At 43.7% G+C, this 72089-nt stretch overlaps 1 long non-coding RNA gene across 1 annotated transcript; it reads left to right on the top strand.

Annotated features, from left to right (window-relative positions):
• The first annotated feature begins 31266 nt into the window (after positions 1-31266).
• On the top strand, positions 31267-51397 carry LOC133369705 (uncharacterized). Its single transcript, XR_009758954.1, has 6 exons — positions 31267-31605; positions 31755-31885; positions 39870-39931; positions 43431-43493; positions 48531-48605; positions 49276-51397. It is a non-coding gene; the product is annotated as an uncharacterized LOC133369705 (long non-coding RNA).
• Positions 51398-72089: the final 20692 nt, after the last annotated feature.

Genomic DNA, 72089 nt, shown 5'->3' with positions numbered 1-72089 from the left:
ATAGGTTATAGAGCAGAAACAACCCCTCCCATTCCTCTGATCTCCCAACCCACTCTCCTGCAGCAATGGAAACTGGTGGCTCCAGTGTCAGTGGGGCGGTGAATCTGCTCTGGGTTATAGTACAAACTTTCAAAGAGCTGCCCAAGGTACAGAGCCTGGTTTGGGAATAGGTTTCAGCACCTCGGACAGCTTCTTGAAAGTTTGGACTAAAACAAAGTTTGGAAACAGATTCACTGCCAACTGACATTGGAGCCACCAGTCTCCACTGTCCTGCAGTACACCCTGGTTTGATTCATAGCAGCTGGTGTAGGTGGGGAGGCCTCAGCATTTTCTTCAGGCTCCCCACAAGGCTTTGGGTCCATCTAGCTCAGTATTTTCTACAATTACTAACAATGGCTTTCCAAGGTTTCAAATAGGAGGCCTTACTTAGAGACTTACCTGGAGATGGCCGAGGTGTCTTATCAAGTTCTATAGGAACACGGGACGCAACCTTATACTGAGTCAGACCATTGGTCCATCCAGCTCAGTACTGTGTACAAGGACCCTGTGGGCGTCCAGATGTTCTTAGATGACTTCCATCATCCCTTACCATTGGCCATGCAGTCTACGGCTGATGGGAGTTGGAGACCAAAAACATCTGGAAGACCATAAGTTCCCTACCCATGGTCTACATTGATTGACAACAACTCATCAAGGTTTTAGACACAAGTCTTTCCCAGCTAGGGATGGCCGGATCTCTCAGTTTTTGTTCTCTCCTTTTCTCATTTTTCCAATCTGAAATGGAATCCACAGCTCTGCAACAATTTGTGGATTAAAATTCTTCAGCACTGTACTGCGAATTCTTCCAACAAAATACATTTTTGTATGCAGCTTTTGACTAATGTGCAAGCAATTCCTCCTAATATAATGGATTTTTGTATGCTATTTTCACTAATGTATTTATTTTCAGGCACGTTTCCTCCTAATGTATGCAGTTTTGTCAGCATTATTTGGTTGGAGAACTGTATGCAAAATTCAGATCAGTGCCAATTTTGAGGAATGGCTGTGTTTTTTTGTTCTCATATCATTTCAGAAAGCACACATTTGATCAATTTGGCTTTAAATGCAAGCAACCTGAATTGAATTTCTCTCTCAGCTGTACCTGGAGATGTTGGACAATGAACCTGAGACCTTCAATATACAAAGCAGATGCTCAATCACTGAGCTATGGCCCTTCCTGGTATCCTTTGAACACAAACTGTGTGCTCTTCCAAGGAGGAGCAGCCCTTCCCTCTGATTGTCATGCAGTAGCCTGGTGGAGTTGAGGAGTATTAATTTTCATTCAAACTTTTGATAAGTGGGGTGATTTTGTTAAAAAAAACTTTCTCTTGTAGACAAAATGATAAAAAATAAACCAAAAAATTCGTTAATTTGCCCTCCTCAGGAAGTAATGGTAAGACAGTCCAGGAAATGCATACCTCAGAATCTGGATATGATGGCAAACTGCAATTGGCAATTATAAGAAAAAAGGACTGAGGGTCTGTAGTATCGATTTGAGACAGGGGAAGTAGGAAAAAACAGTCAACATGGCACATTTTGCAAAATATATATATATATCACAGCTTCAAAGTGCCAAGTGAGACAAAATGGGGCTGAGGGATTTGTGCAGCAGAGAAAAAAGTACATCAAACACTCCCATTGACAGTTTAAATGTCTTTCCAAAAAATGTGATCTCTTGGGGCTCTCTTCGTCTTCTTCCTTTTTCCCCTTAAAATGCTGTAAACTGTAAAGATGTAAACTCTCAAAGCAACTCAAAATGTTGTTTGTTGAGTTTGAAATGCTGGGAGCCTTTGTCAGATCCATTCACTTCAAAAAAATGTTTCGACAACTAGGTAGAATCACTCCCTTGACAACTTGGAAACTTTCCAGAACATTCTGCCACACTGGTCCTAAGGATGAAACACCGGCTGAGCTTGAACATCTCTGGCTTCACTGGTGATGAAATCATCCCCCTCATCACTTTCCCAGGTTCTTAAGTGGCTTTTTTCCCTTCCCCTTTCCTCATGATTTCAGCCTGGGAGTCATGATTTGTCACATGATAACCAGACCTGATTTTAGCTAACCATTGTTTCACGATATCACATACTCAAATTATCAGTAGTGTAGTGGTGAATTCAGAAGTGCAAGGACCCTTCATGACAATCATGCTGTGCCCCCCTCACAGCCACACCCCCTCACTCACTTGCTATCTATCTATCATCACCTCCACACTCCTCAGTCCTTCCCACGTATGCCTTCTCCAACAACAACAGACATCTCTAGGAGCCAATCAGCATGAAAGGGGAGTGTGTTAGCTACAGAGAAGAGTCTTCTAAGTGGCTCACTCACTTCCTTTCACTCTGATTGGCTCCAATCAGCAAGAAAGGGCAAGGAAGTGAGTTAGAAAATTGTGCTTAGCTGCCAACACACTCCCCTCATAGGGCACTGGAGACATAGGGACCTGGCTGGGACCCTGCTCCACTAGAAATAAGGAGTCTAAAACACCCCTGAGACCCTGTACGACTATACCCCTGAATATAATGACCAAACTGTGTGCCATGAGAGAGTCTATGTGCCATGAATCAAAGGCTTCCAAAATACTTACACATACTGTATTTGCATAATTCACTAGTCTGACCATACATCCTTCCCATCAGCCTGCGATGGGGGCAGGTAATTCTCCTGTGTCCATAAGATGCTGAGGGCCTCCTGTATCTACAGACCATGGCTTCTTGCAGCCAATCTCCAGCACCTTATGCCCTGCACACAGGCTAGCCAATGTGGTGTCCTACAGATATTTGGAGTACAACTCCCATCATCCTTTACCATTGGCCATACTGGCTGGGGCTGACAGGAGTTTTCATCCAAAACATCTGGAGGGCACCACCTTGGCTACCCCTGCCCTTCAACACCAGCATGCTTGATCCTCCAGGTACAAGGCCTTAGCAAAAAGGGTGTCCTTTGGGCTGCAGTTCCAGCCTGAAAAGAGTCAGCTGACCTCTCCAATGGAGTACTGTCAGCTGACTCTCTTGGCCCTATAAAGCTCTTGCAGCCGCATCAGTTTGAGTCTGTTGTCTTGAATGTGAAGAGTCTGCCTACTCACTTGGCACTGGTAGCAGGGGCCATAGCTCAGTGGTAGATCATCTGCCTTGTATACAGAAGGTCCCAAGTTCAATTCCTGGCATCTCCGGGAATGTCTCCTGCCTGAAACGTTGGAGAGCTGCTGCCAGTCACTGTAGACAATATTTTCTAGTGAGACCAATGAACTGTCTCTGTGTATGTTCTTTATCCTGGCTGCTGCCTCAGATCATGGCCTTACCTTTGAACTTGCTTTTGCCCCGTCTGACCCCCTATTAATAAGGGCTGCAGCCAACTAACGTTCACTGAGAACAGACCCACTGAAATTCATGACCATGGCTAAAGTAGGTCGATTAATTCCAGAGGGTCTACTGACCTAAGCAAATAGGAGTATGGATCCTTCTTGGTTGTGTCCTCCCCACAGCATTGTGTCAAGTTTTATCAACCCATACTTGGATCCAGCTTTCTTCTTCATTTCCCTGACCTGTGCTCGATTCCTCTCTGTTGGATGACTTCCCACCACATTACATTTGCATACTGAATGCCACAGAAGACAGGAGAACCAATGTCATGGGATGTGACCCACGTCGTCCAGATTGAAAGGCACATATTTGGATCACTCACCCTAATCCCAGTTGAGGCTGCATGAAACCAAGCCAAATTTTTAACAGATGGCTCCCAAATCAGGTGTTTGCTACACGCATACACCCAGGGAGAGAGAGAAATGAAAATAAAAAAACCAAGGGAGGCATTTGCGTATGCTTTGTAAACTCAACGACTCCCCTGGTGGCATAAAAAAACCCCAAGATTCTTATTCTTCAGCTAAGTACCGTTTAGTTTCATGTGGATTTCCCAGAAAAGTGACACACATGCATTTCTGAGATATCAGTCCCATTCCTTGGCTCACTTCCTTCCAGACCACTGAAATCCATTCATTCCTAGCCTCTGTGTTCGAAGAAATTCATATGTACATCAACATAAGAACTTCAGAAGAGCCTGCTGGATCAGGCCAGTGGCCCATCTAGTCCATCATCCTGTTCTCACAGTGGCCACCCATTTGTGTGTGGGAAGCCCACAAGCAGGACTTGAACACAGCAAGAGCACTTTCCCCTCCTCAGTTTCAAGCAACTGGTATTCAGAACCATATTGCCTCCAACTCTGAAGGCAGAACATAGTCATCATGGCTAGTAGCCACTGATAGCCTTATCCTCCATGGATTTGTCTAATCCTCTTTTAAAGCCATCCAAGTTGGTGGCCATCACTCTCGTGGGAGCGAATTTCATAGTTTAACTATGTGCTGTATGAAGAAATACTTTCTTTTGTCTGTCCTGAATCTTACCTTCATTTGATGTTCACGAGGTCTAGTGTGATGAGGGAAAAAAACTTTTCTCTATCCACTTTCACCAAGCCATGCATAATTTTATACAGTTCTATCATGTTACCTCTTGCTTGCCTTTTCTCTGAACAAAAAAGCCCCAAATGCTGCAACCTTTCCTCATAGGGAAGTCGCTCCATCCCCTTGATCATTCTGGTTGCCCTTTTCTGAACCTTTTCCAGCTCTATAATATCCTTTTTGAGGTGAGGCGACCAGAACTGTGCACAGTGTTCCAAATGCCGCCGCACCATAGATTTGTGTAACGGCATTATGAAATCGACAGTTTTATTTGCAATACTTTTCCTAATGATCCCTAGCATGGAATTTGCCTTTTTCACAGCTGCAGCACACTGGGCCATGTTGGTTCAGGACTTCAGTGAGTGTGCTACATTAAGGCTCTGGTGTTCAAGAGGTGCCCTTTTTAAGGGGAAAGTGCTAGTCCATGCAGCCATATCTCCTGGTTTATGCCTATAGCATCAACTGTTGACTTGCGTGTTCGGATGAGACATTGGAGGTCCTACACTACTGACAGAACATCCATATCACCTCAGTGGAAGCTTGTCCATGGGGCACACACACACACACACACACACACACACACACACTAACACAGACTAGGAATACTGCAGTACACACACACAGGTGAACCCGTGAAAGGCTCTATACGCTGCACTATAAAATGAGCATTTAACTCTCTCACTGCATCTCCATGCCGGCAAGAGCCTCACATGTTGATTTCTGCCTGTTGCGTAGCCTTTAAAGCAGGGGAGGAGTCTCTTTTCTCTTGAGGGATATTGTCTTGAAGGATGCATTCCCTCGAGGTCACATCTGTTTGGGGATGCATGCTGGCAGTGGCGGCAGGTGGCTCCGTGTCAGTGGGGCAGGGGAATCTGCTCCGGGTTTTCATCTGAACTTTCAAGGAGCTGTCCAGGGTGCTGACAGCTCCTTGGAACTTCAGAGAAAAACTCGGAGAAGATTCCAGTGCCCTCTGACACAGAGCCACCAGCCGCCACTGCATGCTGGTGGTATGAGGAGCAAAAGGCAGTGTTGGGAAGGGCAAGAGAGAAAAATGAGTAAAGCCACCCTCTTTTCTCTGTTTCTGCTATCCCTGCCTCTCTTCTCTTTTTTCTCCTCTCTTTTTTTGACCTCGCCTTCTCTTTTTTCTTCCTCTTTCTCCCCACCCAGCAGTCTACCAGCAGCATATGGCTTTTCCAGAGGTCCACACGAACAGCCCGCAGCATTCTCAACCCTCTTATGTTTCCCATTACTCCACCCATCTTATCTCTCTCTCTCTCTTTCCGCCCCTCCCCCACTTTTCTATTCCTTTCTCTCCTCTATGCAATTCATCCGAGGACCACAGATGCCCCACCTCTGCTTTGAAGGTCTATGTACATAAAAAGGTTGCAAGTCTTTAGGGCTCTCCAAGTACCAGCTTGTCATTAGATTGAACCAAATTGTTATTTTTAAAAAAACGAACTACAATTATTGTAGGTATAGATTTGCTCGGGTGCTAGGAAATGGGGGTGGCAAGAGGTACAGTTTGTCATGCTAGAAAGGAAAGCTGCACTTTCTGAAATGCCTTATGCTACGCAACTGTTAAAAATCTTTTCTGGAGAAGAGCCACAGTTGAGTGGTAGAGCACATGCCTGGCATGCAAAAGATCCCAAGTTTAGTTCCTGGCATATCCAGGAAAGGCTTGAAAACTGGCGAACTAACACCACTACAGATAGGAGAGAGATTTGATTCAGGTCAAATTTCATCTATTAAATTCGCACTTTCCGAATCAATATGACAACTGAAACATAGCCAGCCTTTGAATTTTGCACTTATCTGAATTTTGCAATGCAGTTCATCAGTCAAACAAGTCCAAACTTTCAAGGAGCTGTTCAGGGTGCTTTGTACTGCCCCAATGACATCAGAGTCACCAGCCACCACTGCCTGTGATAGCATCAGAAGACTCTGGTGGAGGAAAGCCTCACACCCGGGGGCCAAATGCAGCCTCCAGCCCTCTGTACCCGGCCCTTAGGACCCTCCACTTGCCACAACCCCTCTCTCCAGGCCACAACCCTCACTGGCCCTGTTGCACCCTCCTTGAATGTTTTTGCCCGGCTGGAATGTGTCCCTTGATATTGTCTGTTGCTTGCCTGAGTGCATGATAGAGAGTGGCATGCAAGAGGCAAGGGACGGGTGAGAAATTTGATTCAGTTTGCGTTTCAAGCTAAATCTATCAAATTTGCACTTTCCAAAACAGCATGAAAACGAAAACATAGCCATTCTTCAAAATTTGCATTTATCTGAAATTTGTGGTGCAGTTCTGCAGCCAAACAATGGTTACAAAAAAAGCATATATTGGAGTAAGATGTGCATAAAAATGAGTACAAAAGTGAAAGTAACATACAAAAATGCATTATTTGCAGAAATATGTACATTAGTCAAAGCTGTCTACAAAGATGTCTTTATTAGGAGAAATTCACACTAAAATGCTGACGAATTTTCATGAGGATTTTTTTTTTAAAAAAAATGCAAATTGGTGTAGAAATGTAGAGAAGTTATCTTTTCGGCGCCAGGTAAAGACCTACCTCTTTGCCCAGGCATTTTAATCTTAATTTTAATTTTAATTGTAATCTTATTTTAATCTTTGTCTTCACCTTGTTTTTAAAATGTTTTTATAGTTGTATTGTACCCACATTCACCTGTATTTTAATGTGGTTTTATTCTGTTGTACACCGCCCTGAGAGCTTGTCGCTAAAGGGCGGTCTAAAATACAATAAATAAATAAATTAATTAAGATTGGAAAAATGAGGAACTGGGAGAACCAAAAATGACAGATCCACCACCAGTCAGTATCAACAACACTGAGCCGATTGGACTAATGGCCTGACTTCCTATAAGGCAGATTTCTATATTCTCCTTTGCATTTGTTCCCCTTAGTTGCGGCCTTCTGGCCTATATTTACACAGTTTTCCAATGGGACTGCATCATATATGCTCCTGGGTCAGGTTTCAGACCACATCAACAATGTCAACCTGAAATATCGGCATGGTAGAAATCTGTCTCCCTGTTAGGGCTCCTCCTGGAAGAAAGGGTGGGATATAAATGAAATAAATAATAAATTAGGGATGAGAGAGAAATTTGGTTTAAAATATGAACCTGCTTAATCTGAGATTCCCAGCAATTCGTGGAACAGACCTTTAGTGTGGCGGCACCTACCCTGTGGAATCCCCGCCCCTTAACTATTAGGCAGGTGCCATCTCTTTCGACGCCTTTTCAAGACTTTCCTCTTTCAACAAGCCTTTTAAGTTGAGACCTTATCCCAGTCTGCGTCTGTGTCAGAATTGTTTAGTATGTTTTTTAATAATGTTTTAAACCCTTTTTAAAAGTTGTTTTTAAAGCTTTTTTAAAAAATGTTTTTAATGTTTTGTTTTAATGTATATTAAGGTCTGTTTTTATGATGTTTTAAAGTGTTTTTAGCATTTCTGTTTGCCGCCCTGGGCTTCTGCTGGGAGGAAGGGTGGGATATAAATCAAATAATAAATAAATAAATAAATGGACTTAAACAGAGCTATCCTTCAAAATGTTCACTTTGCTGAATTTTGCAACGCAGTTCTCCAGCACCCAAAAATCTGTACAAAAAGTGTGTATATTAGTGGCAGATATGCATAAGAATGCACATACTCATAACAAAAAAGATTTTAAAATATGTTTTAGGCAATACTGCTTGCAAAAATGTGTGTGCCCGCAAGGCACAGTTGCATAAAAATGTATGTGTTAGGAAAAATATTAGGAAAAATGCACACCAAGGGAATGCTGAGGAATTTTTGTGAATTTAAAAACATGGCAAACTGACTGGAAATGTGGCAAATTGTGCTTAAGCTTGGAAAAATGAGAAACTCAGAGAAACAACAAATTTGACAGGTTTGTCCATTCCTACCCCTCACCAAACCCCAACTCTCTCCTTTTTCAATGCTTTTGGGCACTATTGTTTCCAGGACAGACACTTCTGCTTCCTTCCTGAATTAGTTAGCCATCCAATTAGGAATAACGTAACCCCCCCCCAAAAAAAGGATACCACATCTGTTGCAATGTCAGCAGATAAAACCATGAAGATTGACATAACCAATCGCTTTGGTCTTCAGAATGAAGTCATGAGGGCAAACAAAGACATTTAAGAGTGCCAGCAACTCAAAGTAATCCGTGAACATTTCCGCAAGGACCATTGCAAATGGTGAAAACTAGAAAATAAATTTTGGCACATGATGCTGAACACATTTGGTTTTTTTATATTGTTTTTATGTTTGTTTTCTGTTTTTAATAACAAATGTGGGTGGGCTTTATTGAAAGGTGGGGAAGTGAAGGCAATTTCTGTGATGGATTGGAATCTGAAGAGTAATGAATAGTTTCATTTAACCCTCCTTTAATTCATTAAATAATACCAGAATTTGATATTTGCACCTCCCTGCAAGGTTCTCTGGGCAGCTTATCTAATCATTATACAATCCTGTCTGTTCCATTGGCTCCAATGGGACTTACTCCTAGGTAAACATGTATTGGATTGCAGCCTTACTGTCAAATCTTGGTGCCTATATTGAAATGATGTGTTTTTTGCTATGGGATATGTTTAAAAACCAACCAACCAACCATGAAACACACACCACATTGGAGGTAGTGGAAGGAAAGAGCATCAATGAGCTCCTTTGATTTATCAAGACGTCTCACTTTAACACTTCCTTCTCCATCCCAGCTTCTTTCCCAGCCCATTTGAACTTTAAAAGGCCCAGGAAAGGGGGCGGGAGGGTGGTAGAGAAATAAGAGTTTAAATAATTTATTTGGAGAAACAGTCAGTGAAGAGGAACAAATAATGTTTCACTAAAAGAAGCCAGACCTCTGACCCTCCCCTTTTCGCTCTGATACCTGAAGTCTGAGCCGGGTTGCATTAGCAAAATTCTCATTTGATGGCATTTTAATATTCTGCCTTTATGACTTTTTAGCAACATTTACTTTCTAAGGTCTTGAGTGCTCCCTCGGAGGAAATGAAACATGTCAAAGCCCATTACAAAAATCAAAATTTAAATACCTCGGCCACGTCAGGGCTCGCGTACAATCCCATCAGCGCTTAGACGGCAGCTCCTAGCTACTCATTCGCTTGCTTACTCGGTAATGAGTACATTTGATGAAGCATTCTGGGGTCATGGAACATACGTTACTGATCTAACTTAACCCATTGATTGCTTATACACAGAGGACCAGGGGGTGTTTTATCAAAATGTAACGTCAGAATAATTTCTGCCAGCAGTGAAGGGAACTGATTGTCTGCTGCCGTCCCTCAAACAATTGCTGTGATGAATTGAAATTTTAATAACAAATATGGGTTGGGCTTTATTTAAAGGTAGGGAGGTGAAGGCAATTTCTGTGATGGATTGGAATCTGAAGCATGGTAGGTGGGCCCAATTTAAAGTGGGAAAGCATGGAGGGGAACCACCCTTTTGGAGGTGAAGGCAAATATAATCAGAGTCTCAAAAGAGATCTAACACTTTCCAGTCTTGGGAACAGCCTTTTTTTTAAAAAAGGCGGTCCAATGTGTTTACAATTTGATTCAGTTTCCACAGAAAGACCCAGTGATTCAGTTGAATCTGAATGCATCGCAATGCAAAGCCTACATCAGGGGTGGCCATTTTTCACCCCGGTCTATTATGTGGGTGGGGGAGCCTAGGGGCAGAGAAGGAGGCTGTGAGGAGGAAATGGGGGAAAAGCTGAAATGGATGGAGTGCTAGGAAGAGGAGGACACCCTCTGCAAAAGATGAGCTCAGACCTCTGGCAAGGGCAATTTGTTCCTCCCCGGGAAGTCTGTTGAGCAGGAAGGAAGAGGGGAAGAGAGAGAGAGAGAGAGAGAGAGAAGAGGTGTCAGAAAAGAAAGAAAAGGGGTGTCAGAAAGAGGGAAAGAAGAATGGTAGATGAAGAAAGGGGGAAAGAGTTGGCCCTGCCTCCGTTGGGCTCTGACTCTGCCTACTGCTTACTTCAGAGGCACATGCCCATCACGAGCATATGGCACACAAAATATTACTCATGAGGGAATGCAGTCCTCGAAAGATTATGTACCACTGCCCTACTGGATAGTCATATCTTTTGAGATACATCCCCACCCAGGCCCGGTAGAGATGGTGTACCACCAGTTTTGCATCATTGGAGCCTGATCAGAGCTGGAAATGTGCCCTACAAGTGATTAGTAATATCAATTTTGTTACTGTTATGATCCCAGCCATTGACGGCAATCAATTTAGGGTTGGTCATAGAAAAGTCTTCTCACTTTGGTAGCCCTTTCCATAGGCTGTGAAAATTGGGGACCTGTTTCTCCACCCCCTATCATCACTACCCAATAGCCACTCCCCTTTTGACAACCCCAGATTGTCCTGGGTGGACCCAATCCAGCCTGGGGCTATCTGGAGCTGCCTCTTCCTGGCCAAATCCTGGGTCAACCCAAATCAGCCTGATTCAGTTCAGTTCTGGAATTTGGCCAGAACCAGTGCACAGTCCTAATAAAAATGAAAATGACATACAAAAATACATTATATTTGGGAAATTTGCTTTGCAAATATGTGTATATTAGGCAGAATAGCATACAAAAATGTGTATATCATGATAAATTTACATTAAAATGCTGGTGAATCTTCATGAGGAGACTTTTTGTGGGGTTCATGCATTCCTCCTTTTTTTTTTGTAAGTGGTCACCCTCATACCACTTGTGTTACCAACATATATAGATGACCTCTTGACTCCTTTTTGAGAAAATTGCACAACACATTCTGCAGAATGAGATTACAGAATCCCATGGATTTGTTTTGGGGGGTGCTCCCCACAACACCCCTATGCTTGTAAGAAGAAAACTTATACAACATTAACAAAGATTTTAGCCTACCCTGCTAGTTTTCAACTTTCAGGGAGAAAATGCGACTTTATTTTATTTCTACAGGGGAGCATTTAAAAATGCAACTTACTACCTGCAGTCTGATGCTGCACAGTCCATATTTGACCAGCGTGGGGCTCAGCCATCTTATTCTGCTGTAGGCCAGGGAGACCTGCATTTCTCTGACCTACTTCTTCCTCATTTTGAAGCCATCCTGTGCACCAGAGATGCTATAAATCCATCGTAGGGTGTGTGTTCTGCTCTGCTCTCCTGAAACATGAATTTATGCTAATGGCTGTCTGCATATGCTTATATCAAATACCTATATTAAACTTAATAGTCTGTTACATTGCTTCTTAACCCCGCCTCCACACATGATTAACTTTTCTGATTTCTTCCGAAGGCGCTATTAACACAGTGTAGCAGTTTGTTCAACATGTCACTAACTTTGCCTCTCTGGCGAAGGGCTAATTATACACCCCTGCGCTTTTTACAAGTAAAAGGCGCACATGAGGAGTTGGTGAGTCTATTAAGAGAGGGCTTAAAAGTTTACTTATTTATGGCTTCCACTTAAAAAAAAAATAGCTCAAATACAGAGGAGTGTTAAAAGGCAATCCATCAAAGGAAGGCATTTTTAAAGACTCCTTTCTACTGAAATATGACCCCCATGGGTTCATAACTTAAATGCAGGATGGAGAGAATGGTCTAGGTATGTGCTAAATATTAAATTCACCTCCCTTTGAAATCTTGGGATGTTGTCTAACATCAGGATGGAGGAGAAATTCATTATTGTTTGCATTTCTATGAGAAATGACCTAATTTGCACTTCTCAAACAAACATGCAAAGCAGAATCCAGCTATCCTTTGAAATTCGCATGTCTCCAAATTTTGTGATGCAGTTTTCCAACCAAACAATAGATACAAAAACGCGTATATTAGGTAGAAATGTGCATAAGAACACAGATGATCAGTGAAAACAGCACAAAAAAAACCTGTGTTACATTAGGAGAAATTGCTAGCAAAAGTGTGTATATCAGTCAAAACTGTGTTTATTAGGAGACATTCACACTAAAATGCTGATGAAGTTTCTTGCCACAGACATGTGGAGAACTGAATTTAAGACTGGAAAAATGAGCAACATGGAGAACTTAGAGAACTGACAGATTTGTCCATCCCTAGTCTCCCATTTACTGATAATCATGCTGCATAAGCCAATGGGAAATGAATGGGAGGTCACCAGGCATCATAATTGGGGGGGAGGGGAAGGCTGCAACCTTTCTTGAAAGAAAATCTCCAAGGGGTTGCTGATTTTTCTGAATTCTAGAGCTGGGGGGGAAATCACCTCCCCCTCACACACCCTTACCATACAGCTCTTCTCAGATAGGTCTCTGAGATGTTCTCTTTAGGACTCTATATCCTATGGATTCAGAAGCTATGAGATCTCCTGGGTGAACAAATCTGGCTTTAGGTCATTATTAGAGGCTCATAATCAGAGAGGTCTGGGTGGATTTAAAAACAGATACCCATTTGACTAATTTATTGTTAGCTTTACATGCACTTTCTATAACAAATTGATGAAAAGTCCTCTGCACATGAAACCAAACTCTGTGTGTGTGTGTGTGTCTGTCTGTCTGTCTGTTTCTATCTATCTATCAAGATTTGCTGTGGCATATGCTCATTCCATTTGTGGGAGAGAACTAAAGACGAGGGAAAACAAAAGGAATCTTCCTATTTCAGTCTGAGGTTTGGACAGGCTTTCATTTCCAACACTGGAGAAATTTACTAGTCCCAGTGAAACATAAATCATATATTTTTATTTTTTTTTATTTCACCCCAGGATTGACCTTCAAGATGAGAACAGCCTTTGTAGCCTCAAACTGCTCTGCCACATTGGCCAGCTGTTCAAAAGCAGGATATTCAAGCATATCCCCCATCATTACATCAATATGGTTTTGACTATAACTAGGTAGTCTCAACTAATCCTATTAATTCACGGCAATCTACTTCTCCCTTGCCACCCTTCACAGAAGCAAGTGAGCAGGGTGTGGAGCAGGGATGGGAGAGAAATTAGATTCAGTTCACTTTTGAAGCTAAATCTATCAAATATGCACTTTCCGAAACAATATGAGAACAGAAATACAGCCGTCCTTTGAAATTTGCACTTATTAGAATATTTCAATGCAGTTTGCCAGCCAACCACTGTGTACAGAAATTCTTATGTTAGGGGAAAGTGTGCATAAAAATGAAAGTGTGAGGTTTTTTTAAAAAGGCATTAAATGATGAGAAATTGCTTGGAAAATGTGTACATTAGTGAAACGTGCCTTCAAAAAATCATTTATTAGGAGAAATTTGCACTAAAATGCTGGAGAATTTTCATGATTTCTTTTTTAAAAAAATGCAAATTGCTGCAAAAAGTGTGAACAGAATTTAAGATCAGAAAAATGAGAATCTGAGAGAAATGAAACTGACAGATCTTTGAATCCCTAACTGGGATGGTATGTGACTCTAGTTTTATATATATATATGCATAAATTGCCTTGCCACAGTTGTCCATGCTCTGGAAACATTTTCTTTTGGGTCAATTACTGCAATGTGTGGTATATGGGGCTGCCATTGAAGTCTGTTTGGAAACTTCAGTTGGTTCAGAATGTGGCAGGCAGGCTACAAACTGGGATTCCTCCAAATGAATACATTCCACTTGTACCAGAAGTTCCTCATGACTTTGGATTTACTTCCAGAATTCATGGGGCTGGCTTTGACTCTAGAGATCTGGATCTGTGAAGCAATTCCTGTACTTGCATGAACCTCCCAGGTCTTTGAGATCTTTTTTAAACACCTTGCTCCAGGTACCCCTGACTTCTGATATGAGTGTTTATTAGGAGAATTCACATTAAAATGCTGTAGAATTTTCATGAGGATTTAAAAAAAAAAAAAAACCCACAAATTGCTGCACAAATGTGGAGAACTGAATTTAAGATTGGAAAAATTAGAAACCAAAAAATTAGCAATAAAACTAGTAAAAACAAGTCATTAAAACATTTTAAAACAATTAAAACAGTAACTAATTAAAAAGATCAAAACACATTGACATCTATGTGCCTGGATAGGCTTGCCTAGACATTTTTTTTTTGTTTAATAAAATTTGAGTAAAAAGGTATGTGCATGATACGTTTTTCCAGTATGTAGGGAGGTGACATAGCTAAGTGGTAGAGCCCGTACTTTGCATGGAGAAAGTCCCAAGTCCAAAGGGCCTCAATCAGCAATCCTGAGCAAGACCTTGAAGAATATCCCCACTGGATCAGGCCAAAGGCCCTTCAAGGACAGTGTTCTGTTCTCCCAGTGGCCAACGACATGCCCATGGGAAATCCACAAGCAGGAACTGAGTGCAACAGAACTTGTGAAACCCAGGGACTGGGTATAATGGAGGGGTGGAAAGATCCACCAGTTTTTGTTCTCTCAGGGCCAGTTCACATGGCGATTTAATCTGAGATGGGTTCTACTTGCATGCCCATTTAATTCGCAGCAATCACATGACATAGGAGGCAAAGGGAAGGCTTCCCAGTGCTTCTAGCTTTTAATCCGCAGCAGATAGATCCAAGTGTAATCTGAAAAGGGAAGGAAAAAATGTCTGTGCTTCATATTGCTAGGGGCTTGTAGATGCTTAGCTCCGATACTTTTGTGAGTCCACGCTCACTCACTCCTCCTCCCTTTGTTATGTCATTTCCTGCTGGCTCCCATTCTGCAAGTCTGCTGCAAATTGTGCTTTTTTTTCCTTTCCCCCCTAACTTGTGCAAAAAAGCATAACACTGTTCAAACAAATATTTGCATTTCTGCAGGATTCTGAAAATACAAATAATCAAATGAGGATTTTCTCTCTTTTTTAATGAAACTTACTCTGGGATAAACAGTGATAGTTCGACCTTAAGAGGGCGTGGTCATTAGGAACCTGCATGATTGACTCTTTCCCTTCAGTATGAACAGAAAACAGCGACTGGAAGGTAGGAAGTGTGATCTTTAAACTCTCATCGTGATGAAAAAATCTTTGTCTTTAAAAGGGAGTTTAGCTCCCGTGTGAATGAGCCCTCAGTTTCTCATTGTTCTAGTCAGAAATTCAGTTCTCCACATTTCTGCAGCAATTTGCAATTGTTCAAGGAAAACAATCATGGAAATTCTCCAGACTTTTAGTACGATTTTTTCCTAATAATCACATTTTGTCAGCAGTTACTAATGCACACATTTTCCCAATCAGTTTCTCATCATATAATGCATTTCTGTATGTAATTTTCACTCATATATTCATTTTTATGCACATTTCTATACATTCTTGTAAACATTATTTGGTTGGTGAACCGCATTGCAAAATTCAAAGAAGTGCACATTTTGAAAGATGGCTATGTTTCGGTTCTCATATTGTTTTGGAAAGAGTGAATTTGATAGATGCGTCTTGAAATGAGAACTGAATTAAATTTCTCACTCATCCCTAGGGACATATTGCCTCCGACACTGGAGGCCGTACACACGTATCATAGCTAGTAGCCTTCAAGAGACATATCTTCCATGAAAAGCTGGGAGGCACACTCCCTAAAGGTCATCACCCCAAACTAATAGTCTTTGAGAAATTGGAGATCAGGTTTTGGCACAAGACAAGTATCAAGGAGGGCATGGAGATGAGATTTGCCAACGGCCATTAGGCTAGCAAGCTGGAACCTTTAGAACAATACCTCTAAATAGCAAATGCTAAGAGCTAGTGGGGTATTGTGGTTAGAGTGTTGGACTAGGACCTGGGAGACAAGGGTTCAAATCCCCACTCAGCCATGAAGCCCACTGGATGATCTTTAGTCGGTCACAATATCTCAGTCTAACCTACCTGAAAGAGTTGTTGTGGGGGATAAAGTGTTTGCACTACCCTGAGCTCCTTGGAGGAAAAGTGGGATATCAAATTAATAATACCCTCGGGAAGGCCCATAGCTAAGTGGTAGAGCACCTGCTTTGCATGCAGAAGGTCCCACATTCAATCCCCACCATCTCTAGGAAGGGTTGGAAATGTCCCCTGTCCGACACCCTGGAGAGATGCTGGCACTCAGTGGAGACAATACTAAGGTAGATGGACCACTGGTATGACTCAGTACAAGACACCTTCCTATCTTCCTCACCTTTAGCCCTCCAGGTGTTGTTGGACTAAAACCAAAATCATTCCTGACCATTGGTTATCTGGAAGGACATGTGTTCCCCAGCCTTGCGCTAGGGAGAAACAATTGAGGAGAGCTATTGTCTTATGCCCTGCTTACATGCTTCTGAAAATACCTAGTTGACCACTAGATGGCCTGGGTTGCTCAATAAGTACAGCATCTACCTTGCATGCAGAAGGTCCCGGGTTCAATCCCTGGCATCTGTAGGTAGGGCTGGGAGAGAATCCTGCCTATAACCCTAGAGAGACCCACTGCCAGTCCGTGTAGACAATACTGAGGTAGATGGCCAATGGTCTGATTCAGTATAAAGCAGCTGTCTATGTTCCACTACTGAAAACAAATGCTGGATGGAAGTTTGATCCAGCAAGGTTCTGCTTGGGTTCTTTTGGACGATGAGGAGAAGATGAAGTAGGTATGAGGTGGCAGATTTCTATGCCTTCCTTCCTACCCCACTCACCCCCATGATGATGCCATTCTTCATCCTCTCTGCCCCCTCCATTCCATTCTATGTACCTTTCACCCTCTTCAAAGTTGTGAAAAGTGAGCAGGGATGGAGGAGAAATTCAATGCAATTTGCATTTAAAGCTGAATTTATAGAATTCACACTCTCTGAAACAATATGAGAACCACAACACAGCCATCCTTCAAAATTCGCACTTATCCGAATTTCGCAATGCAGCTCTCTGACCAAGCAATGTTTGCAAAAATGCATATGTTGGGGGGAAGTGTGCAAAGAATTAATATATTGGTGAAAATAACATCTGAAATGATAGATCACATTAGGATACATTGTGTGCAAGAATATGTACATCCATCAAAACTGTATAGAAAAATTGGAGCAATTCACAGTAAAATGCTGGAGAATTTTTGTGAGGTTTTTTTTTTTAAAAAAAATGCAAATTGCTGCAGAAATCTGGAGAACCGAATTTAAACAAGAATCTGGGAGAACCAAAATTGACAGATTCTTCCATCCCTAACGGTAAGAAAATAAAACAACCGCTCACTTTATAGTTGTTGTTGTTGTTTGCATTGAGGCCAGTCTTTCCATGCTTCCCCTTTTGCGTGGGAGTTGAGAATGACGGAGATTTTGTTTGAATGAAAAAAAGAGGGGGGAAATTCTCAGAGAAAAGAGTTGTGCCCCTATAGCTTCAGATTGGGCCGTACAGTCAGCAGCTTCTGAACAGATCCCGGCGTGGTTAACGGAGCTCCCTTTGCTGACAAGCTGCATGAGTGGTTCCCCCCCGTCCTTCTTTCTTTCTTGCCCTCTCCTCAGCTGGCTGCCAATCTGGAAGCCGAAAGACTTCAGCGATAAGCCCTCTCCGTTGGGTGTAATCTGCCTGCCTTTAATTTCTCAGGCAGAATAGCGGGACCTTCCGGTGTCAAGCCGCTAAGCTTCAAAAACATGAATGCCTGGTGGGAGGGGGGAGAAGGAGCCAGAGGGGGACCCCCCCACTACAATTTGTCTCTTTGCATAATGAGATGTGGGCAAGATGAGAAGAGGAATAGAGGGAAGAGCTAACAGGGGTGCGCCTGTTGAAAAAGCCCTCGCCAAAACTCATTTGGACTAATATGCCAGCTGCTGATTCTTCCTTGATAGCAAAATGTCAGCGATTCATGGCTTAATCAGGCCTTCGTTTAACCCGTTCCTCAATGAAAGGGGAAAAAAGGGGATGTAGAAAGATGGAATTCAGGTTTAGGAAAAATAAAGAGAAGGTGAAAGTTAACAACTCAAGAGCCCCCATCGGCACTATAAATGCAAAGCAGAGCATTATTATTCCACTTTAAAGAGTCGTGGCTATCCACCACACCAAATATCCTGGGAACTGTCGTTTGCGAAGGGTGCGGAGAGTTGTTAGGCCTATTCTCCACACAGAGCTACAATCCTCAGAGTGGTTTAACATTCGATCCCTGCTTCTCAGAGAAGTATCACAAAATTTAGATAAGGGTGAAGTTTGAAGCTGGGCTGTCTTTCAGTTTGCGTGCTGTTTTGGGAAGGACAGTTAGGTAGGCCCACATTAAAATGTGACGCAAATTGCCATCCATAAAGACTGCCTACCTGAAGCACATTTCACTTCTTCTGGATTGCACCTGCGGCCTGATTTATGTCCTGTGTCTTTTTCCAGAGAAATACTTCATGCAAAATATAGTCATTCCAAACAGTTTTATTTCAGTTTGTTTATTTAAAAAAAAAAAAAACCCTACCCTTTTTGCTTAAAAGCATTCAAGGTGGCTCACCACAATATAAACAATTAAAGCCCTCCATGACCATTAAAACAATCATAAACACAGCTGGAGAAATCTGTAACTCAGTGGTAGAGCATCTGTTTTGCATGCAGGAGGCCTAAGGTTTAGTCTGCGGCATCCCAGGTAGGGCCAGGAAAGACTTTTGTCTGAAACTCTGGAGATCTGCTACTAGTCAACACAGGCTAAACTAAGCTAGAAGATATGGCTCAGTGTAAGGCAGTTTCCTAATGCTTCTAACATTAATGAGAGAGCCAGTGTAGTGTAGTGGTTAAAGTATCAGCCTAGGACGTGGGAGACCAGAGTTCAAATCCCATTAAGCTCACTCTGTGACCTTGTGCCAGTCACTGTTTCCCAGCCTAACCTACCTCACAGAGTTATTGTGAGGATAAAATGGGGGAAAGGGGAAACCATGTATGCTGCCTGGACCTCCTTGGAGCAAAGGTGACATAGACTTGTAATGAAATTTGTTTGGACTTCCAAAACCAGCTACCTATGAAAACCTCCCCTTAATCTCCTGGCTGCTTCCATGATTATCTCTTCTTCTTCCCTACCCAGCCATGCTCACTTCTGTAAGTCAAGTGGAGGAGGAAGAGGAGGAGACATCACTTAAGAAATTCTCCTGGATAGATGTTGCTAGTCGGGATGGCTCAAGATGTTCTGGTGCTTGAGAGGCAGGAAATACAAATGGCACCTTCATCCCTTGAGCTCCTTGGTGGAAAGGTAGGAAACAAATAAAATAATAAAATAAATTATTAAAATCCTTGGCGGCAAAAGTATAAAATTAAACCCCACGCAGGCATGATGCCCACTGGGTGCCCTTGAGCCAGCCACCGTGAGTTCCAGTATTGGAAGGATGGTGGAATATAAATAAATAATAATAATCACCTCTCAGCCTAACCTAACTCACAGGGTTGTTGTGAGATAAAATTGAGAGGGGAGAACCATGTATACCACCTTGAGCTCATTGGAAGAAAGGTGGGGTATAAATGTAATAATCATCATCAAAAATATAGGTTAAAAAAATCATCTATCAAAAGCCTGGGATAATGTCTCCCCTTCTCTCCTAAAAGATGGAAATCTAGAGGTGAATGGTACAGAAAAGGAGTTACCTCCACACTGACCTAATCTCAGACGTTGAGGCACCTGGAGCAAAGTCATGAGGAACTTTTGATACAGGTGGAATGTATTCAGTTGTCTGTAGTAGTCCAAGAGGTCTTCTGTATCTTTCAAAGTTGCGCAGGGGGAAGGGAGAATTCCACTTTGTGGTTTTTCCCATTACAGTATTGCAAGAACACCTGCACTTGGCAGACTTTCTCTTCTCCTGAAGATACAGGATCAGTCTCAGGCCATGAACCTGGCAACCCTAATTGAGAATCAAGTCCGTAGTCAACCGAACTGGCTGAGGAAGAAGGGCCAGGAGACCAGCCAAAGGAGGAACAGGATCAGTCTCAGGCCCTGAACCTGACAACCCTAGTCTGTAGTCTGCCTGCCATATTCTGAATTGACTGACGTTTCCAAACAGTTCCAAACTGAAGTTTCCTGAACCTCCCCCAGCACCCAGCCTGAGTTCTGCCTTGCCTCACTATGCCACAAAGCATGAGAGACAGAGAGGATCCTCCTGTTTGTTTTTCATCAGTCCAAAACATGGATTTGTCACTGATGAGCTGTCAAGCACATTTGGACCTTTTGGCTTCACTTTGAATCTTGCCAGTTGTGCCAAGTGCATTTAACTTCCTTGGCCTAGTTCAGTCTTTCCGAAGGTGGTGCCTTTCAGATGTTTTGGATCCCACAACTCCCACCAACTCAGCCAGCATGCTCCAAAACATCTGAAGGGCACCAGCTTAGGGAAGGCTGTCCTAGTTCTTCCCCCTTTCATCATTGCTTGATTCCTCCCTTCCCAACTAGGGATCATTTCCAGTGAGCAAGCTTTTATTTAAGCTGTTGCAAACGGTCTAACGTGCACAGAAGCCTTTTAGACGGTGAGAGCAACATTTCAATTATGCGAATAATCAAATTCCAAGTGTTATTTGAATCATTCGCCTTCGTAAATTAACCAGGTCCTTCCCCCCACTCTCTTTCAGAAAGGGGGCCATAAATTACATTTTCCGCTACATTGGCAGTAAATGGGTAATTAATATCTCAACTTTTAATGTTGATTTGAGAAAAAAAAATGTCACAGAAGACGCAAACGTTGCTATCTGAGCTCAAATGGCGGTGCCTTCCTCTGGAACCAAGGCTACCATTTTGGGTTCCCATGGGGGTTTTGTAACTACTCAAAAGCACCCATCTTTCTGGCCCACTTTCGTTCTACAAAGAGAGCATATTTAAGGCATTCTGTTTCTACCTTGTTATTTTCTATAATTATAGGCTTTACCATACAGTGTTATAACTCACTGTTTCTATGCCCACAGGAGCATCAGTTGTGTTTACTCCCAGAGAAGTCTTCCAGTACAACTGTTTGCATGAAGGAGCATATTCTTCTTTATTTGTACAGCTCAACTGCTATGCACACAGACTGTCCACACACTGAATGGCACATGTGGATAATTGTATGAGTGCATTGCTCAATTATTTGTCTATAAAGGCACACAGATTATACACTTCTTGAATGTAAATTTGTAATATGTGAACATTCCTTTTAAGGATACAACAGGAGCTATCTCTGATTTATTTATTTATTTATTTATTAAATTTTTATACCGCCCGACTAGCAATAGCTCTCTGGGCAGTGTACAACAGAAAATACAAAATACATCTCATAAAAAGTGCATAATAAATATTACAAAAACGTATAAAGTGCAAAAAATCAGATTACATAATATTTTAAAATTGAAATTAAAACGCCATAGAAAAGAGGCAGGTCTTAAGCTGGTGCCGAAAAGACAGCAGCGTCGGTGCCGTACGCACCTCAACGGAGAGACTATTCCAGAGTTCGGGGGCCACCACTGAGAAGGCCCTAGTTCTCGTCTCCACCCTCCGAGCCTCTCTATGAGTCGGGACTCGAAGGAGGGCCTTCAATGCAGAGCGCAGTATCCGGGCAGGTTCATATCGGGAGAGGCGTTCTGACAGGTATTGTGGTCCCGCGCCGTATAGATCTGGCCTCGGGGAGTGAAAGTATAGAGTAAGGCTGCTTCCTGTGAACATTTTCTGGGAGCAAGCCCCACTGGGCAATTTACTTCTGAGAAAATATGCACAGGATTGTGGCTATATGGCTCAATCCTCTACCCACTTACCTGGGAGTAAGCCCACCCATTGACTGCAACAGGACTTACTTCTGAGTAGACATGTATACAACTGCACTGTTAGGCTGCAATCCTATATACATGTCCCTGAGTAGACATGTATAGGAGTTAGGGATGTGCTCAAATTTCACAAAATTCAAATTTGACAACAGATTTCCTATTTATTCATGCTTTTCTATTTCCTCGTGGATTGAGTTTTTTTCCTAGCGGTTTTCCATAGTTGAAGTGGATTTTTTAAATTTGCCTCTAAAATATTGATATTGATATTGCTATTTTCCTCAAAATATTGACATTAATGTTAATATTTCATTTAAAATATTGATTTTTTAATCTATAACAATATTTTTTTTAAATATCAATGTTAATATGGATGTTTTTTGTGGGGGGGAAACAGTATTTATAGCAAATAGCGAACATTGATCCCTGATGAAGCTGTACCGGAAGGAAGTTTGACGGAGCCAAAATTGAACCAGCACTGAAATTCAGATCCCATCCCTAATAGGAGTGTCCTATTAAGAATAGTTGTAGCTATTTAAATAGTACCGCTGAATCTCCAGGCTATAGTTACCTTTGCGGTCTATACCTGATCAGCTCTGGTATTTTTAAAAACATGCACACATACCTATTGTTTTATGTTATGGACTGCCTTCAAGTCAATCCCAACTTATGGCGATCTTATGAATAGGGTTTTCACAGTAAGCGGTATTCAGAGGGGGTTTACTATTGCCTTCCTCTGAGGCTGAGAGGCAGTGACTGGCCCAAGGTCACCCAGTGAGCTTCATGGTTGTGTGGGGATTCAAACCCTGGTCTCCCAGGTCATAGTCCAACACTCTAACCACTATGCCACACTGTTGTCTACTGCTGCCCAAAGCAGCAAGAGTTAGACCACATCTGCACTATACATTTAAAGCAGGATCTTACCACTTTAAACAGTCATGTCTTCCCCCCCAAAAAAATCCTGGGAACTATCATTTCTTAAGGTCGCTGAGAGTTGTTAGGAGACCCCAATTCTGCTCACAGAGCTACAATTCCCAGAGTGGTTTTGCTGGAAGTGTTAACATGCCACTGAGTTTGCTGGTAGTTTGCATAGGAAAGGGAAGATAGAGAGGGGAACCTCCAAGCTTCCTAGACTGTCTTTCTAACCTAACCTGTGCTGACCTTCCTTCAGATGTATAAACTGATACTTTTAGGGTATACTCTTAGGATACTCTGACCAATTTCTGCTCCTGTTTCTGTTTTCACCAGAAGTCTACGACATCCCTAGTTACATGTCTCCAATATTCTTTATGCTCCCAACCATTGCTCAGTGTCCTTTCCAATTATGGGCTGCAGATGGAAGCCCCTTGAAATCAGTGTCAACGATAGCGAGCTAGGCAGACCAATAGTCTGACTCAGTATATGGCATTTTCTTATGTTCCTACAGCAACATGACCAAAGTTACTCATCCGGTAAACCTTTGTGATATTTTGGGATTGGATCGAAGGTAAATGTCTTGCAAGAGTGGCATGAGCTTGCATTATCATTTCATAAAGGAAAACAGAAGGTGATATAAGCCCACTGCCATTCCTTAGCTTTTGACGGAACATATTCATCAAAAAAAAAAACAAAAATGAAAAAGAAAAAGTCCACAAAAAATGCATGCGGGTCCCCTGAGCTCAAAGCCATATGCTGCGGGAAAATGTCACCAGTTAAAGATGTATTCATTTGCTGTTTTGAAAACTCTGTTTGATATTCATGCATTCCAAGTGTTTTGACCTAGATTTCGGTAGAGGCATTAGATCCAGAACTGAACAGGAAGCTAGACAGCTGTTGCTTGTGTAGTCAAAGGAGAATCTAAAGTGAAGAAGGTGGGGGGAGGGGAGAAAGAATTTAAAAAGAAAACATTTATTAATGCATGCCAACATTTTGCGCAGCCAATATGTTTAATACGAGATTAACTAATATAAGCATATGGGCCTGCATTTGCTGCAAAGCTTTAAAGAAAAGAACAAAGGACAAAAGTTGGAAGTAGTGAAAGTTCACTTGGAACGGAATTTGCACTTTCTCCTAAGAATGAAAGGCTGGCAAAATGGCAGCATCCTTTAATTATAAGTTCCTTGCTTAATGTCAACACATTTCGGCTGGGGCCTTTCTCTTCTTGCTATCCGGGGGGGGAGGGGGGAGGGTACATTAATGATAGATCATCTGCATAGCACAAAATTAATATGAAAGTTGACAGCAGTGCTTAATTTCCTTGAAAAGGTGGTGTCAGGACTCAAATCTGCCTGGAAACACCGCCCTCTGATTTGGCAACCCTCCCATCGAATCCTGGATGAATGGGGATGTTCTGTATCCCACAGATAGTGAAGTGTATGCTACACTTGCAACAGGAACGTATAGCTATTCTGACGGCGTAAGCTACAAGCCCTAACACTGAAAATGGGACTGATCCCTACCAAGCAGGACCTGAGTGCAACAACACGCTCCCCATTTGTGATGACCAATGACAGGTATTCAGAGGCATACCACCTCCAGCAGTGGAGAGAGAGCTTAACCGTCTTAGCTAGTAGCCACTGAACAGCTTTGACCCTCCATGACTTTGTCTCATCCTCTTTTAAAGCTGTCCAAGTTGGTGCCTGTCACTACCTCTTGTGGGAGCGAATTCCATAGTTACATCCTGCAAAGCAGTCATTTCTTTTGTCTGTCCTGAATCGTCAAACATTCCGCTTCAGAGGATGCACCTGAGTTCTGGTATTATTAGAGAGGGAGAGACACTTCTTGCTGTCCACGTGAATAGTTTTATACACCTCTATCATTTCCCCTTTCATAGAATCATAGAACAGTAGAGTTGGAAGGGGCCTATAAGGCCATCAAGTCCAACCCCCTGCTCAATGCAGGAATCCAAATCCAAGCATTCCCGACAGATGGCTGTCCTTTATTTCCCTTTTCTCTAAACTCAAAAGCCCAAAATGCTACAACCTTTCTTTAACAGGTGGATTTTGCTGGTGGGACGCGGGGTGTGTGCCGCCCTGTTACTTTTTCTGCAGGCATCCCCCTGCTGGCCTCCTCCAATCTGCCACCCCCACACATCATGGAGGAGGAGGAGACAGGAGAGGACCCCCCCCGGTTGATCGATACAGCATGGCAAGACGATGGAGAAGGACCAGATAGAGCAGGAGCCACAAGGACAAGAGACAGGCTGCAGACTGGGGCATTGTCAACATTTTCTGAATACCTGCCACAGGAGGTTGGCATTAAGCAGATATTTGCCCACCCAGCCGACAGCCTGTCTCTTGCCTCTCATGGTGTGGCGCCTCCTCTTTCTGTTCCTCTTCCTCCCCCAAGGTCCGGCTCTGCTGGGGAGGCTATTGTCTCCGCACTATTGATTGGCTGAGGGGGGGACTTCTCTCCTGCCTCCTCAATTCTCTGTGATGTGTGGTGGTGGCAGATTGGAGAGGGCTGGGAACTGGCAAAGAGGCCGAGGCCGGGCCAAGGACGGTGGTGAAGAAGACGTTGCAGAAGCACGCTGACTGACTTAGCCGCTCTCATGCCCGGCTGAGAAATGGAGCTTCTCCTGGTGCCTGGCTGGCTGTGCCTAGGCAGCAGCGGTGCCAGAGGAGCAGCAGTGGCATCCCTCCTCCGACCTGCCTTCATGGGGAGAGGCAGGGAGACTTCGGCTTAGATGGCGGTGGTGGCAGCAGCAGTAGTGCCCCTTCTCCTTTCTCCTCCCATGGCCCTGCCATGCCTTCAGGAAACAAGGGGTGTGTGTGTGTGTGTGTGTGTGTGTGTGTGTGTGTGTGTGAGAGAGAGAGAGAGAGAGAGAGAGAGAGAGAGAGAGAGAGAGTATTTCCATTGTGTGTGGGGGTGTGGGGGTGTATCAGAGAGACCCCTCGCTGGATCGTCACCTTGCAGTGGTGAGTGGGCTTGTGTGTTCCAATGAGCCCTGTGAGCGATGCCGTCGGGAGTCATGTACTCCCAGCAGGGTCACCCATGGCGGTAAGGTCAAGGGAGAGGAACCAGACAAAGAACGATCCAAGAAAGTCCTCAACGGCAGAACAGGCGGAGGATAACAATGTGTACGTTACAACGGCTGTGAAGGCGGATGAAGGCTGCAGCAAATAAAGGACTTCCAGTCATGGTGGTATCCCATGCCATTGGATCAAAGCCTTTTTCTGTCAAGATTGTGTGTTGATCGTGGTGCACTGATCTCCCCGCATAAAACAAATTCACGCACAGGCGTCTTCCATAACAAAAGTCCCATGGCTATTGGCAAATGGCGACGAGGGCCGGACTGTGAAATCCAGAAGCCCCTACTCATGGTCTGGTACATCGGCGGTGGATACAGATTCAGACGGATCCATTGTTAAGGACTATATCTTGGAAGACAATCTGACTCGGTGATGAGTGATCTCCAAGAAAAAGAAGAAGAGGATCAGAGGCAGCCCCTCTCTCTCTGTGGGGTGATGTGGCTGCCTGAGGGGGGGTGCCATGAAGGGACGCTGCACTTTTAAATGTGCAACTACACTACTGTTCCTCGTAGGAGAGTTACTCCATCCCCTTGATCGTTTTAGCTGCCCTTTTCTGACTTTTTTTACAGCTCTGTAACCTGGGCCCAACCACGGAGGGTTTTAAAGGTCATAACCGGCACTTTGAACTGGCCTCAGAATCTCAGAGACCACCACGGTAGGTGGCATAGTATAGATGCAATGTGTTCCGGGTGGGGATGGGTGTGAGATTAGATTCTATTCGCATTTATTTGTTTATTATTTATTTTATTTAGACCATTTATATGCTGCTTATATTCAAATAAAACTCAGCGGTGTACAAGAAGTCAAAACATCTGAAAACAGCCACTACAAAAAGCAATCAATAAAATGCAATTAGCTGAACAAAACATCCTCTTTAGTATCAACATAACTTAAACATTGCATATAAAATGAAGTACAAGAAATACAAGACAAAAATCGTAATATGCATCATAGATAAACAGAATATTCCCTAAGTTTCAAGGAAAAACAAAAACAAGTTAAAACAAGCTTATTTTTAAACATAACAGATTAAACAAATCAGCCAATCACATTGGCTTTGCTGTTATAAAGACAGGGGTTATCCATCAAGCCCCTCGCAGGCCATAATACCCAGCCAGTGGGCAGTTCTGGTGGGTTGCTCATTGTGGAGGCCTCCCGTCAGACCATCCTTGCGCTTCTGTGCACTGACAGTTTCTTCATCATGATCCACTTCATCATGATCCAAATAAGTCCCATATGGTAAAAGTTAAACATTAATAAGAGGACATATGTGGCAGACTCCTTGTTTGCATTATTCTAAAATGTATCATCACTGCATTGCAAAACACTAACTGGCAAGCAGATCAGCTTTATTTCAGCCTAGACCTAAATTGCTTGCATGAAATGCTGCTACACTTTAAAGGAAACCCCTGCCATGGCTACAGGGATTTATTTATTTATTTAATTAAATTTATATACCGCCCCATAGCCGAAGCTCTCTGGGCGGTTCACAACAGTCATACATCAAATACAATAAACCACATCTATAGATTTAATTCGTATTTGCAATTGAAAAATGACCAATGGCTCTTTCGATCCCTGGATCACAGTTTCCTAGCCTTCAAAGTTCCTACACTGGCAGGTAGGAATCCTCTCAACATCCTTGGTCAGCTTCTGAGGTCCCAGTGGCCTTGCAGGACCCACTCGTGATGCCTGTTGTGGATCCCCTTCCATTTTATTATTCCATATCTGTGGTTAGAGCTGCACCAGGAGGCTGGATTGGGCGCCATTTCCCTTTCCCACAACAGCCCTACAATATGGATATGCCTGTTATGTTAAACAAAATTCTTTTGGTGTTCGATGTAAACATTTGATGGCTGAAAGAGACGGTTACTGGCAACCCGGAGATCACTGGATGAAAGAATATTTTTAACTGTAACTGTTTTTAGAATGTTTTTAACTGCTTTTGGAACCCTTTTTTTTTAAAGAAGGTTTGCTATTGTGTTTGTCACCCTGAGCCGAGAGAAAGGCTGGGATGATGATGATGGTGATGATGATGGCAGCTCGAGTCTTAGGTCAGATTCAGCATTCATCCTTCTTCTGCCCATATATTGATCCTCCACTCCTCTCAACTGTCTTGTCAGCCCCTTTCCCTCGCGTGGGACTTTCCCCCATCTTGTCACCAGCTACTGCTTTATTCCTTGGAGGAAGGCAGACCCTCCTCTTCCTGTCACTTTTGGCCTGTCCCACTCATCTTCCAAGCAGACCACTGGGTTCTAAGAATGACAGAGCAGTCATTGCCTCCCCCCACACACACACATCCTTTGTGCACACAACCTGTTCTTCACACGTGTGTAGCTATGGCACTCAACAGAGCAGCTGATGAGGACCACCTGAATGAAGCTCATGGACCACTTGGGGAGCTCCTGTTAGAATCCCACAATGTAGTGCCCTGAGCCGATCCTGTATCCACCCACCAATGCCTGCTGTTTACATGAGTCCTGAGCATCTGTGAGCATCTCCCTAGAGCCTTGCGTCCTCCTTCTGTCCCTCCTCCATGGGCTGCTTGCCATTCCACAAGGAGACAAGTGGCTCTGTCCCCCACACTCCCTTCCTCACCTGATGTCGCCAGTCGTGCCGTGGCATGGTGTGATCTTCTTTGATCACCTGCTCGCATCACCTCCTCTCGTCACCCTCCTCAGTAACTGGATGTCACGAAGAGTGAATTCCTCAAGCATGCCTAGTTCCTTGCCAACACGCAGCCAAGGAATGAGGAAGCCCTGTCCTCTTTCTCTCCCAGTAGTACCTACCACTTTTAGCACTTCTGTTCACCAGTGCAACAGATTCCCCCCCCCCCCGGTTGGATACTGTAGCAACAAGACAGGGAGAATGCTTCCACAGCTCGTGCGTCGTCAGGTTGCAATCTCGTTTCTTTCCTCTTCGGCGTGTTCACCTGCTATGCCAGGTGCTCTCATTAGCCATATGTATAAATATTTGCCCAGCTTTTTAAAAATGTTTTGTCTATATAAGGCAGCACTGAGACAAGCTGTGCATGGAAACCAAGATGTGAAAGATTTCCTTTCAGCTGTCAGGGGTTGAGGTCTCTTTGAACGGTCATTGTTCTTGGAGATACTGAAAGAAAGGAGAGAGAGGTGGTGATGGCAAAAAAGACACAATCCATTTTTATCTCTCTCCCCCCCCTTTTTTATTTATTTTTTATTCCACAGGTATTTCAGATATGGAATTATCTATCCTCTGGAACACAAATTTGCAGGTTGGCTGGCAGTTGCTTTCTGTTGCAAACTTGATAAAGTCGCTCTTAGGACTCCTGTGAAGTATTTCAGCTAACAGAGGCTAGTCAGTAAGGGCATATGGGGCACTGCCCCACCAACCTGAGCGAGCTCCCACCTGCTTGCCTTCTTCCTGACAACCAGTCCATACATTTTCACAGGCAGAGACTCAACAGCCAACGCTTTTTCACCATGCTGGGAAAATCCAGCTGGCGAAGCTTTCTGTCCATCGTTTACCTTCCATGATGGGCAGGAACTGCATGTGATGAACCACTGCTTGTTACTTGAGAACCTAAGAAGAGCCTCGCTGGAGCAGGCCAATGGCCCATGGAGTCCAGCATCCTGTTCTCACAGTGGCCAACCAGATGCCTGTTATGGGAAGCTCGCAAGCTGGAAAAGACGCAGGAGCGGGCACGGGGTGGAGGGAGGGAATGTTGCAGCCCTATTTCACACAAGATATTGTAAGAAAAAGAATGGGGCATTTAGGGTGATGTTCCCTCTCTTTTATTTTTTTGCAAATTAGTTGTTGCTTCCCCCTGCAGCCTTTTGAGGAGGGAGGGAGGGACTGAGGGGGAGAGCAGTAGCTGAATAGTAAAGTAAACCTTGCTTGCAGAAGGTTCCGAGTTGTTTCCAGATAGGTGGGATTGATGCCCTGCCTGAAGCCCAAGAGAGCAACACTGAGCAAGATGGACCAATGGTCTGATCAGAGCTTGGAAAAGTTATTCTTTTGAACTACAACTCCCATCAGCCCAATCCAGTGGCCATGCTGGCTGGGGCTGATGGGAGCTGTAGTTCAAAAAAGTAACTTTTCCAAGCACTGGATCTGATTCAGTATAAGGCAGCTTTCTATGAACAGTAAATGTTTTACAATGATAGAATCATAGAATAGTAGAGTTGGAAGGGGTCCATAAGGCCATCAAGTCCAACCCCTGCCCAATGCAGGAATCCAAATCAAAGCAGGGTGAACCTCATTCTTACATCTGAACTGCAAGCTCTTTTAGAAGGTTGGGGGGGGGGAGAGTGGAACATTTCAAGTGACTAGCCAGAAAGTAAAAAAGAAAGAAAAGAAAAAGAAAAAACAAGGAAGAAAAGATCCAAATCAGTCGTCTGCCTGAGACCCAGATCCTACTGCTGGGCAGACAACAGGGCTGCCTTTGAACGGAAAACTGGGTTGGGAATAACAGAAACACCAAACCCTCCAAAAAGCTTTGCAAACAAACTGGGGGGGTGTGTCATCAAAACCATCCAAGAACTAGGAGGGGAGGGAACACACCACCTCCCCACCCCAAGGATGCAAACACGCATGTGCACTCACACACACACACACACTGGGGCCTATTCTTCAGCTCAACTCATCTAAAAGATTTCACGAGTCCAACAAGCACATCAAGAAACACCCTTGGCCCGAGGATGAATGAAGTGTGTGTGTGTGTGTGGATCTTTTTTTCACCCTTAGCTGATGGCATGATAAAGAAGTCACAGGATGTGTGTGCATGTGTGTGCATCTAATGAAACAATAGGGTAAGAAAGGAGAGTCCCTGCCCACTCCCTGTAGGTCTCCAAAGTCCCTCGTGTGGCCTCATTTCCTGCCTTATTTTTTCTCTCTTTTTTTCCCAGGCAGACATCCCCCTTTTGTTTTCTCATTGCCTGGCCAGCGCGTGTCAGTGCTGTGGCCAGCGAGCAAATATTTTCTTGTTCGCTCCACCTCTTCCCCTCTCCAGACTCCCGACCAGCCCCCTAGCAGCAACCCCCAACCGTCCCTCCTACCACCCACAACTGTAGGGCCGGCCGCCTGTTTCCTGAAGACAGGAGGTCAATGCCAATTGGCCTGCCGCCCTCTCAGGAAGAGATAGAAGGCCAACACATGTATACCAGGAAGTCCCTGCAGCTGCCAGATTGTTCCCTTCGCAGTTTTGCTGGCCAGCCTCAGAAGAGGGCCCTAATCGCGACTTCCTGTCGGAAGGGTTTGCTGCTTGGAATGAAGGGGACGCCAACTCCTCCACGTGCACCCGGCCGTCGGGGTGGAAGTCCTGGGATCAAAAGATAAGGCCCTCTGAACCTGGTCAGGCACAGGGTTTTGCCGTTTGAACTCTGGTACCGCCGGAGAGAAAGTGGGAAGTTCCACCCGGCAAAAAGAACGTCATGGTCCATCTTGGCTGATTAAAGCAGCTCCGCACCCACCTTCCCACCCAGATATATCCCCCCCTTTTACCTGGAAGAACCAAGGCTACAAGAGCCAACTGGTATAACGTGACTGCTCCCTGCCCAGAAGGACAGGAAAGGTGGGTGACTGGCCCATCCCTGGAAGTTTTGGCAACAACGGTTCTTCATAGCCCCTATCTTCAGGGTGATCTGAGGGAGGGGAGAAACCGAGGTTCCTGTATTCTTTTCTTAAAAAGAAAAAAAATGTTTCACGTTCTGCTTTTTACAGGGATGACAGACCCTAAGGATGATGTGTCCAAACACAACCAATAGGAATAATGTATGGCAATATATCATAGGATGCGTCCTCCTCAAAAGCCACTTTCCTCTGCTGCAACTAAGCCTGTGACGAAGCTTCACGTAAGTGTGATCAAAACAATCAGATGTCCCCTATAACCTCTGTTGCCCTCCCTCTGGCCCCATCTGCACTACACATTGAACACAGTGTGGTACCGCTTTAACAGTCCTGGCTTCCCACAAAGTATCCTGGGAACTTTAAAGGGTGAAGGGTACTGAGAGTTGTTAGGGGAGCCCCCTACAGAGCTACAATTCCCAGAGTGGCTTAACAGTCAATCCCTCTTCCCAGGAAACTCTGCAGACTGTAGATCTGTGAGAGGCACAGGGGCCTCTTAACCACTTTTAGTACCCATAACAAGCTACAGTTCCCAGGTTTCTTTGGCTATTTAAAGTGGTATAATACTGTCATTGGGGTTTAAGATGGGTGATTTCTATGAATCCCCTTTCCAGCCTCTGATTTGGGATCTGAAAAGGAAGAAATCTGCTGCACTGGTCAAACTAGTTTCCTTTGTTAATCTAACAGTTTAGCCAAGTCAGCCTGAGAGTTAATGGGCTTTTTCAGTGGTCAGTCTGCATACCCAAAGGCAGGGCTGGCACAAAACTATAGAAGGCCCTTGGGCATCAGATTTCAGTGGGCTCTCAGCAGCGGTAGCACAGTACACTAATGTGGCAACACAGAAAGTGGGAAGGCTGAGCCTACTTTAAGCCTATGCTGGCAGGGGGAGGGATGTTGCCTGGGAGGGTGGCTCCCACTCTGCAATCCACACTAGCACTGTGTTGCAAGGTGCATGGCCCATGACCCGATGTTGGATGCATGGATCGCAGAGCAGGAGCTACATCTACCCATCCCCTACAGCGGGGGCCCCTCTCAGCCACAGGGGCCCTTGGCCAGTGCACAACCTGGCCACCCTCTGGCGCTGGGCCTGTACAAAGGGATGTGGCCAGGCTAGATCCTGTTGCTATTGGAACACTTTTCAGAGGAGATGCCCTCCTCTCCCCATCCTGAAGCCAAGGAGAGGCTTCTGTCCTGCCCGAACTCGAGGAACTCAGTTGCCGGAAGCCTCAGGAGGGGAGAGTGTTCTTGCACTCAGGTCCTGCTTGCGGGCTTCCCCCAGGCACCTGGTTGGCCACTGTGAGAACAGGATGCTGGACTAGATGGGCCACTGGCCTGATCCAGCAGGCTCTTCTTATGTTCTTATGTTTAACTGAAGACTCAGACACAGCTGTAGATTTTTCATTTATTGAAGTAATAGAAAATGTCAGTTCAGAGCACTTCATGAATCTACCTACAGCTTACTCAGAACTCAGCATCCCTCTCTTACTAACTAGGCACAACTTGGCGGCAATAAGACGTTGACTCAGCAATTAACCCTTCCCCCTCCCCCAGCTTAAGTAGGGCTGGGTGGGGGGGCCCTCCTTGCATGTACCCAGAGTCACGGTTGGAGGCTTGTGCGTAAGCACAGACTCCACCTGAGCTGGATTTGTTGAATCTCCCACTTTATCCATCTCCTGGACCTGGGCGAAGGCTGGCCCTCGACTTCTGACCCGTTCTCTGCATGTGGGGACAGCAATCTGGCAGAGGTGCAGGTGCAGGGAGAGGTGCATCAGGTGGAGGAGTGGGCAGCCAGTCCAGGGGTCTGTCCTGGGGGCTGGATGGGATGGCTGGCGGTGACCAGTCAGCATCCAAAGAGGGGCTGCTTCAACATCTCCCCCTTCGCTGGGTCGTTCCCTGACGGGAATGTTCCAGTCCAAGTCTTCCTCGCCTCCTTCAGAGACTGGAGTGGTGCATGACAATACTGCTTTAAATGCATCATGCAGATGTGGCCTGTGCCTGTGACTACGGGTTAGGCAAGCTGCCTTATATTGAGTCAGGCTATTGGGGCCATCTAGCTCAGCAACATCTATACTGACTGGCAATGGCTTTCCATGACTGCAGACAGGCAGTCTCTCTCAGTTCCACCTGGAGATGCCAGACATTGAACTGGGACCTACACACAACGCAGATACTCTGGCACTGAGCCAAGGTCAGTCCTTCCCCCAAACAATCACAGATTCCTTCCTTTTTAACTGCTATTGCCCTTCCCCTGATTCATGGTTTCTACTGGGTTGAATTTTAGACTGGAAGCTCTCTGGGGCAGGGAGCGATCCTCTTGTACTCTGTAAAGTCCTCTGCGCATTGATTACACTACATAAATGATTAGCAATGGAGACCCGGTGTGGTTGAGTGGTTAGAGCGTCAGACAAAGACCTAGGAGACCAGGGTTGAAATCCCCACTTGCCCACGGAGGTCACTGGGTCATCTTGGGCCAGTCACAATCTCTTAACCTAAGTAACCTCACCGCGTTGTTGCAAGGATAATATGGGAAGGGGGAAGACCCACATACACCACCTTGAGCTTCTTAGAGGAAAGATGGGCTATAAATGTATTAAATCGTGAAAAGAATGAATTGGATGAAAGCTAGTGCAGCTTAGGAGGAAAGAGCATCAGATGGAACTGGGAGCCTTGGGTTCAAATCCCTGCTCAGCCATGTAGCTCCCTGGGTGAAACTGAGGCATTCAGGGTCATATCCAGCGTAAAACCATTGAAATGAATAGTCCTAAATTAGTTACACTTGTTAACATCAGTAGGACTAACATTAAATGCAGTCCTCCATTACTTACAGCCTAGTCTACCTCACAGGGCTGTGGCTATAAGCCCAGTAGCTGCTTGAACAGCATCTGATCGAGACAGTTGCAGGGCAGACTGCGAGGCTCCCCATTTGTCTAACTTTCTGAAAAGGCCACATTCCCCCCCCCCTCATGTACAAGAAGACAATCAGCATCTATCAGGCTCTGAAAGAGTTAAAAGCATGACTAATATAGGCAAATGTTGAACATGAAAACGAAGACATTTTCTAGAGGTCAGTGCCTCCACAGTGCTGGAGCTCGGTAAAAAAGGTGTAGGAGGCTGGTGCTGATTAAGAGACCGCATGCTGGGTTGGTATCAGCTTAAACACTTTAGCCTGTTACTGGCTCAGCAGGAGAGAACTGAAGGAACACTTAATTATGAGACTATATTTATGCCTCTGCAAAGCAGGCTTCTATAGATTGGGCACTGAGGACCTGAGCATATGATGCCCGCACCATTGTCTTTGAATTAACCTGAGGTTTCACAGATAATTTAGATTTCTGAATATGTGGGTGTCCGGCGCCCATTTGCACATGGTTATATGAAGCTGTAATTGACAATCCAAGCCGCCCGCGACGGCTCCTTGCCTTATTTTAAATGATTCATGAAGCTAGCCAAGTCACATCTAATTAATACATATTTATGGGCACTGGCAATTTAAGTAATCATCTGGTCTTTGGATAAAGCGAGATGCTTTGGATTTCTCAGTATGGAGGAGTCATTGCAGCATTAGAATCCTCATAGGTATTTAGCAGAAACCTTCTCCCTTTGAGAAATCTGGCCCTTGAAAGTTCCAGTTTGGACTAAGGATGACCCCCCTCCCCCCAAAAAAAATCTGCCTTGAGTAGGACTGAGCTGAAAGTTCTTTTAAGAACTTTATTTTCTGGATTAGAACTGAAGGGCTTCTTGATGGGAACTGGATTCATGAAAATGCCCTCTCCCTTGCAGCGAGTCTTTGTCACCACAGTCATATCAATATCTTTCAAGCATGTGGCTTCCTCCAAAGAATCCTGGGAACTGTCATTTGCCCCTCACGGGGTGACAGTTCTCTGCACCTTTACCAAACTGCAGTTCCCGGGATTCTTTGTGGGGAAACCATATGGTTTAAATGTATAGGGCAGATGTGACCTACTGCTGTAGCTGTGTCTCATGATCCTGTGGACTGAAGTGATGTTCCTCCCTGGCATCCCAGAGGTTGGCAGAAGGTGACATTCCCCTCATCACCACCATCAGGCTCCAAGAAGCATTGTCCTGACTTTAATTTGAAACACGTGAATGCCACATGATCATGCACTCCCTCTGGAACAGGAATGGGGAACCTATGGCCATCCAATTGTTGGCCTCCAACTCCCGTCAGTCTCAGCCAGCACAGGCAGCCATTTGGAGTGGGGATAGTGAGGGAATTTGGTTCACATTCCAAATTCATACTTCCCAAAATGACACCTGAACGGCAATGCAGCTGTCCTTAGAAATGTGCAGTTCTGATTTTGCATTTCAGTATGCTGCTCCCACCCCAAAAATGCATGAACTGAAAATGCATTTGTTGGTGAAAATAACAGAGGGGGGGGGAAATGCATTCTGTTAGGGGAAATTACTTACAAAAAGTGTGGATTAGGCCCAAAGTGACATACAAAGGTGTGTATACGAGGAGAAATGTGCATGAGTAAAATGCTGGTGAATGCTGCAGATCTTAAAAATAAATAAATCACAAACCAATGGGGAAATGGGGTGAGCTGAAGATTGGGAAGGGGGATGAGAAACGGAGAGAAACCAAATGGACAGATTTGCACATCCCTTGTCAGGAGTAGTCCAACATCTGGAGGGCTTTCGGTTCCCTACCTCTGGTCTGTATCAGGGTGAGGAACCTCAGACCTGGGAGCCTCCAGAACCACATTTACACCAAACATTTATTCCACTTTAACAGTCGTGGCTTCCCCCAAAGAATCCTGGGAAGTGTAGTTTGTGAAGGGTGCCAAGAGTTGTGAGGAGACCCTTATTCCCCTCATAAAGCTACAATTCCCAGAGTTCTCTGGGAAGACAGACTGACTGTTAAACCACTTGGCAAACTGTGGAGAATAAAAATCTCCTAACAACTCTCAGCACCCTTCACAAACTAGCCTTCCCAGGATTCTTTGGGGGAAACCATGACTGTTTAAGGTGGAATAATAGTGGTGTAAATGTATGGCGTGATGGTGGCCCAAATGTGGCCCTCCAGTTCTCTTTGCTTTGAGCATATCACGGGCTGCAAAAAAGACAAATAATTGGGTGTTAGAACAAATTAAACCAGAACTGTCACTAGAAGCTAAAATGATGAAACTCAGGTTATCATACTTTGGACACATCATGAGAAGACATGATTCACTAGAAAAGAAAATAATGCTGGGAAAAACAGAAGGGAGTAGAAAAAGAGGAAGGCCAAAGAAGAGATGGATTGATTCCATAAAGGAAGCCACAGACCTGAACTTACAAGATCTGAACAGGGTGGTTCATGACAGATGCTATTGGAGGTCGCTGATTCATAGGGTCGCCATAAATCATAATTGACTTGAAGGAACATAACATCAAGGTCTCTCTATCTAGCCCTCAGGACTCTCACTAGGTGATAAACTCTCCCCAGGCTGCACTCCACACCAGTCCTGCTCCACATCCTTCTTGAATGCTTTTGCCTGACTTGCAATGCGTCCTTGAACTGTGACAATGCCTCTTGCTTGCCTGGGTAGAGATATATGTGTAGAAACCTCAGATTTTTGCACAGGTGGAATGTAACCGACCCTACAAAGGTAAGAGTGACATCCATGGATCTACTCATTTTGCCCCTGGCATGCAGCTTCCCAGAAGGTTTATCACAATGGCCTGAAAAGGGTTTGCCATCTCTGGGCTGTGTTGGCTGAGAGTGCCCCTGCTCCCCCAGGGTTTCACTTCGGAGTCCTTGCCAGCCTTGCCCGGAGATGCTAGGGACTGAATGGTGGATGCAAAGCATGTTCTCAGCCACAAAGCTTTAGCCCTTCCCCAGATCTTTGGGACGTGAAAGGAGGTGTACCAGCCCCCCCCCACCTCACAAAACAGCATCTCTTTCCAGCATCTGCAGTGTGGACAATGATTTGTAGAATGAAACGACATTCACAAATGTCACTGGGCACCTAAAACTCAAAAGTATAGTAAGCTTATGAAGAAGAAACCGCCCTGCACCTCGTCCATGAGAATTCCAGTGAAATTCTCTCCCCTCTTTGATAATTTCTGAATGCATTTTTTTCGTCTTGTTACTTGATGGGGAACGGCTGAGGGAGAAACTGGGGGAGGGGGATATTTTGGCACAGCACTAATTTTGAATGCCTTCCTTTTCCTTTCATCCTGAGTTATATCTTACTCTCCAAGCATTGTCTCTTTTTCCTGATAGCCCTGAAAATACACGATGTAACGGTGCAACATTTGTCCCACACTTTTGAAAGGACGCTCCAAGTTTGCTGTGACATTAATTTATCGCTCTGTGTGTGGCACAATGCAACTGTACCTTGCCTCCACAATGAAAACAGACTCTTGCTCGTCCCAGGTTTCTCTATGCTGTGACCTTGAATGTCAGGGGGAAATATCGCTCTGCACCTTGGTTTTTTTGCTGGACTTTCTCGGCTTTCTTTCCTACCACATTATTACTCGGCACATCTCATAGCTTGCAAGGCCTGACAGAGCTACCAAAGAGTCAGGAGCAGCCCAGCTCATCTCTCAGCTGCATGTCAGAAAGAAGTAGGTCTCTCTGCCATTTTGCACAAAAGGTGAACTTGTGAATGACTGATCCAAATAGCAGAGCTATTTGGCTTCAAGCTAGTGGAGCTGAAGGACAGTGAAACAATTTACTCCTTGCAGAGCTTGGCTTTCTTTAGCAAGCATGGGAACCTGTTTTTCTGCCTCAATTGTGAGACACTTTCAGGATGCAGCTAATTAAAATTATTTTGCGCATGATGCATAGGTATTGGTGCTGTGTTGAAATGGGCTGTACATATGCGTGAGAAGTTTCACGGGAATGTCAAAGGAGTACCCGATTTGGCTTTTTTTATTTTCCAGGAACCATCATGAAAAGGTGGAGGAACTGTTCAGGTCTGAAAGTGATCCCGATTGGTTAGGACTGCCGATTGACTAGCAGAGGAAGCATTGCCTTCACTCTAATAGTCTTCATTTGTCTTTAGTCACATCAGCAGATAGCGGATAGCCAAATATGACTGGCTACATTGTGTCATGACATCATAATGTCCATGACATGATCCCTAATTGGCTATAATCACTCAAGGAGGAATGTAAAGGAAGAGTGGCTGTGAGCAGCCATGAATGACAGTTAAGAACGTAGGAGGTAGGATTAAGGGCTTTTTCTGGAGGAGGATCCCATCTGAAATCACAACTTTCCCAAGACAAAAATCAAAGTTGTGTGCACATGCAATCACACAATGAGTTCTGCATGCCCAAAGGCAGGAGAGGGGCGTCTTTTACAGGCCAAAGTCCACATTCCTTTGTCTGGGGACCACCTTCCATTGGTAGATGGAGCCAGAGAGAAAAAGCAGGGAAGAGCAATAAATGTAAATCACACCTTTGTATGTGGATAACACTTTTTCCTTTGTGCTGTAGGCTACATTTCAATCACATGAAAGGTGGAGTGGGAGAGAGGGAGTCTTTAGACTCTTATTTCCAAACAACAGCTTTTCCTGTCACATTACAAAAGAAACCTTTAGAAGCAGTGTGTACTGTGGCATGAGGATCTGCTGCTAAAACAAAGAAAGGACTCACCAATACACTGGAGTAGGCCCAGTCTCTTGGGGCTGCCTAAAATTGTGCTTTGGATCATGGCCTGAATGGCAATTTGCAACATACCACATGAGCATCCATTTTGCCTCTGCATTTCAGAAGCACCTTCAGATATTACACAGACTCTCTCTCTCAGCTATTTATAGCTAATCCCTTCATATATTCAGTCAACTATACTTGAAACTAATGAGGCTCTTTGCTTGCTACCACAACTGTTTTAAGGAGGCTAGTCCAGAATGCTACTCCTCTAACGGATAATAGAACCCGTCTTCTGATCCCCAGCCCTGGATGATTAATGGGCATATTAATGGACTCGTATTATGAAAAATCCTAATTCAGCAAGCATGGGATTTGTTGCCAAAGGGTTAGGAGCCGTGCGAGCACCTCATCCCTTCATTTGCACATCAGAGACACGAAGGGTGCCCTGCGCAACCTGTAACATTAAGGACGCTGACCCCAGATCCACTGATGTTGTTAAAGCTCTGTCAGATAAGGTCCTTTGGCGTTTACCAGCCACCTTTTTGAACACTGCAATAGCCATTTGCCGGTTGGTTCCAACTATCTTTATTTCATTCTCTTTTTCACCAGCCATTTCAGAAATGGAGCCTGTATGCCGATCCTCTCTTCTCCCTCCCCCACCCCCTGTCCAGGTAAGCAAAGAGGGCTTAATTTTAATGGAAAACTCTCCCCCTCCCCTTAAGTACCGATAGATCCCTGCTGTTGTGTTTGACAAATAGGCTCCAGAAAGAAGCTCAATCTAGATGTTGTGTGTAACTTTATCTTATTCCCTTTTGAACACAACTGTTCTTGTAAAGCGATCTCTCAAATGCCTAAAGTCATTACACTTTTTCCCTTTCACATTGTACCTCTGTAAATGTCAGGCATAACTACATTTTTATTTGCGGAGATACCACCAGTATGAATGAGCAGGAAAAATGCCCAGTGTCCCCCACCTCCACTCTTTACCCTGTGAGCTTTCTGCTAATATGATTTGTTGAACAAATTGTTCCATTAATCTGGGGATGTTTGACAGAGTGAGAAAATAAGTGCCGAAGTGAGAAGATTCACAAGAATCGGAAATCTCGGTCCTCTCTTTCTCAAGGTAAATAGTTATTATATCAGGGTGTCAGGCTGGCGAAATGGATGTGCTCACATTCCCAGTTTGTAAATGTCACTTTCCTCTAGCCCATCAGGGTGACAAATGAGGTGTGGGTTACAGTAAGAGTTCATTCCTTGACAAAGTTCTTGCTGGTTTATTTCAGCAAGAAGGCAACCGTCTTTCGTTTGCCTCTACCCTTCCCACCTCCAGAAATAAAGCTCCTTAAGGTTAAAAAAGGAAAGAGGGAAAAGATGCCCTGTGTGGTTCTAATTAAACCAAGGGATGCAGAAATGAAGAATCATGCACTGGATTTTGGTAGACAGTCCATCCACCCCCTTCCATTGGGCACTTCCATTTCCCACTTCAAGTAAAGGCCCCGGATATTTTCACACTTGTGCATTTCATTTGGCCATGCACTGCATCTTGGGTTTTGTAGTCTTTCCAGCCATGGTCACTCAGCATATGTCAACACAAGATCCATTGCGTCTTGTGTGATCATATAATAATTTTAGCATGGTCCTGTGCCATTTTGAAGGTATAACAGTGAAAAAAAAGCCTGAAACAAGTCAATGCATGATAACTGGAATTTCTCATGGCCGTCACTTAGGATGATCTATTAAGAACATCCTGAGATTACCAAAGTAAGTGCTGAAGAAGCCCTATCTAGAGCAACCCTATGCTGCATCCCAGAGTATGGGACATGGAATAATGGGCTCAAGTTGCAGGAAGCCAGATTTCAACTGAACATCAGGAGAAACTTCCTAACGGTTACAGCAGCACAACAATGGAACCAATGACCTAGGGAGGTGGTGCGCTCACCAACACTGGACGCATTCAAGAGGCAACTGGGCAGGCACCTGTCAGGTATGCTTTAACCTGGATTCTTTCACTGAGCAGGGAGATGACTCAATGCCCTTATAGGTCCCTTCCAACTCTACTTTTCTTTGTTTCTATGGAATCAGACAGTCTTACAGGTACATGTGAAGGATCCCTCACCACAGATGTCTGTGCTGCATGCGCAAATGCTTGGGAGGGTCTCATCAGCATACATGCCGGACGTTAGGGGCATGGCTACTCAGTACATCTCCTCTCCCTGCTTTTGCACTGCTCTACATGGGAGCTATAATGCCTAAAGACCATGTTGAATTGGCATTACCACAGTGATGGAGCCAAACCCTCATCGCCAGAACCAGCAGCTATTGAGTCAAGGCCATTAATGCAGCTGTGTGTATGCGCCACCATCAGCAAATAAAATCTTGTCAACGGCTGCCTAGCTGTACTTTCATCTGGGCAAAAGATTGGACTGATCAGCCATTTCTGAACTCACAAAGCTGGTTAAGATGTATGTTGGTGCAGTCATCTTTGTTCATAAAAGAAAAACATGAAAAAATTGGACCGCTGACTTGTTGCACATGAGTGGGAAAGGATAAGTGCATTGAGATTTCATATTTCTTTAGTTGGCTTCTTGTTGAAGAGGACATCAAACAACATTCCCCATTTCTCGGTCTCCCTTGCCATTGTGTTCAATCTGGCACATATCAGATATGATCTACTTTCGCTGACACCTGTGTCAATATTTATTGAACACTTGGTCACCTGAGCTGAGGATTTAATTCTTTGTGGGGCTTGTTTGTTAATTGCCACACTGAGGCTCATTAACGACAAGGCGCATAAGCCCATCTTCTGACAGGTAATTGATAGGGGGATCAGAAGGCTTGACAAGAAACAGAATGGTTTTGCTTTGATTTCTTCCGCTGATGACTTTGAGTGAATGACGCATGGGTTTATGGAGCAATGGAAATTCTTCAAACGGCAAGTGGCCTTTTAATCCCAGAAAGGTAAGTGCTCCAAAAGAAATTAGTCAAGGAAAGGAAACGAATTATATACCTCTTTTCCTCCAAGAAGCTCAAGGTGGCATCTGTAGTTCCCTACATTTATTCTCAAAACAGCCCTATGAGGTAGGTTTGGCTGAAACAGAAAGGGAGTGTGCGCTTGTGCACAAAGAGAGAGGATAACTCAGTGATATTCACAGCTGAGTGAGAATTTGACTATGGCTCTTCCCACTCTTTGCCCAACACTATAAACACTTGTCAGATTTCAGACCTGCCAGGTGATGGAAGTAGGGATGGGAGAATGTATCAATTTCTTCAGTTACCAGTTTTAGCATTTTTTCAGTCTTAAGTTCAATTCTCCAAATTTCTACATCACTTCCCCCTCACTCTTCCTCCACACAGAGAGTGTTAACTTACACAATGGGCTATGCAAAGGTCAAGTTAACATAAAATTTAGTGTGAACATCGGGAATTGAATAATTGGCATATTTTTTGTTTCATAAGAAGAAAAGGATGTTAAGGATACAGCAAACAAGGGGATACCAAGGGTAAAACAAACAAAATAGTTTAGGGTATAACTAAGAAGTTAAACGCTAGTATGAAGCTTGTTTTCTGAAAAATTCAGTTTTACTCTTGTATCACAGCTACACCATTATGAAGAAGGGGGGGTAGAAACAGAGTAAGAGTGCATTGCAATGCAACCATAGTCAAGCCTTTAGGGGAAATGGTGCTGAGAACAATATGCCTAACTTTCTTGTTAAAGTCAATGAGAATGAGTCTTTGACTTTGTAAAGTATTTACTGCATAATGATAAACATGCAAGAAAGCTCTCTGAATGGTAGGTTCATAATGCAGCTTTTCAGAGAGAAAATAAAAAAATCAGAGTGTGTTTTTTAAACTCCTCCTTGAAGGTCTCTCCCTCTGGTCTTGTTGCTAACCTTTAGATGATCCTTCCTGTTGGACAAATGAAGTAAAACGTTTTAACTGGTTAGTATATAAAGGACTAACTAAGCAATTGGACACTAATTGTGGAAAGTAATTGGATTATTTGTTTTTTTTTACTGGTTGCTGGATTGATTTGTCTGCCCAGAAATCCTGAAAAGGCCTCATGCTGAGCTGCACACTTAGGGAAAATCAGAAATTAGGCCTGAGTTACAGCCTAAGTGGTCAGCCAGCCAGTTAACTGTAGTGTGCACAGCACTGTTTCTATTTCTCTAGGTCTATTTTCATCTTTTGCCATCAAGTATTCAAGAAAAAGAAGATGAAATTGCCACTATGATTGTGAGTATAGTGAATATTTCCAAAAAAGGTAACTTAGGGTGGGTTTTTTTATATTAGTTTAAGTTATTTTTTATTTCACCCTTTAGCAATAAGCACACAACCCTGCTCTACTCATCATCATAATAAAAAAAATTCTTGCTGGCTGAGGAGAGACCTCAGGGGGACAGTGCTCCCATTTGCCCCACCCTGGCTACAGGGCTGCAACAATTTATTTATTTATTATTTATTTATTAAATTTATATCCCGCCCTTCCTCCCAGTAGGAGCCCAGGGTGGCAAACAAAACACTGAAAACACTCTAAAACATCTTAAAAACAGACTTTAAAATATATTAAAACAAAAATCTTTAAAAACATATTAAAACAAAACATGTTTAAAAACATCTTTTTTAAAACCTCACTATTTCACACATGATTCTAACTACATGGGAGAATTGACCACCCAAATAGGGCTTATTATTTGTGCAATTTTAGCTGTTTGTCGTTGTTTGCTTTTTTTTTTTTTTTTACTGTAGTATAATGTTTTTTGTAAGCGGCTTTGGATGAATTTGTATCCTTCAAGCTTGAGTATAATAAATTGCATTGTTGTTATTTTACCTGCCCTTCGCCATAGGTTACAACAATATAAAAAATGCAAGATTATAGTCAGTTAATACCATTTGCAATTGGAAGAATGTGGTGCATACAATGAAAGCTATACAATGAAGGTCCAAGATCCACCTCTGTGGGGAGGAAATCCCACAGGTTAGCTTAGGGGCTCCCACAGAAAATACCCTCTCCCAGGCCACTGACCCCCTTCCCCCCAAAAGAAAACTTCAAAGGGCAACAGAAGTACCAAGAGGGCATTCTGCTGATCTTAACACCCGAGAGGGTTTGTGGGGATAAAGGTGGTATTTCAGATATTTGGAGCAAAGGTGAATGTTCTTGTCACTGTTATTATTCCTGCAATGCAACCCTATAGCCAGCTCAGTGATTTTATTGGGGTATCAAGGCTCTTTATATTTAGGAAAGTTTGTAGATACAGATATAATTTTAAAGTAGGCACAACTGAAGTTGCATGATAGGATCCCAATTAATTTCATGTAAGCTAAGAAGCCAGCTTTAGCAGGTTCATCTGGCACCAAACCAGATGCTAAGCCTGTAGGCTTAGAGGCAGTGGTTTCCTACATCTCATGACATTGGATAGGCAAGTTTGGCCTCTGGATTAAGGGCTGAGATCCAGGTCTATACCACACAGTAAGGAATTGAAATGTGTTGATAGACAGAGAAATTTACAAAGCTCTTTTGCAGTGTGAAACAAGAAATTATGAGAAATCTGTCTTCAAGATAAACACACACATATGCTCCCCACCACTTTACGCTTTACAAGAGAGAGTATTCTTCAATGGAGACATTTAGTCATTGCTAGAGATGGAAGGGTCTGTCCATTGCAGTTCTCTCAGTTTTTCAGTTTTCTAACCTGGAACTCAGTTCTCCACATTTCTGCAGCAATTTGCATTTTTTAAAAAAATCTTCTCGAACATTCCTCAGCATTTCAGTGTGAATTTCTCCTAACAAACACATTTTTGTATGCAGTTTTGACTAATGTTTATATTTTTGCCAGCACTTTATCCTAATATAATGCATTTTGCAGGTTATTTTCGCTCATATATTCATTTTTACATACCCTTTCCCCCTAATACGTGCATTTTTGTAAACATTGGTTGGAGAATTGCATCGCAAAATTCAGATAAGTGCAGATTTTGAAAGATGGCTGTGTTTCGGTTCTCATGTTGTTTCTGAAAGTCTGAATTTGATAGATTTGGCTTTAAATGTGGGCTGAACTGAATTTCTCCCCCATCCTTAGTCCCTGTATAGTGTCTCTCTAAAGAGAGGAAATATTGCTTTAAACATCTCCCTCCAGTGTACTATATTTGGAAAGGATAACGGATTGGAATCAAGAATCCAGACTGGACAGACACAAGCAAAGCATCCATTCTGATAATGCCTGGGGTGTATCTGGAGGGAAATTTACTATGCTCCAGAATTTTGGTGGTGATAGTGGGTTGTTGTCATGGCTCACCGATTTTGGAAATGGGGGGGAGTCCTAATCACCATCTCATTTGTGAAATGCCTCATCCTTAGTGAAAGCTGGCTTTAACCAGGGGTGGGAACTCTCAGGGCCGAAGGCCAAAAGTGGCCCTCCAGGCCTCTGTATCTGGCCCTTGGCGTTCTCCCCAGACACACCCCTCTCCGGCCTTGCATCACACTCTCCTGGAGTGCACTCAGGTCCCACTTTTGGGCTTCTCATAGGCATCTGGTTGGCCACTGTGCGAACAGGATGCTGCTCAAGGTGGGCCACTGGCCTGATCCAGCAGCCAGGCTCTTCTTGTGTTCTCATGAGTACTTTCTCCTGGTTGGAATGTGTCCTTGAGCAATGATGATGCCCCTGACTTGCCTGGACTGGAGACAGAGGTGTGGGGGTGAGAGTGTGTAGAAACTACTAGCCTACTGACAAAGGTAAAATTGACGTTCATTACTCCACCCACTTTTGCCTCCAGCCTGCTACTTGCATGCACCACCCAGAAGGTTGCTCGGGGGAATGCAGCCCTCAGGCTGGAAAAGGTTCCCTGACCCTGCCTTAGACTGATCATTTATCTCCAATCAAGAGTGCAGATGGGGAGGGAGGTTTCTATCTCATAATTTCCCCCATCATTCCTTCCATCACACATTCCCCAAACACTGCCTGAAACATAGAAAGGTGGCAAGATGCCCTTCGCAGTAGAGGTTCACAGACCTTGACCTCACTAGACATCAGTAGAAGGATCTGGAAGCAGAGAAATGGATGTCAACCCACCGCTTTTTCGTGTCCTCTCGGCCACGATAAATTAAAACATTTCAGGAACACAGGTGAGCTTGTTTGTATAAAGGCTTTATTATCCCGTGCATATTTTTTTAACCACAATCTGCCTGATTCCTAATGTGACCTAAAGAATGAGCTGGGGATTTATTACAAATTCAAGTCAGTAAGCTTTCTGGCTGAGCAATTAATCACTGACATGAAGGAATTTCTCCTCTCCAGGTGGGGAGCCCATCCAAAAACTAAGAAAAATAACCGGGCTAATTAATTCTTATCTGCAAAGAGCAATTAGATAAATGACCTTTTCTATATAAAAAAAGGGACTGTCACCCCTAGCAAAGAGTTTGGCTCTTAAATAGAATAAAGCGACTGAACGTCTCTTTGCTGGGTCCTCTCTGCTATGAAATTGAGATCACAGAAATGAAAATTAGGGAGGAGGGTAAAAGAGAAGGGAATAGGTTAATTAGAGCTAAGATTATATACAACTATGAGTCATGTGGAAAATCTTGTCAATGTTCCCCAGCAATTTTCCATAAATGCTTTCAATAAGTTTATTCACCAAGAGCATGGCTTGTGGCAATAAGATGGACCACATCCTGTTCAGCCACTCCTTCTGAGAAAGGCCCTGGCCATTTTTTCATGAAGGCATGTTTCACTCCCGTTGTCACTGCATCATGGGTTTTGTTGTCTTGACACATTTCATAGATCTCATACATGATGAATACATGCATACAAGAAATGGATTGGCACAAAAGGGTTAAGAAATAATGCTCTGCACATCATGTATAGTGGAAAGGTCTTATAGGGGTTCTACTGTCTGGATGGCAGTCTACCACCCCCTGATGCCACTCCCCCCTCCCCATGGAAAGGTTATTCTTTTCTGTCATGGAAAAAATGGGGAACCAACAGGAAATGGGACATGTAACATATGCTTCATCAGGTTCTGACCAAAAATGCATCTATTAGGGGAAAGTGTGCATACAAATGAATATATGAGTTGAAAGGACATGCAGAAATGCATTACATGATGAGGACTTGCTTGCAACAATGCATACATTAGTCAAAATTGCCCACACAAAAGTGATTATTAGGAGAAATTCACACTAAAAGTGCTAGAGAATTTTCAAGAGGATTTTTTAAAAACCAAAAATGTAAATTGCTGCAGAAATGTGGAAGACCAGGAAAATGAGAAACTGAGAGGACTGAAATGGACAGATATTTCCATGTTACATCTAAGCTGATGACACTACAATGCACCTCACCAACATGGGAGGACAACCAATGATGCTCCTGCAAATGATCTCAGTGTTCGAGCTGGGATAGAAGGGTTCAGGCGGCCCCTACCAGGAGGGAGCAAAGCAAGGTGGTGGGGAGGTCAGTGTGGTGCTAAATGTATAGATGGACCCAATCTGGCACTCCTGCTGGTGCATTTGCATCTTGACAGCCTCCCCATCCCTTCGCCCCTCCTGGTAAACAACAGTCCCCCACCTGCCAGGAAACTCATGTAGCAACTGTGCCCCACCTGGTAGGTTCACTTCTGTCCGGGATCGCCCACTAGATCATCCTAAGCAAGGCGGGAAAGGAAACTTATCCAGTACAGCTTTCAGAGCATCACTCTTTCACCTTTCCCTGACCCCATCTGCCAGCTCTGCTCTTGGCTTCCCAAAGCATCTCTGCGCAATGTAAAGTAGCATAGCCATTGTTGTGACACATTCTCTTGCAACTCGCTTGGCTGGGCTGTAACAAACAATGCCCTAGTTCCCTGAGCAAGTGGCATCTGCCAGCCAGTCGATGCCAATAAGCATGCCACCTCCACCCAGAAGCATGGTACCCTGCCATTTGTGAATGACACAACACCAAAGCAGACACTGGCGCCATTGATTCAAACTTATCTGAGCATTTAAAGGTATAAGCCTGGATGACTGGTCGTGAAACACTAGAGCAGGAAGATTAAGACTATCCACTCTGGTTGTAATGAATCCTTTGCCTGCAAGGAAATGAACTGACGCAAATGCAACAATTTCCTACCAACACCTCCCCCAACTCCCCATTCACCTCTCCATGTGCACGTCCATGCACAAATGGCACTTGCCCCAGAGCCAGAGCTGTTAGCATAAGAAAGATCCTTGGTGAGACAAGAAGCCAGCAGAAAGTCTGGAGACATGCTTGGTTGCTGTTTCTAAGATGCCTTTCTTTGCAGTGAAATGTGCTGTCTAAAAACAGCAAGTGTTGGCGAGAGAATCTTGGACTTCTGTTGGAGGCTAGTGTGGCTAAGGTTAGTGGAACCAAATGTGTCAGGGTTTGTTTGGGGTTGGCATCCAAATTAGTTACAGAGATGGGGAAACATAGGTCCGGGGATTGAAGATGGCCCTCTAGGCCACTCTCTCTCTCTCTGGCTCTTGGGACTCCTCCCCTGCCACAACCCCTGTCATTAAGCCACAGTCTTCGTTGGCCCTGCTCTGGGAACCCCACAAGTGCCTTGATTGGTGATTGTCCCTCTTGTTTGCTGTCCTGCATGGAACTCTGTCCTTTGTCTGACTGGAATGTAGCCTGCTATACAAAAATGTATGAGTCTCATCCATTGCCTCATCCACTCTTTTGCTTCCGGCCCTTCTCACCACTTCCATGTGCCCCCCCAGTTGTCCATGAATGAATGTGCCCCTCATGCTCAAAAGGTTCCCCCACCCCTGCACTAAAGTCACAGTGTCTCCAGTGTGGGCTTTAGGGGAAGACCACATTTTTTACCTTACTCGCAGTTGCTTGTTGGCACCTACTGGCAGCCTTCTTCCTATAGTGCCCTACTGACAATCCCTTTCCAGCGATTGCCCTACCAGGTCTTCCTCTGTTTTGGGGAGCTAAGGCATGCCATTGTTGGGAAGTTTGTTCCATGTTCCTGACATTCCCTTCCCTGTTAATATTTGTATTTTATGTGATCTTTCACACAGTGTCAAGCCACTTCTGGAAATACAGCAGAATCAAGTGGACATTTAGCAGTTATTTCCATGTGAATTGCTTCCACGGGGGGAAATCCATTTGCAGCCTGTTAACCTGAAAAATCATGGGAGTTCAGCATTTTCTTTTCCCTGGGCTTTTCTTGGAATCACACCACTCCCACTCACGTAACAAAATTTGGAGTGGTATCCTGGCATACAGAAGAGTGCATGTGCAGAGTGGTGGAGTCTGACATTCCCCTTGATGTCCATTGTGTCACACTACATGCCTTCTGATATGAATGAAATGTAGCACAATATGATGGTATAGTGATTAAAAAAACCCCACAGGTCCATCACTGCCCAAGGTCACCCAGTGAGCTTCATGGCCGAGTGGGGATTTGAATCCTGGTTTCCTAGGTCCCAATCTAACCACTACGCCACGCTGTCTTGAAGCCTGCATGCTTCCTCATTACAGCCTGGGTTACCCCACAAACTGTCAGTCTTGGTCTCATGCTTAAGCCATATTCACACCAGACATTTAGTCCACTTTTATTCCACTTTAAAACATCATGGCTTCCCCTAAAGAATCCTGAGGACTGTAGTTTGTTAACAGGTGCTGAGAATTGTTAGGAGACCCCCTGTTCCTCTCATAGAGTTCTCTGTGCAGAAGGATTGACTGTTAAAACCAGTCTAGGAACTGTAGCTCTGTGAGGGGAATAGGGGTCTCCTAACAACTCCTAACACCCTTCACAAACTACACTTCCCAGGATTCCTTGGGGAAACCATGACTGTTTAAAGTGGGATAAAAGTGAAATAAATGTCTGGTGTGGACGTGGCCTTACATTCATACCTCCGTTGTCCACTGAGGTGTTCCAGCATGATTCATAGACAGTTTTTCAGCTACTGACTAAATCCATCCACGTACTGACTAAAACCAAACCAACCTAGTTGGATAGGAAGTAAAATCAGGAGATTCCTTTATGATGGACCCCCCCCAAAAAAATCTGGTCTCTATATGAACATAAGAAGAGCCTCCAGGATCAGGCCGATGGCCCATCTAGTCCAGCATCTTGCGCTCACAACCAGATGCCTCTATGGGAAGCCCACAAGCAGGACCTGAGCGCAAGACCACTCCCCCCACCTGTGGTTTCCAGCAACTGGTTTTCTGAAATGTGCTGCCTCAACTATGGCGGAAGAGCATAGCCATCAGAGCTAGAAGCCACTGATAGCCTCATCAATGAGCTTTTTTTTTTCTTATTACTTTGTAGTCTCCTTGCGAACTGAGTTTTCAGCAAAGGTTTGGAAGATGTTCTTCCGTTATATAAACAAGGACACTTATTTTTAATAATTTACATAGATCCTGTCGACCTCAACAGGGTATTTTAATGAATAACTTATTGGACGTTGTCACCTAGTAACGGGTCAGCTTCCCCTTTGCATTTCATTTTGAAGGGGGCAGAACCAGTCTTTGATTGGATTAACAGGAATGAAACTGCAGGGATGAAATTATAAAATATCCAACTGTTATTTCTATAATGCCTCCTGCTTACAAACGAAGCTCTGATTTTTATCACAGCGGACTCAGCATCTCTGTGCATAAGCGCCTCTCTAGACTCTGAGGCGGGCAGAGGGGAGAGGACGTATTTCCCTGAATTAAGAGCACCTTTCATCTTTATCTCTCAGTTTATGTGCTGATTAGACCTCTCTTTTCAAGGGGTGGATCATCCTTGCTTGATCCCAGGAAACCTCAGAAGGCTCGCAACCAAAGGAAGGGATCTGGCTTCTCCAATGAGTTGAGTTTCAGGGATAATCCCCCCCTTTTTTTTTTCTGGAGAGCCTATGCTTCAGTAGCTGAAATGATTGGAGATGCCTGAAGCCCTTGCACAGCCGAACGGATGTAAGCATCATTTTGGCTGACAGGTTTTCCCTACCCCATCTGCAGTTGCAAGGGAATCATTCTATTTCCCAGGTCTCTCAGGATGGGAAAGGTCTTGTGCATCATTACTGCTAGGCAAATGTAACTGACTCTATCACATACCCTAATTCACTTGCCATAATTATAGGTTGCTCACTCTCTGCGTGTGCGTGTGTGTGCAATTTATTTATTTTTGTTCTTATCAGTCATAAATAAAGTCCAGGTGAATCACACAGGAAAGTAATATTTGAATTATTATAGAAACCCTGATGGCTGCCCTTCATCGCGCGCAGCAGCAGAATCTAAACTGATCCAGCATCCTGTCCGGCATCCACAGAAGAGTTCAAGGAAACTGGTTATGTCAATGTCCAAAGGTACTTGCAAAAGATGGAGAGATGGCAATTAATCCCACACGCTCTGTTCCCACCAACACCACCCTCAGCTGACAAACAGGGCGATTTAATGTTCTCTCCCTGTTTAACTGGGTGCAAGCTGGAACTATGCTGAGAAGCTACCTTCCAGGACCTAGCAAAGCTCTATAAGGATGTGGCAAAATAAAAGTCAGGCCAAGAAAAGGAAACACATATGAACACAGACCCAGGAGTAGGAGCGCAGGCATCTCCCCATTCATTCCGCTGACAGTGCTTTTGCAACTTAAAGCTGTTTTATTAATTATGTTTGACATTTCCTTAATTAGTTTCATTTACAGCCCATCAGCCCCTACCAGACAATAGCCCCATACATCATTTTAGTCGAGGACTGGGAAGACTACAGCTTTTTTATTATTTATTTTTTTAGAGAGAGAGAGAGAAGGAGAAAACAATAACAAGAGGTTACTTTTCTGTTCAAACTAAACATAAACAGATTGTTGTGCCCATGGCACAAGCTGCTTGGAATTTTGTCCTGTGTAATGCGCACAGTCTTTCCAAATTTTACACAATGCTTCATCCTCATTTTCACAGTTATTCTGAAATTTGTTTTTCACAGGGAGGCTTTAACCTGGTTGAAAAAAAAATGCAAAATGTGATAGCAGGAAGAATTCAGCTTCCTGAGAAGATTAGGTGCTGCTGCTGCTCTATCTTTGCACATTTGTAGCCCATGTATTGTTGGTTTTCTTGCTATTTTAAAAGTAAGTTTCTAGCCCTTATCATTCTTCTTCTAATTTAAAGCAAGTTTCTAGCAATTTTATTTATTTCAATTTCAAAAAGCAAGTTTCTAGCTATGATTAATTCTTTTAATTTATAGCTTTATTATAATCACCACCACCACGAAATATGCCATGAATGGTAAAGATCCTGCCCCTTCCTTGTCCTTTCCAGTTTAACCTCTCCTTCTGAGAGAAGGAGTGAAAGATCATTGCAGGGCTAGGCCTTTGCCAGTGCCATAATCAAGCTACAGACCATTTGTAGAACATGCTTAGGTAGTCTTTTCCTAAGCATCCTCTCCTGTTTCCAGTGTTTGGCTAGCATTCTCTTTCTAGATCCTCTAGAACATCGAGAGAAGCTTGCTTCCTAAAAGGAGGGGCAGCTGGCAGCTGCCAAATCAAATGTCAGGACCCCCTGTGAAGTTATGCTTTAAGGAGAGAGGTCTGAGAGTTTTTGTATGCTCTGCATTTTAGGCACTTGCTGGACCAAAATGTATCCACTGCTCATCCTTCTCAGAGCAAACTCACTGAAGTTAACAAACGTAGGTGCATTCATTTCAATGGGTCTACTCTGAAGTAGGACTAGCACTGGGATACATCCCACACTTTTATTTTTTTTCCCAGTTCTCCAAATGCAGTTGTTCTTGGCTCAAAGAATGTGGCGAAATGAATACAAAAATGTGTGTTTTAAGTAACATGCAAAATGATGCAGAAATGGGATGGAACAGAATTAATGAATGAACACATACAAAAATTGTGACAGATCACGAAGAGACTGACTCATCTCTCCTAGCTTCAACTTCTATTCGTATGTAAAGGGGGGGAATGAATCATATAAATGTCACCATGTTGCGTTGCCATCCAAGAAAACTTTTCTGAGACATTTCAGCCGAGTTCTCAAAGCTAGCCAGTTGTCCTCAGGTGTGATGGAAGACACTATCCTGCTGCCAACCTTGAAATAAGACACAACAGCTGACTTGGTCGGCTTTTATACATGGAATGGATGGAGGGCGCCATCTTGTCCTTTCCTTCAGGCAGTAAAAGAGTTTGGGGCTGGTATACATGCACATGCTCTCTCTCTCTCTCTCTCTCTCTCTCTCTCTCTCTCTCTCTCTCTCTCTCAAGTTCAGAGTAGGCAAGACCCTTATTGCATAAGAGTTTGTACATTTGAATGTAACAATCTCTTTTCATGTCTATATGGAATGTCGCTGCCTATGTTCATTGGTAACGAGCAAAAGAAGGCACATCACTGAGCAAGCCAGCCTCAAGAGTGGCACAGGTATTCCCGTGCAAAGTGCTGAGGAGCTTCCTCATAAATGCTGTGTAAGTCCACTTCATCTGGTGATCCTTTAATCAAAATTCGCTCGGATGTGTGGCTGACTCGGGATAGGGGGAAATTTGTTTCGTTTACATTTTAATGCAAAACTCCCTAATTTGTACTTCCTGAAGCAATACATGAACCAAAACATAGATTTCCTCCAAAATTTTCATTTTTCCAAATTTGTGATGCAATGCTCCAACCACATCATGTGCGCACAACTGTGCATGAGCTGCATCCAGAGTTAGTCACGCTCACAGTAGACCCACTGAAATTAAAGGATGTGAGTTACTTAGGTCTAGGGATGGGCAAGAAATTCGATTCAGTTTGCATTTCAAGACAAATCTATCAGATTTGCACTTTCTGAAACAATATGAGAATAAACAGTATGAAATGTCTCAGAGCCATCCTTTTAAATGTGCACTTATTCGGATTTTACAATGCAATTTGCCAATCAAACAATCAAACAATGCACATACAAAAATGCTAGGGGAAAGCGTGCATAAACATGACTATATAAGTGAAAATAACATGCAAAAATGACAAGAAATTGCTTGCCAAAATGTGTACTTTAGTCAAAATTGCCTACAAAAAGTGTGATTGAGAAATTTGCACTCAAATACTGGAGAATTTCCATGAGGATTTAAAAATAAAATTGTTGAAATGTGGAAAACTGAATTTAAGATTAAAAAACCGAGAAACTAAGAGGATTGAAATTGAGAGATCTTTCCATGCCTACTTAGGTCCATTAATTTGAATGGGTCTACTCCAAACAGAATTTAGTTAGATGCATCTCTACATTAGGATGCATAAAATGCACATATTAGTGAAAATAGCGTACAGAAATGCAGTTATAGTAGGGAAATATGCTTGCAAAAATGTGTATATCTGGAGAAATTCACAATAAAACACTGATGAATTTTCATGAGAACTTTTTTTAAAAAAATCTGCAAGATGATGTGGAATTGTGGAGAACTGGTTTTAAGACTGGAAGGAAAAATGAGTAACTGACAGCAGCAGAAATTGACAGGTTGGTCTATTCCTTATGTTGACAACAGATGACAGCCAGGAACAGTGATAACATTTGGTGTTTCTGCAGCTGTAACTCCAAGGCATCAGGTAAATTTAGTATTCAGTTTCAGAAAAGACATGGAAAGAGTGTAATAAAGCAAAAGGGCTGAATCTGTTGCTTTTATAAAAAAAATGGTTTCCGGTGGATGTCTGTTCGCTCACCAATGAATCCAAAGAGGGAAAGATAGGAAAGGATCTGAACCCTTTGAGGTTAACATGCCGTGAAACAACATCAGTAACCCAAGATGGACATTATTAAGAGTCAGCCAACCTCACTCAGAAAGAACCAGCATGTGCCCAGAACAATACCCGAGGGTCTTTTCTGGTCCAGTGGGTATATGAATTTCACCTCCGCTCTTGATCTCTCCAAATTTTTATCTGAACTGTTTTCTCTGCTTGGAAGGAATTTGAAAAAAGAAAAGAAAAGAAGACCAATAGCCACCCTAGTAGCAACTGAATGCATCTTATCACCCCTTCCCTTACCATCGCTTTGTGTGCCTCTCTCACACACTGCTGCTCTCAGCAGCATCTTTGGGGAAATGCTCCTGAGCAAGATAAGAAAGAACAAATAAAGGAAGGAAAAAACAGAGAAACACAGGGACACGTGCACGGAAACAATGGAAACAAAGCAGCTAAGTGCCTCCACTTATTTCCACCAAGAACTTAACTGGTATACAAAGTCCTATGAAGAATAAACTTTCTCCCCACCTCACCCAGAAGGACTTAATTCCATCTTTCATATCAAGCACTTCTTTTCTCAGGGACTATTATGTTCTCTAGTCGAGCAGCTTTTGAACTTTCCATCTTCAGACACCCTTGTCCAAATCCATTGGCCCGGTTAAGAGCCCTTGTCCATTGTCCATGGATGTCATGTGCATTAGAAAGGATTCTAGGACATAGTCTAGGCCAGCCTTTCCCAACTAGTGGGCCACCAGATGTTGTTGGACCACAATTCCCATCTTTCCTGACCATTGGCAATGCTGGCTGAGGCTGATGGGAGTTGTGGTCCAACAATATCTGGTGGCCTACTAGTTGGGAAAGGCTGATCTAGGCAGTGTTTTTCAACCTCAGGCTCTTAGATATGGCTGGACTACAGCTCCCATCATCCCCAGCAAGCTTAGCCAGGGCTCAAGAATGATGGGAGCTGTAGGCCAATAACATCAACCCTCCAAGCTGGATTACAGTAATGCACTCTATGTGGAGCTGCCCTTGAGATTGCTTTGGAAGCTGCAGCTGGTTAAAAATGAGGCGACACAACTGCTCAGTGGGGCAGGGTATCAGCAACATGTCACCCCGCTGCTGAAAGAATTGCACTGGCTTCCCATTAGCTACCAGACCAAGTTCAAGGATCTAGTTTTGGTGTACAAAGCCCTACACAGATTGGGACTAGGATACCTGAAAGATCGTCTTACCCCTTATGTACCCAGTTGATCACCACATTCTGCAGGTGAGAGCCTCCTGCAGATACCATCTAATCAGAAAGTCTGTTCCGCACAACATAGGAACCTTTAATGGACCTTTAGTGTTGTAGCACCGACACTTTGGAATCCCCCCCTTAATATTAGACAAGCACCATCTCTGTTATCTGGTTGGTGCCTACTGAAAACCTTCCTCCTTCAACAAGCCTTATAAGTAGAGATAAGAACATAAGAAGAGCCTGCTGGATCAGGCCAGTGGCCCATCTAGTCCAGCATCCTGTTCTCACAGTGGCCAACCAGGTGCCTGGGGGAAGCCCGCAAGCAGGACCCGAGTGCAAGAACACTCTCCCCTCCTGAGGCTTCCAGCAACTGGTTTTCAGAAGCATGCTGCCTCTGACTAGGGTGGCAGAGCACAGCCATCATGGCTAGTAGCCATTGATAGCCCTGTCCTCCATGAATTTGTCTAATCTTCTTTTAAAGCCGTCCAAGCTGGTGGCCATTACTGCATCTTGTGGGAGCAAATTCCATAGTTTAACTATGCGCTGAGTAAAGAAGTACTTCCTTTTGTCTGTCCTGAATCTTCCAACATTCAGCTTCTTTGAATGTCCATGAGTTCTAGTATTATGAGAGAGGGAGAAGAACTTTTCTCTATCCACTTTCTCAATGCCATGCATAATTTTATACACTTCTATCATGTCTCCTCTGACCCGCCTTTTCTCTAAACTAAAAAGCCCCAAATGCTGCAACCTTTCCTCGTAAGGGAGTCGCTCCATCCCCTTGATCATTCTGGTTGCCCTCATCTGAACATTTTCCAACTCTATAATATCCTTTTTGAGATGAGGCGACCAGAACTGTACACAGTATTCCAAATGCGGCTGCACCATAGATTTATACAACGGCATTATGATATCGGCTGTTTTATTTTCAATACCTTTCCTAATAATCGCTAGCATGGAATTTGCCTTTTTCACAGCTGCCGCACACTGGGTCGACATTTTCATCGTGCTGTCCACTACAACCCCGAGGTCTCTCTCCTGGTCGGTCACCGCCAGTTCAGACCCCATGAGCGTATATGTGAAATTAAGATTTTTTGCTCCAATATGCATAATTTTACACTTGTTTATATTGAATTGCATTTGCCATTTTTCCGCCCATTCACTCAGTTTGGAGAGATCTTTTTGGAGCTCTTCACAATCCCTTTTTGTTTTAACAACCCTGAACAATTTAGTGTCGTCAGCAAACTTGGCCACTTCACTGCTCACTCCTAATTCTAGGTCAGTCTGCTTTTGTGTTGGAATTGTTTTTTGAGATGCTTTTAAAGCTGTTGTTTTAAAGATGTTTTTAGAGATGTTTTTTTAAAAATATGTTTTAAAGTCTTTTGCTTTTAAGATGTTTTAAAGTGCTTTTAGTGTTTTTGTTTGCTGCTGTGGGCTCCTTCTGGGAGGAAGGACAGAATATACATTTAATAAATAAATAACCACATCTAGGGAAAATAGGTTGAAGAACATCGCTCTCTCAGTACATGTAGGGTGCTGGAATGTCCAGCTGGGCCTCATAGATGCCTCAAGCGAGTGCCCCCCCAACTTTACCCCATTAATAAGATACTTTTAAAAACCATATTGCTATTTTTAGATTATTTCTTTGAGGCAGCAGTGGGGAACTAATGGCCCTACAAATGTTGTTGGACTCCAACTCCCATCAGACCCAGCCAGCACAACTATTGATCAAAGAACTGGATTCCAACAATGTCTGAAGAGCCACAGGTTCCCCAGCATTGTCTTAAGGGCCTACCTCTAATGCAAGCCTATGCAGCCAAAGACCTTTCCTCAAGCCAAATGCAGCACAGTAGCCATACATTCTAACCTGCCAGTGGTCTTCAAGCAATTCTAGGTAGGCAGGCGGGGGTGGGGGGACACAGAAGGTTTATTGAGCTCCTGGCAGGTGACAGTACATGACTACATTGGGCTTGCTAGGCAAAGTTGTGCAAGCCTGTTCTAATGTCATTGTGCCCGCATTTGATGACATAGCTTAATTTGTGTTCATATATCCAAATAAACCAGATAACAAGTGGGTGTGTTGTGGGGGAAAAGCAGATGGGGTTTTAGGCAGTAGTTATGTTCAAAAGGGAAAAAAATGCTGGGTTTGCTTGGAGATTATACATGCACGAAAGCTGATGTGTGTGTGTGTGTGTGTGTATGTGTGCACCCGCTTTGGACCAATATTTGTCACTTTCAAATACAAAGACATTTTGAGAAAACTGGCTGTGTTTCCGGAAATTCCACCAAATGCCAATTTCCTCAAAACAAAACAAAACAGGAAGGATGGAAGGGGGGGGGAATCCATACAGATTTGCACATTTATATTTTAGAACTTTAAGCTGGGGTTTAAACAATCTCACAGGCCCTATTCAAGGGTTTCCCCCCTTCTGTGATTCCAGTATCACGAGAGGGTATTCCAATATGTGGAAGATGGTGAAGTTGGCATCAGAGACATGATGGGAGGGGGGACAATGAGCTTATCTCCACTCTTCTTTTAATCGCACAAAGCTCGAGAGGGCTACCAGTAGCTCCATATTCCCAACAAAGAATTGAATTTGTACACTAGGGAACACCAAACATGGGGCTTACATAAAACAAGTTTCACATCTAACTTTGGAGTGATTCAGACATAGTGACAAACCATGGTTTAGTGTATTGTACATGACACTGGCTTGCATGCTCTCTTTCCCTCCCCTTCTTGCATGCAGTGAGTCCCTCCTTTCTTTTGTCATTTGTGGAAGTTTTCTTTTTATCCAGAGTAGAAAATGTTAGTTTTGTTTGCCCTGCAAACTAGGATTGGAAATTAGGATCACCCCCTGAATTTCCAAATCCAAGTTTGCAGGACAAGAACAAGCCACAATTTACTGCTTAGGATAAAAGAGTATGACAGAGATTGCTTTAAATGAAGAAAGGAGGGGCAGAATCTCTTCATGTGAGGGAAAAGGGACGGAGCGCATGAAGCCAAGGGTCAGATATCTATGCTTGAAGTTTTTTCTGGATATATATTTGTCGTTGTTCAAATGGGGTGGGGTGGGACAAAACTGGGTTACAGTTTCAGTGGCTTCGCCTTTTTCGTTTCCATCGATTTTGCAGTGGAAGTCCACCTCCCAGTAGCTACCAGTTGCTGGCTGCCATTTTTTTTCTTCCTAGAATGCATCTGAAAATATCACTAAGTGATAATATTGCATAATTTCCAGGGGCACTCTGGAGTGTGTGTGTGTGAGAGAGAATTATGATCGCTAAGAGAACTTCTGCCATTATTAAGCTCCCCTTGAACTTTCATACTTCCCACTTTGTCCCATTTCTCACCCCCTTGTAAATCACCAAAATAGGTGTGATGTTCTGGGTGTGAATGTGAGCTCTGAGATGGGAAGATCTCAAAACGGAAACGGAAATGGACTGCCTTCAAGTCGATCCCGACTTATGGTGACCCTATGAATAGGATTTTCATGGTAAGAGGTATTCAGAGGGGGTTTCCCATTGCCTCCCTCTGAGACTGACATTAATGCACCATTTAAAGGGAAAAGTCCATCGCTCAGTGGTAGAGCATATATTTTGCATGCAGAAAGCCCCAGGTGCAGCTTCTTGCATCTCTGGTTAAACAAGGTAGCCGGGGAAAGACGTTTGACAGTCAGTGTAGTGGACAATATTGGGCTAGAAAAACAAATAGTCTAGCGTGCCACTAGGCAGCCTTTTGTGTTCCATCAAACAGGAGCTAAAAAAGTCCAATTTACTTTGACAGCATCCACTGCACATTCATGAAGGAAGGATGTGTTCTGGTGTTTTCACTGCCAAACCTAGAAAGATCCTGTGTTCTTGCAATGTTTACACCTTTGTATTAAAACACAATGGTCTAAGCTCTTATCTGAAGCATCTTCTTCAAGCTCATGATAATCCTTGGGTGTGAGAGAGGGGATTGAGAGACCCATTTAAGTGGTTCGCTTCACATGAATGCATGGGCAATATTCCCTAATGAGGCTTGCATATACCTCTGCTTTCATGACCTGAAAACAAGAGGAACTTGCTGAATGAGGACATAATAGATCCAGGTCTGCCTTTAATGTGCAGACATTGTGTGCAGGTAGCCCATCTGATGCACATACAGAGAATGTTGGTGGGAACTGGATGTGTGTTCATGTCAGACACATGAGCATGAGAAGACGTTTGCACTCATGTTCTGCCTGTGGTCTTCCCATAGGCAGTTGCCTCTGTGAGAAATAGGATGTTGGACTAGATTAGTCTGAGTTACAGTATGTTTACACTGTGATTCAATGAAAGCTCCATTAAGAACAGCACATGGTAGATGGGATGGCACCCACTTATCCACCTTGCAGTGCAGATAAAAAGATGTAGCTTTGTCTATGGAATCCACAAGGTGTGACAATTGCACATACATAAGGACAGGAGAGCAATTTGATGCAGTCCTCATTTAAAACTGAATCTATCAAATTTGCACTTTCCAAAACAATAAGAGCACCAAACATAGCCATCCTTCAAAATTTGCCCTTAACTGAATTTTGCAATGCAGTTCTCCAATCAGACAATGTTTACAAAAGCACAAATATTGGGGGAAAACGTGCATAAAAATGAATATCTTCACATACAAAATGCAATATGTTAGAATAAATTGGTTGCAAAAATGTAGATAAGTCAAAACTGCATACAAGAATGTGTTTAGTAGGAAAAATCACTAAAATGCTGGAAAATTTTCGTAAGATTTTTTTTTTAAGAAAATTGCAAATTGCTGTAGAAATGTGGAGTACTGATTTGAGATTGGAAAAATGAAAAACTGAGAGAATCAAAATTGACAGCTACCTATACCGTCCACATGAAATGCCTTTGGATTTGGCCTAAGTGCTTAAGCAGGTTTCATACTACAAAACCCATGATGCAAGGCAAGTCTGACCACTGAAAAAGAGTGTGCAGAGTTCAAATATTCCACCAGAAGGGCGACACAGGCTTTTACTACATTCTTTCTTTAGAATTTGAAAGTCATTGTTGTAGTGGGGAATTAAATAGTCCTTTTTTTTTTTACAGTGGACTGACCCAGTCTGATACTCCCAGACCTTGATTGCAGAGTGGAACACAACTTCCCTGTTGTATTTGGGGCGTGTCCAGATTTTGCAATGTATTTTGGTGCACAGTAAGTGAACACAAAAATATGAACTTTACATAAATGTTGCACACTAAATGCATATTTTATTGGTGAATGCATTCAATGCATTGAAATGTGTGTATTCGATGTAAAAAAGTGCATACAAACTGTGTGCAATGAGATCAAATGGGACAGAACAGCATGCAGTGGAACAGAATGTACCTATGATTAGTGAGTAAGGGTGAAGGATCAAATTCACTTGCTTCACATTTGTGTGAATCTGTGGAATTTGCACTTCTTGAAACAATACTTGAACCGAAATGAAGCTATCGCCCAGCAGTGCAATGGCAAATTCAGAAGTGCAGGGTCCCTTAATGATAGTCACAACCATACCCCCTCCCATCCTTTTGTTTTGTTTTGCTGCTGGGTTGAGAATGAGATCCTTGTTAATGCCTTCTCCCACAACAATAGACATCCCTAGGAGCCAATCAGCATGAAAAAAGAGAGTATTAGCTACTGAGAAGAGTCTTCTCAGCGGCTGACTCACCACCTTTCACTCTGATTGGTTCCAATCAGCAGGAAATGAGAAGGAAGCATGTTAGAAGGTTCTTCTCAGTGGTGAATATGCTCCCCTTTCATGTTGATTATCTTGTGGGATATTGGAGACATAGGGACCCTGCTGGGACCCTGCTCCCAAAAAAGTAAAGGGTCTAAGACACACACCCCGAGTCCCTGGATGACTGCACCCCTATCACCTGAAATTCACATCTCTTCCAATTTTGTGATGAAGTTCTCCAACCAAAAACAAATGTGTTTAAACATATATTTGTGAAAATAACATTTAAAAATCCATGGTATTAGGGGAATATTGCTTGCAAGATGTGCATATTAGGAGGAATGCAGACGAAAATGCTGACAGTTTCATGAGGACTTTTGCGGGGGGGATCACAAACATGCAGAAAGTGGTGAACTGAACATGAAGGTGGAAAGAGGAAAAAATTGAAAGAAACCTAAATGGACATATTCATCCACCCTACCAGTGGGATGGAAATGGGATGGAATTAGCTGCTCAGCCCGTTCCTTCAGTCACAGTAGGCAAATACTGAAACCTAATGCCTCATAGCGGTGGCAGTTAATACTGGAAACATTTCCTTGTAAGATCAAAGTTTGAGACATGGGGTGGGAGCTGATGAAGGAAACAAAGAAAAATCAAGTAGTCAGGAAGTGGCTTGGGAGAGGGGTGGGAGAGCGGAGGGACCTTGCTGAATTTCATCTCAGCAGTGTATTCATCACCCAAACTGATACAAATCAGGCATTACAGGATCATACAAAAAGCGAAAAAGAAAAAGACTCCACTACCTGTGAACCCTCCTTTTGCCTTCTAAACCTCTTTCCAGCCTGTTCTAATGAATTGTCAGAACTGTCAGGCAGCCAAGGAATGACAAATGCCTATGATTTGCTAGTGCTGGTGCTGCTTTGCTGGAAACACCTGATGTATGCATAGCCCCATATGCTTCTGCCTTGTAAGAGGAGCCAGTTCAACCCACGTTTATTTTCCAAAGCTGTATATCTTTGGAATGAAAGGATGACTTTGGGGGGGTGGACATTATGCTGAGAGGGGCTTCTCAATTCCGCCTCAAGCAAGTTTGCAGCAAACATTTTGGATTTGCTCCCTCTGCTAATTAAGTTGAGAACTCCAGAAAACTCCTGGGGAATGTAGATCATGCTCAGTCTTCGCTGGACTGGGTTTTTTGGGGGGGGCTGCCCCTTTAGGTTTTTTTTATTGTACTTCTGCAAATCTCAGGGTCCCCTCTTGCTTCTTAATTGACCCATTTTGACTACAGTGCTATTGGCACTCACCAGCTGAGTTCGCTATTAGACGGACTGATAAACCTGCAGGAATTTTTCTGTTGCCTTCAACTATATAGTCAAAGGTGAGCCTTACCGGTTGAATGTTCTTTTACAAGTAGGGATGGAAGGATCTATTAATTGTGATTCTCTCCATTCCTCATTTTTCCAGTTGTAAATGCAGTTCTCCCCATTTCTGCAGCAATTTACGATTTTTAAAAAAATGAAAATCCTTCAGCATTTCAGTGTGAATTTCTCCTAATAAACACATTTTTGTATGCAGCTTTGACTAAGATAGGCATTTTTGCAAACAATTTCTCCTAAAATAATGCAAGTTTGTATGTTATTTTTCATTATAATATTCATGTCTATGTGCACATCACCCTATTTTTGTAAACAGAGTTTACAAACTCTGCATTGCAAAATTCGGATAAGCACACATTTCAAAGGATGCCTGTGTTTTGGTTCTCATGTTGTGTTGGAAAGTGCAAATTTGATAGATTTGGCTTTAAATGCAAACTGAATCAAATGTCTCCCCCATCCAACTCACCAGCCAGCCAAACAGGTCTAGGAATGAAGGCAGGAGCTCTTCCCTGATTATTCTCAGCATCTGGCATTCAGAGTGGCCATCAGCATCTAGCAGTAGCTTCTGGACTGGGAGGCTCCAATTACCTACCCTGCCTACTAGTCCTCAGTAGATCTATCCTCCCTGAGTTCATCTAATCCTCTTTCAAAGCCATCTCAGCTACTAGCTATCACCACATTTTCCAGCAATGAATTCTTTAACTTAATTGAAGGTTGCATGAAGTGGGGAAGCGGCATAGCTCAGTGGCCTTGCATGTAGAAGGTCCCAAGTTCTAGCCCTGGCATCTCTAGTAGGGCTGGGAGGGACTCCTGCCTGAAACCCTGGAGAGTTATATATATAGTGTAACACCATGGTTTCTATGTGGTGTGCAATAGGATTACAAAAGGAATGCAAGAGGCACAAAAGCAGTTAAATTTAACCAAAACTTAATTTTATTGGCCTGTCCTAAAACAATGGCACATCAGCCTCATTGGATCTCTCTCTCTCTCTCTCTCTCTCTCTCTCTCTCTCACACACACACACACACACACACACACACACGGTCTGGTAATATGTTTTATCTATTTTTATTTATTTATTGCCTTTCACCATAGGATCTCTGGATGGAGAACAGAGAGGTGTGTGTACCAGCTAGCCTACTGCACCATGGCACAATCAACCGGCAAAAGCCCACTTTTGCTCCACAATTGCTCTGCCCACTTTTGCTTCAGGCCCTGCCTACCAGTGATATGTGGCCCCTGGAAGGTTGTCTAGAAGGCAATGTGGCCCTCGGGATGAAAAAAGGTTCATAATCCCTGCTGTACAACAAAGACGCGAGATTGTGACGAGAGCGGGGAGGGTTTCACAATTTTGGTGCTGACACAGAGAAAACCCTCTCCCGGCACACCATTCCCCACACTTCTGAGTTCTAATACTCTGAGAGGAGTCAAAATCCCTTCTCTTCATATTTTCACAGACCTGTAGTATTCAGGCAACGGCTGGGTGTTGCCCCAATTTATCTTTGCCTCCCCCCGACTTCTGTAAGCGGCCTAAAACTCACTGATATATCATCACTTGTGATTGTCAAATAAATAATCATGGGAAATCAGCAGCAGAGGAAAGTCTCCCGTCGAACGCAGTTCATGCATGACATATGATATATCTGTTCAAAAGGACAGATACATCTTTCTTACAGCCAGCGCACCGCTGCCGCCACCTCCTTCTCTGCGGCTTCCCTCTTCCCCCATCCAAATCACCTGAAATGAATGTTGCCAGGGCCCCCACCGTAATTCCTTCCTTTTTAAACACATAATGGAAATGTATAACTAAGTCCTCATAAAAATTTATATCTCAATTCGTCCCTCTAATTTATAACAGACCCTCCAAGGCAGTTATTATTCAAACATTAATAAAAAGGCTACGGATCCAGCAAGTGCATCTGTTTCCACGAATGACTCTCTTCCCCTATTTGTACATATATAAAAACCAGATTAGAGTTAATATTGCTCTTATGTCAAGCAACAATTATGCCTTTAATAAGGTAGGAGCCGAGTGATACATTATCTTAATCATGTTAGGAATTTGGGCTTGTGGAACCAAGCTGAGATATATATATATATATTTCCTTCTGATGTTCTCTCCCCCTACAAACAATCATTACCAAAAAAAACACACCCAACCTTCAATACATTTGGCTATATTGCAGTTTATGCAAATGTTGGTGTTCAATTAATTTTAGATTCTGTTCCATTCATCACCCTACACATCCTAAGACGCCGTAGTGACTGTGGTCTGGTCATGCAGCTATGAGAGGAGGATAAGGTGTGATTAAAGCAGATTCTATGCATCCCAGCTGAAGGGAAGAAGAGAAAGAACATTCCAGAAGAGTGGGCATGTGAGTCTATGATAGCAAGAAAACTTAAATATGGACTGTTAGAGCCAATAATTCAGGGTTTGAGCTGAATTGCCCCCCCCCCTGTTCTCAGGGTGCAAAGTTGGGAGGAGTATTTCTGGAATTTTCAGGAGGATGAGGAACATAGGCAGCTGCCTCCTGCTGAGTCCAACCATCAATCCATTTAGCACAGTATTGCCTACACTGACTGGCAGCAGCTGTCCAGGGTTTCAAGCAAAGGACATCCCCAGCCCTACCTGGGGATGCAGGGCGTTGAACCTGGGGCCCTCCGCATGCAAAATGGATGCTGGACCACTGAGCCACGGCCCTAGACAAGTCAACGTCATATTCTGAGAGCTGCCAGCCATCGTTTGAGGTATCTGAGGCTAAATGTTCCTCCACTACAAAAAGAGTTACAAAATCTCTGAACGGAGAAAACATGATGATGGAGGGGGAAAGCTTCTAGGTTTCCAGGTTAGCTTTCTCTCTGAGATGCTTGTATTCCACAGAAGAGCATTCTCTATAGCAGCTTGGTACAGCGGATGAAGTCACAGTTGTGGACAAAAAAACACAACCCTGCTGAATTATGAAACTCATCACAACCCACATAAATCTATTTGCATTTGTGGAACATAGGAAAACCCACTTACAACAAGCCAGGCCGTTGGTCCAGCTAGCTCAGTACTGTCTAGAACAGGGGTGGCTAACGTGTGGCCCTCTAGATGCTGTCCAGTTACCACTGCCATCACCTTCAACCATTGGCCACCCTGGCTGGTGCTGATGGAAACTGGAACCCAACAACACCTGAAGGCCACAGGTTCTCCACCCCTGAGATCTGCAGGTAGGGCAGGGAATGTCCCCAGCCTGAAACTCTGGAGAGCTTCTGCCAGTCAGTGTAGGCAGTACTGAGCTACATGAACCAATGGGTCTGACTCTGTGTAAGCCAGCTTCCTATGACCCTGTGTTCTGCATTCGTATCAGCCCCTTAGTCAATCAAAGTGGGTGCAACGAATGTCCATGATACAGGGCAGAGCCTGCCACCTCAGTGCTACTCCTTACCGTTGCATGCGTGCTCATAGCCACGCACACCTCATGCCCACCAACCTGTGCACCAGGCTCCTGTCGCTTTAAAGAAATATATACCCGTCCCTGTGCTCTTACTCTGCTCAGTTTACGTCTTTGCAGCTCTGATTGGCTCTGTGTAAATGAAGCAAGCTGCAAGTCGCTGTGGCACCAATAAATATTAATAACTTATTGTTTGTTTTCTTTACCTTGCTTATGAATTCATACAGAGGCAGCGCAAAGACATTAACTCCAGTCTATTAATTGCCACCTGATAATTGCCACCTGATACTTTTCTCCTGCATAATTAGGTACCCATTAGTTCTAATCAAGTAGTTACTTAATTATTGCGGTAATTAGTCTAATGGACTAGCAAATTGAAGCTTTATCACTTTTGGATACTTAATGTTCCTGACAGGGTACTTTGCAAGTGTCAAGGATCTTGATTCCACCAACCTGCCCTCTCTGAACCTCAGTTGCCATCTCCACCCTCCCCACTTCTTTGCCCCAGATGCCGTTGGAGGTAAATTTGATGGTCCAACTGTGACACAACATAAATCTGCCCCGCTACCCCCACCCGCTCCCTCTCCATCGTCAGTTCTCCATTTTTCATCCCCCTCCATCCAAGCAAAAATATTGTTGAGAGATTGAATTGCACAGTTTCAAACTCATCCTTGACTTAGTAACAGCGGGAGGTGCCTTACACTGAGTCAGACCAATGGTCCATCTAGCTCAGTATGGTCTACAATGGCTGGCTGGGGTTCTCTGGGGTTTCAGGCAAGGGCTCTCTTAGCCCCACTGGAGATGCCAGGGATTGAACCTGCGACCTTCTGCATGCAAAGCAGATGCTCTTTCCCTGCGCTATAGCTCTTCCCCAAACATCGTCACTGCTTCATTTTACACTAGAGATGGGGGTTAAATTTGATTTAGTTTGCATTAAAATGCAATCCGCTAGCTAATCCACAGTTCTCACAACAATATATAAATTGAAACATATCCTTGAAATTAAATTTCTTGAAGAAATTTCTTTAAATAAATTAAATGTCTTTAAATTCCCACTTCTCTGAGGGTAGAAACACAGTCACTGTTCTGCTGGTTCCAACACGTCTCCGCTTCTCTTTTCTGAAAACGGGGGCACACGACGCTAGTCAACCCCCACCCCTTTTTACTGTAAAACCTTTGGGATCAGCTCAAGCGCATTTTTTTTTTAAAAAAAACAATTCTCTTCAGATCGATTTCACAACCGATTGGCAGATCAATCTGTTGTCCCTCCAGGTATGGCCAGTGGAAATGCTTTGCTGTAGGTGACTAGCGTGCTCACAGCCTACATTTTGTGACGCAGTTCCCCAACCAAAAACAGTGTATACAAGAGCATATATTAGTGGAAATAACACAGAGAAATGCAGTATATTAGGGAAATCGCTTGTTTATTATATGGGCATTCTTCCAAATAATAATGTGACTGTTAGGAAATGTGCACACTAAAATGTTAACGTGTTTTCGTTAATATTTCTTCTTCTCCCCCTTTTTCTTAAATGCAAAAAGATCGAGAAATGTGATGTACTGAACTTAGACTAGAAAAAATGAGAAAGTGAAAGAAACCAGCTTAATTGGTAGATGTTAGCAAATTGGTAATGTGTCTCTTCAGGGTGTAAAAAGTCTCATTGCGCAGCTCAAACTGCAGAGCAGGCTGGGAGGTCTGGTTGGGTTTTTTTATGGTCAGTTGGCAACCCTAAGATAATTTTTAAGAGTTGGATCTTCTGCAAATGCATATCTATGGGGAAATGTAAAAAATGTTTCACAATCACCAACCATCTGTCTTTTAACCGATTTAAGCAATTATATAATCTCAGAAAACATAGCAGCCTTTAGGAGATATCAAAGGATCCATGCCGCCTGGGCTGTAAAATAATACAATTTAATTTTTTTAAAAACCTCCCAGTCAGAAGTGGAGGGCAAGTATCATATTTCGTTTTGCATTCTGTGCTACAGTAACAGATCAGAATCAAACCATCCTGCAGTGACAAACTGTCTTTAATTCACCAGCCCACCCATTTTCACATCCCCAAGACCTTTCAAAATCTATTGATGTTTGACCACATGGTGTCTGCCTACTCCACCTCAACCACTTCTCCAATCTCTCCAAATTGGCTCAGTTCAGCTCAGGATTTAGGATTCGTCCAAATCTGATACACATTGTCTAGTTCAGTGTCATCTACATTGCCTGGCAGTGGCTTGCGAGGATCTCAGGATCTTCCTACCTGGAGAAACCAGGGTTTGAACCTGAGACCATCTGCAAGGAAAGGAGATGATCCCTCACTGAGCTACCATCCAAATCCTATTAAAATCCGTGTGAAATTTTGTTTTGAAGATCTGCAAACAGGAAGAAACCAGGATCAAGTCTTCTGCGTACAGAATATCGCCAGGAGAAGCATGGTGATTAAACTTCACTAGCCAAATGCCAGATTTTCTTTCTCTCCCCCCACCGTCATCCTGATCAATTTCTGAGACAGAGATTAAAAAGTGCAGCTGTAGATTGCATTAAATCTAGAGTTTTTCCTCACACGCTGATCTGAGCTCCCCCTCCCTCATTTTCTCCAAGCCTCCTCATGTCAGATTAGTATCTCAATTGATCATCTTGGCTTTTGACAAGTGTCAGCTGCCAAATACATTGTGATTCATAACATTTAAGGGCCTATTGACCCAAAAAGGAAGGAGGGGTAGAACACCTTTATCCTGTAAGTGGCAAAGGAGATGCTGATTTTGTTTAACAATGAATCTACAATTTTGCTTAGTTTATTCCATGGGAACATGTCTCGGGGGAGGAATTGCACAATATGAAATACATAGAACACATCTTCTCGTCTTTACCCCAAGTAGGTGAAGGTTTAATAATACTTTGCAGTTTTCTCTTTTAGTTAAAAGCAAAGCTGTATGGATCAGGCAACAATGATACCTTTTCTGTTGTAATGTCCACTTCAGGATCAGGCAGGGATCTTGACATTAGGGGTGTGCATACTCTCCCTACTGAAATTATGGGGCACCTACTTTGGGGTGGCTCCACTGACAGTTGAAGGCCCATCTGTTTACTCTGGCTTTCCTGGACCACTAGTACCAGTAGGGTCGGCACCAGAGAGTGGCCAGGTTGGGCCCTGGCCAAGCGCCTTTTCAGCCAAAAGGACCCCCTTAAGGGCCCCTCCTTAGGGTGAAAGGGCAGTGCTCCCATTCCATAATCCCCTACAACATGAATGTACACATTTTTTGTATCATATAATGCATTCTGTTTGCACTCGTACATTCATTTTTGCACCCTTTACCCTAACGCATGAATTTTGGTAAATATTGCTTGGTTGGCGAACTGCATTGCAAAATTTGAATGAGTGCAAATTCCAAAGGATGGCTGTGTTTCAGTTCTCATATTGTTTCAGCAAGTGCAAATTTGACAGATTTGGCTTGCAGTGTGAACTCAATCAGATTTCTCACCCATCCCTAGGTGGGGCAGAATACAGGAAGTCCAAATAGTTGGTGGAGCCAGAGCCAGACCCAATGGCAGGCAGAACCAACTAATTCTACTTTGGGCCCCCTCCAGAGCTTGGAAAAGTTACTTTGTGGAACTACAACTCCCATCAGCCCAATCCAGTGGCCATGCTGGCTGGGGCTGATGAGAGTTGTAGTTCCAAAAAGTAACTTTTCCAAGCTCTGGCCCCCTCCCTGCTGAGTTCTACAAGGGCAACTCTGAGACTAAGAAAGGAAGAAGCTGACAGCCAAGGCCACCCCTTGGGTTATTTGTATGTAAGAAGGCAGGCGGGTGGGGGCTGGATACAGCAAGACTGAGGTTGGTGGAGCAGTGCCCCCTTTGCCCTAATGGACCAGTCTCCAATGCCCCCAAAGTGAAAAAGTCCCCCCCGCCGCTTTGGATTAATTTCTGTGGTAAATCCAACATCCCTGGTCAATTAACATGTCTCTGGCACCATCACAAGCATGCCAGTGTTGAAACAAACTGGGAATTCCAGAGGGCCCAAGTGAACCCTCTTGTCGAAAGCATCCTTAATTAACACTGACTGGTATGCCAGCTGCAATCAGAGGCACTGCCATATTTGAGACCCCTCCCGACCCCTGGCAAGCTGTCTTGAGGAGTCACACACAGCCACACAGACACACACACCTTAACACTGCTCCTCTGCCCCATGTTGCTGCCGCCATCCCAGTGTTTAAATGTATAGTGCAGAGGGGGCTGTGGGCATAGGAGGTGGGGGGCAGGTGTTGAGCTATGCCAACTGTGCCATTGGCTGCAAACATGTCTGGACTGAGATCCCTGGGCCGCAGTTACCCCTGCTCTAGCGACCTCCCACTGTTGCAATGCGTTGCATGTGGGGGCTGCCTTTTGAAAAGGTCTGAAAATAGCAGTTGCGTCCGAATAGGGCTGTAAAGTGACTGCAGCATGCTGGCTATAGAACAGCCTCCCCAGAGTCGCTCACCAGAAGCCATTCTTGCAGTCTTTTTGGTTCCAGATGGAAACCTTTTTTATTCACGCAAACCTTTTAAACAAGGTGTCTTTTTTTTTTTAATCTGGGCTTCTCAGTCTTAGGACTTATGTTTTATTGCATAGCCACTAGAAAATTATTTCATGCAGCTTTCATTATTCTATTTTAATATTGCATTTTCTTCCTTTAATTCTTGTGAGACAGCCAGAGAACGTGGGTTATTGGGTGACTGTACAAATATAGTTCAGAATATAGTTTACGCATGAGCATGACACCTGTTTATAATATCTTCATGGTTGTAGACTGCTTTGAGCAATGCAAATGCACAGGAATGGCAGAACATAAATCCTTCGAGAGTAAAATAGATAAATACATTCATCTTGACAAAGTGTGCAAGACGGCTGCCAGCTTTGCCTCTGTTTCTGTGCCTTTATAACAGCAGCCTGATACACAGAAATGTTACAGTTTGTATCTTCATCTATCATGGAGACAAAGTAATGGAAAAACCTCACCAGCTGAATGCCTAGGTTTCAGGTTACCATAGGAAGCGGCATCATATGGGTCATCTGTCCAATGATCCCAGCATTGTTTGTGTCAGGGATGGCGAACCTGTGGCCCTCCAGATGTTGTTGGACTACAACTTTCCAAATAATAAGGCCATCATTAGAGACTTGGCTCTGGTGCCCCTAGTTTCTAAGGTAAGGTGACAGTCATGACCGACAGGGCCTTTACAGTGGCAGCCCCTCAGCTTCGGAGCACCCTCCCCCTAACCACCGGGCAACAAATGTAGCATCTGTTACGCACCAGGCTGAAACATCCTTTTTCATGTTAGCAACTCTGTACATATTTTATTAGAAGGTAGGGTATAAATCCTTCAAATAACAAAATAGTGGCTCCCAAGAGACCTTCTGTCCCCCATGAACATGGGTGGCTGCTTCATACTGAACCAGACCATTGATCAATCTAGCTCAGCATTA

Source organism: Rhineura floridana, chromosome 14 (assembly GCF_030035675.1).
Source record: "Rhineura floridana isolate rRhiFlo1 chromosome 14, rRhiFlo1.hap2, whole genome shotgun sequence".
Classification (NCBI taxonomy): Eukaryota; Metazoa; Chordata; class Lepidosauria; order Squamata; family Rhineuridae; genus Rhineura; species Rhineura floridana.
The sequence above is the reverse complement of the archived record's forward strand: the minus strand, read 5'-3'. Positions and strand labels throughout refer to the sequence as shown.